The 69,095-nt window shown below is 53.4% G+C and overlaps 2 protein-coding genes across 6 annotated transcripts; one reads left to right on the top strand and one right to left on the bottom strand.

Moving 5' to 3' along the window:
• Positions 1-11,046: 11,046 nt before the first annotated feature.
• Positions 11,047-24,563, bottom strand: CCDC102A (coiled-coil domain containing 102A). Of its 2 annotated transcripts, XM_072826962.1 has the most exons (9): positions 23,810-24,563; positions 21,473-21,699; positions 18,409-18,517; positions 16,348-16,464; positions 15,720-15,929; positions 15,256-15,426; positions 13,914-14,017; positions 13,598-13,716; positions 11,596-11,733 (listed from the first exon to the last, which is right to left on the bottom strand). In XM_072826962.1, the coding sequence occupies exons 1-8, from the start codon at positions 24,416-24,418 to the stop codon at positions 13,629-13,631; spliced, it is 1,635 nt and encodes a 544-aa protein (XP_072683063.1). In that variant the 5' UTR covers positions 24,419-24,563; the 3' UTR covers positions 11,596-11,733; positions 13,598-13,628. The 2 variants fall into 2 exon arrangements, with proteins under 2 accessions (XP_072683062.1, XP_072683063.1); XM_072826961.1 differs by lacking the exon at positions 13,598-13,716 and having other exon boundaries at positions 11,047-11,733.
• A 12,126-nt stretch (positions 24,564-36,689) lies between these two features.
• Positions 36,690-55,993, top strand: ADGRG5 (adhesion G protein-coupled receptor G5). Of its 4 annotated transcripts, XM_072826957.1 has the most exons (13): positions 36,690-36,847; positions 43,663-43,764; positions 43,956-44,034; positions 44,686-44,842; positions 45,409-45,525; positions 45,972-46,085; positions 47,802-47,954; positions 48,727-48,848; positions 49,116-49,387; positions 49,486-49,815; positions 50,148-50,265; positions 52,557-52,834; positions 53,201-55,993. In XM_072826957.1, the coding sequence occupies exons 2-13, from the start codon at positions 43,701-43,703 to the stop codon at positions 53,299-53,301; spliced, it is 1,905 nt and encodes a 634-aa protein (XP_072683058.1). In that variant the 5' UTR covers positions 36,690-36,847; positions 43,663-43,700; the 3' UTR covers positions 53,302-55,993. The 4 variants fall into 4 exon arrangements, with proteins under 4 accessions (XP_072683058.1, XP_072683060.1, XP_072683061.1 ...); XM_072826959.1 differs by lacking the exon at positions 49,486-49,815; XM_072826960.1 differs by lacking the exons at positions 49,486-49,815; positions 50,148-50,265.
• The last annotated feature ends 13,102 nt before the right edge of the window (positions 55,994-69,095 follow it).

Below are 69,095 nucleotides of genomic sequence, written 5' to 3'. Positions count from 1 at the left end.
GGCAGAGACACAGGCAGAGGGAGAAGCAGGCTCCATGCAGGGAGCCCGATGTGGGACTTGATCCCAAGTCTCCAGGATCTCGACCAGAGCCAAAGGCAGACGCTCAACCACTGAGCCACCCAGGTGTTCCTAATAATAAAAAATCTTAAAGAAAAAAAAATCTGTTAAAGTACCAAGTCTATTAGTTGGAGTTAAGGAATGTGATCACTCCCTACCCTCTGATCAGGCTGTTTGGGGGTGGAGGTGTGGGTACTGTGCTCTGGTAAGGCTTATCCCCCGAATTCTGATCACCAGCTGGGTGCTGAGGACAACCCAGGCCTCAGGACCTGACTGAGAGGGCAGGAAGGAGGCAGGATTCACAGGCACTTGAAATTCCTGAGGACAGAGGCAGGGAGGCCTCTGGGGGTCTATCCCAGCTCTTCTGCAAGACCCTTCACCATCTGGAACCTCAATTTCCTCTTCCAGACCTGGGAACAATGAAGGTTACATAAAATACTATCTGTGGAAGTATCTGCCTGGTGCCTGGTGCACAGAATGGAGGGAGGGCTGTTATCACGTGTTACTATTTTTAAACCATTAATCTTACACTCTGACCTTAGCCCCTCAGGCCTGAGATTTTCTCCCAGGAACTGCAAAGCCCTTCTCCAGCATTGACCGTTTCAGTCCCTCAGCCTTGCTCCATGTTTGTACATCACTTGACCGTTTAAAGTCTTTCCCCTCCTGCTACAATAGACTTTCCCAGCACAAGCCACTCGTGCACCTGTGCGATCTTTGCCCGATTCAAGCATCTCTTGCACTATATTATTTGCTCAATACTTTTTCTTTAGATTGGCTCATGTTTTACTATTTGCCTGGAGAACAATCTCTATAAATAAAATACCTAAAAAATAAAGCAAATGCATTAAATGTGTGCTGGCTAGCATTGCCTGCCTTGTTAAAAGCTCTTGTTAAAAAGGACCTGAGCGAGTAGGTACTAAAGCCACATACCACTTGTCTGAGGCTTTCCCTGGCAGCCGGCAGAGGGTGGAAATAAACATGAACAGGCAGTTGCTTTCTAGGTGTGTGACCTGTGCTGGTTCAGGTTGTTTTGTGGAGTGTGACCCACATCACCTGATTTACCGTGGGGGTGGTGAGTCCACACTCGGGAAATACCATACCAGCCTATTAAACCTCACAGCAGGGATCCCTGGTGGCTCAGCGGTTAAGCACCTGCCTTCAGCCCAGGGTGTGATCCTGGAGTCCTAGGATCAAGTCCCATGTCGGGCTCCCCGCATGGAGCCTGCTTCTCCCTCTGCCTGTGTCTCTGCCTCTCTCTCTCTCTGTCTGTCATGAATAAATAAATAAAATCTTAAAAAAAAAATAAACCTCACAGCAGCAATCCAGAGTATATATTGCAATCCCCATTTCACAGGTAGAAAAATTGAGGCCCAGTAAATAGAAGAATCTGTTCAAGATGATGTGGTCATGTCAGAACTTGAATTGGAGACCATGCGGTCTCTGTTTCTTGGGGTTTCGACATTACCTAGAAGGATGGGAGGAATCCTTGCCCATGCTGATCCCGTAGGGGGCCACCTGCAAGTTCCTCCCCATCCTCGCCACCCCTGGCATCTGAGGCTTGCTCTTGGGAAACAGGTGGGCTTGACAGAACCAGCATAAGAGTAGATGAAATCTGGAGTCTTAAGGAGTCCCCAGAGCCCTGGGCAAACCCACCGTGGTCATCAGATTGATGGATTATTTTCAAATGTTGTTGGTGGGAGGCTGGTGTTTTGTGGGAACCCCCCCCTCTGCCCCCACAGGATCACAGAGCCCGGGGCCAGTTTACCATTTAAGACGGAGGCCCCAGACTGTCTCCCTCTCCCCACCAGGCTCCACAGTGACACAAACCAGCCTCCCCAGGAACCTTCACATCAAAGGGGACTGACTGGGAAGGGGTGGAGAGGAAGGAGATGGGGCCCCCTAGCTCCCTCTGCTTCCTCTAGAGGAGGCCGGGCCAGGGGCAATTTCCGAGGGATGCAGAGAGCAGCAGCTCTCAGGAAGGAGGCAAGTTCCAGGCCCAGGAGCACCGCCCTGGCTCCCCGGAGGTTCTCTCCTGGCTGTCTTCCTGAGCACTGGTGTGATATGCTAATGGTAGGTCTGCCAAGCTGTTCTCTGGACACCGCCCCCCTCCCCAAGCTAGCCAGCAATGGAGGGGGGCAGGGTGCTTGGGCCAGGCTTCCCTCCCTCACTGGTTCATTGACTCATTCAACAAACATGTGAGGACTTACTCTGTGCCAGGCACTGGGCACAACAAGAACCACCTCGTCCTCGAGGAGTTCACGGGCTAGTGAAAGTGACAGATATCCACCTAAGAACTCAGTTGCAGCTGCAGCTGTGGGAAGGGCAGAGAGGGTGAGGGAGGGGTTATCTGGGGCAAGAAGAGGTCAGGGGAGAGCTGAGCTGTCTGGGAAGGTGTCCAGAAGAAGTGATGAAAACAAAGGAGTGAATTAACTAGGTGAAGAGGGGAAGAGGGAGGCATGTTCTGGGTTGGGGGAAACTCATGTGCAAAGGCCCTGTGGCAGAAGAGATTCTGCTCTGTATATGACTGCGGGAAGAGGCCAGAGTGCTTGCAATGTAGAGGGAGGAGGGGAAGTACAGTGCACATGGGGCTGGCCACAAAGAGTCTTGAAGGCCGGTTCAAGGGTGTGGTGTTCATCTTAATAGAAATGGGGAATTCATCAAGGGTTTTTAAAGAGGAAAAGAGACAGGATCCAACCTTGCATTTTGAAAAAGTCCTTCTGGCTGCCCTGAGAGAATAGATGGAGGGGCCTGAATGGAATTGGGGGGAACAAGACAGGAAGTGAAGGCAAGTCTTGCAGGACAGAGGTGGTGTGGCTTGGGTGGTGAGAGGGGTGGTGGCAGGGGACAGATCTGAGAGATCCCCAGAAAGTCAGGCATCTCTGCCCCCTTGGTGACTAGCCACTGGGAGCCAGGTGAGTCAGGGATAAGAAAGAAGAAAAACCCAGAGACTAACACCATGGTATCGATGCTTCCACGTGTATAGAGAAAAAACTAAGCCCACGTTGTGTGCTACATTCAGATCTGATTTTGCACTCACTCCATCTTTGACAAGGTCGATTCTGCTGACTGTCTGGCATCCACCGGAGAAAGGCACTGTCATTTATTTGACTGCCCCCCCCCCCCCCACGGCTGGCCATTAAGCTCTCTCCATGTTTGGTTTTGTAAACAATGCCATCATGCACACTTGTGTGGCTAAACATTCACAGCCACACTCATATGTTCTGCGAGCTTACAGACTTCCTTACAAGACGGTTCTAAAAGTCTCTGGCTGTCTTTGCTACATTGTGCCAGTTTGCCTTGTGGGAGCAGAGCCTTTGTCACCTGGGGACATAGGTGCACTTTTCTAGTGCCCACAAGGCCAAAGCAGTTGTATCCCTTGCCTGAAGAAAGCCCATATGAATTCCATGGATGGCTTATGTGAACTTTTGCGTCATCTACTCTGAGGCATCCATACTGCAACCTTGTAGGAGTCGTACCTGCCTGGGGGAAACATATGGATTTGAGGACCCCCTTGTCTTCCTCTGAGCCCCCACTCCAAGTCTGAGACATGGAGATGCCTAGAGAAGTCATTCTCCACGAAGGAGCTGGTTCTCTGGTGGGGCCCTACAGCGAGGTGGTGAGAGCCAGGAGGGTTTCTGAGCTGAGGGAGACGTGGGGAAGTGGGGGACAAGATATTGGGATACGGCTAGTCCTCTGGGGGAATGGTGATGGCTAACGGCAGGCGTGCTTGGTCTGCCCTGGAGACCCACCCTCTGGCCATTTCCTGAAGCAGGTCTGTCCCTTGGCAGCAAAACTGGCTTCATAGTTGGTGGAGCCTAATGCAAAGTGAAAATGTGGAACTCCCTTTAGAATTGTTAATTTTAAGAAGGCAACAACAGAGCTTCAAACCAGGCATAGGAGGGGCGCTTGGGTGGCTCAGTTGGTTAAGTGTCTGCCTTCGGCTCAGGTCATGATCCCAGGATCCTGGGATCTGGCTCTCTGCTAGTGGGGAATCTGCTTCTTCCTCACCCTCTGCCCTTCCCCTGCTCATTCTCTCTCTCTCGCAAATAAGTAAAATTAAACAAAAACAAAAACAAGCAAGCACGAGGTCCTTCCAAGGACAGGGCTCCGGGGTGAGTGCAATGGCCACAGGCACATGAAGCCGGCCCTGCTTGGCCAGTCCCTCCCTTCTAGAAAAGAGATGTCAGGAGCCTGGAGCAGCATGGTGAGGGAGACCAGCTCATGGGCGCATCAGTTAAGAAAGAACCAGGGGCCAGCCAGCCCAGCCCTGGCCCGTTGTCATTGTAGCTGGGACCCTCTGGGGCCACCTGTCAGGCTGACAGTGTGGAAGGATGGGGCGGGGGGTGGGGAGAGAAGCACATGTGGCCACAGACCTGGTAGGCAGGTGCACACAAAACACCTCCGTGGCCACAGGTTTTGCAACAGAGCACAGAGGCAGTTTGAGAGCCACACCAGAGGAAGGAGAGGGAAGGTGGCCAAGGTCACTCTGGGGGGGTGCAGATCTGAGGGCTGCCCACAGAGCCAGGAAAGGAATGCTGAGGTTAACAAAGGTGTGAGCAACAGCAACAGTGGCCCTTCCTGGCTCTGTGCTTGGAAGCTTCCCCTGGAGACCGGTGCTGGTGTCACCCCCTCTGGGAAGAAATGATAGAACCTAGAGGTTCTGACCCATCCTCCTGCTCTTCCCTGTCCACCTCTAACCCCACCCTGCAAGGACCAGGTGGGGAGCAGAGGTCTGGAGTAGTGGGGGACTGGCCACCAGTGGCAAGGGGGTACCAGGCATCCCCACTCCCTCAGTGGGCTCTGCCTCACAGAGGTTGCCCTATACCCTCTGAAGCCCCCACCTGCTCCTCTTCCCTTCACGCAGGTGCATCTTGGGGTCGGGGGGTGCATGTGTGTGTTCAGGACATGCAGGGGCTTCCCTCTTCCCAGCATCCAGAACCGAGGCCAGCCCTGTGGCCATCTCACCTGTCCTGGTCGACCCCCAGATGTTGGCCCTGGCGCCTTGGTTACTGTTTTGGGATCGGCCATGCGGTAGCCCTTCCACTCTATCTGAGTTTGATCGCCCATAAAAAAATTAATGGTCCCTGCAAATAAAGAAGCATAACAACAGAGGAAGGCTTTTTAGACAATCAATTAAAAGCCTAGGAGAGGGATTATCTCATTGAAATATCAATTTTTAATAGAACCACGTCTCTGAGTTTCCTCTCAAAAAACTTTGCACACTCCATTTGCCTACCCTGGTTTATAACTTCATCTCTTGCTGCCTTTGACCACCCTGAGCCTTCGGGACTGGCCTCAGGGCACCTAGAGCAGGTGCCTGAGAGGGAGCATGGAGGGTCATTCATTCATTTGCTCACCCGTCCGTCTACTCATTCATTCATTCGCTGAACACTCAGTGAGCTCCTGCTATGTGGCAGGTGTAGGTGCTAGCTACGAAAGTGACTAAAAAGTACCCCAAATTCTAGCCCGCAGAGAATTCACGGGCTAGAAGGGAGCAGTAGAAAGTCAGCACCAGCCAGGTGAATAAATCAGCAATTGCAAAAGGAGAAGCCATCTGGAAAAATCAATGTCAAGGGACTGAGATGGAGGTTAATGGGCACAGGAGAGGGAATATCTGTGCAGCTAGAGGAGCCAGGGAAAGATGTGAAGAAGGGAAAGATGTTTTGGGGCAGAAGGAACAGCATGCCTGGAGCCCTGAGGTAGGAATGGGCTTGGGGGACCGAAAGAGTAAAAAGGAAGCCAGTGGACTGGGACGCTGTGAGTAAGGAGGACGTGGTGGGAGATGAAAAGAGATGCCATCCAGACCTTCCAGGCCCCCCGGAGGCTGGGGAGGGCCACGTGGTCCACACAGAGTACACCAGGAGCCACTGGTGCCGAGGTCCCAGCATCTGCTCTGGGCAGCGGTGGCCCCCGTTCAAGTCCTGCTTCTCAGTGGCTATGACACCTGGGAAAACTTCTGGGGGGCTGGACCTCAGGGTCCTCACCCGTGAAGGTGGGAGAGTAATTGTGACACCTCACCAGGCTGTCATGAGCATCAAGAGAAGTAAGAGGCAGGCTGCCTGGTGGGGCACCTTTCTTCTCTCTGACCCCGTCCTCCTTAGCTCAGCAGCTTCCTCACCTTAGCCCTTGCAGAGTCTGGGGGATGGGATAAACTTCATCTGATAAGGGATTCCCACCAGCCACATCTCAAGGGATTTTGTTACGCACAGAATTCCGGTTTGTCAGCAGTAGGGTGGGCTTGGGGGGTGGTGGGGGGGAGGAAGTGGTCCAGGAACAAAGGTGCCTTTGCTTTCATAGTGCTACCCAGTGCTACCCTATGCCCCCGAGCCTCATTCCATCCTGGAATCAAGATACCTGGGCAACTGGGCAGCTGTCAGGTGGAGGTTTCTGAGATTGGACCGAGGGCAGGGAGAGCTGAGTGTGGCTGAGTGGGCGGCGCATGCAGGCAGAGGCAGATCCCAGACAAAGATCCCCACGCCGTATAGACAAGGGCGTGGCGCTTCCACACAGACGTGATGGGGTCCTCGGACAAAAGCGAACTGTACTGCTGGGAGCTGAACCCCATGCTGGGAGCTTGGCAAACATGCTTTCAAATCCCCCTGGCACCCCATGGTACACATATGGAAACCAAGGCTCAGGAAGCCTCTTGCCCATTAGGGGTACAGGTGAATCCACATGTTTGGCCACACTGTCTTGAGTTATTATAATAATGGAGAAGGTCAAAGGAGTGAAGGATCATGGTGCTATTAAGGGGCATGGGGTGTCCCAAGTCCCAGGTGGCGGCCCTTGGATAGGCTGCTTGGCTCTCTGGACCTCAGTTTACTCAGCCGGGTAATAAGATTCCCAACTCTGAGCTGCCTAAGTGAGAGGCTAAAGTGGGGTGTGGGAGAGAGAGGGCCCTGCAGAGTATCTGAAGCGAAGAGGGCTTGATGTCAGTGGTTCTCTGCATCACCAGCTCCTTCCTCCCTACCTCCCGCCTGCTCTGAACCTGCTCAGATCCCAGACATGTGCTGCAGGCTATAGATGAGAACACCTGTGGAATTGCCCCGGTTCAGATCCCAGCCCTGTCATCCACTGGCTGGTCTCTTCTCTCTCTGGGCCTCGTTTTTCTCCATCAAACCATTGCTCACCTCCCAGGTTGTTGTAAAGACAAAAATTAAATGATTCCCTGGATGAGGAGCATCAACTCTGGATGATCCTCACCCTCCTCTCCTGGGGAGATCCAAATCCCCAGAGGCGGGACCCCTGCCCTCGGAACTGGAGGGCCAGGTGTGAGCAGAGGGCCACAGAGCTGTCACCCTGTCCAACCAGGCCACTAGTGCAGGTGCAGAGACAGTGCTGGAGAAGCCAATGGCTCTTTCCCAAACCCACAGTGAGGGGTCTGTCTGGACTTTATTGTAGAGTAACAGGGACCTGAGACCAAGGTGACTTGGGGAACATGCTTAAGGGCATGTAGAGAGCACCCCCAGGGCCAGGATGTGGAGTGAGACTGTGTTTGTCCAGCAAGGGGGAGCCAAGGCTAGTTCTTGAGTGGGGGAAGGGAAGGCTAGGATGCTCCTCTCTGACTTCAGGAAGCCTGAGAAGTGGGAAAACCATGGAGGAAGGCTTCATGTTTACATCTTTTTAGGCTCTACCTCCTGCGGAAGTGGGGAGTCAGAGCACCATGGAGACAACTCCCAGTGCAGCTGGATCTGTGGGGTTGGAGGAAAACTGGGAGGCTTTCCAGGGAGCCCCACTCCCCTAGGAGGAGTCTGCCTGGGGCCTGGGAGGCAGCTGGCATCTTGCAACCCTGCAATTAGTAGGGAGAGGATCTGGGTGGTGGTGGGGTGGGGGTAGGGCGAGAGCTGCAGCTATTTGGTGGGTGCTGTCTCTGCCTCCAATGTTTCACCCACTGCCCCAGAAGAGTGCTCAGGATGGCTGGCAGGCCCCAGGCAGACAGGACACTGGGTTCTGGGGAGGGAATGCAGAACATAGGCAAAGCCAGAAAAATAACAATAAAGTCTTATTACTGGATGTGGGTTTGGACGACTCAGTTGCTATTGTCCTCATTTTACAGACTGGGAAATGAAAGCCCAGAGAGGGACAGGAGCTTGCCAGAAGACACAGCACCCCCACCCCATCCCAAAGAGCGGGGCTAGATACCAGTCTTATCTGGAAGTCTGTGGTACAGGGAAGGGAGGTCACAGATTTCCATGCAGGCCACCCTGCAGGGCTACCCTGGAGGGTCAGGTTGGCAGCGTGACCTCTGCTGTAGAGCGAGGGGAGGCCAAGCCTTCAGAGGGCTGACTTCAGGGCCCCCAGCCTGTCCCTGCAGGGGGAGGAGGGGCTGGGTGGGGCAGTCTGGCCCAGCCAGTTCCCTAGCCTGTCTGGGCACTCCAGGCCTGGGAAGAGAGGCCCTGGCACCGCTGCCCCTGGGCTGCTGCTGATTTGGGTATTCGACCATCTGCCCTGGGAGACTTATCTGAGCTGCAGAAAGACCCATCCAGGACTGGTCCTGCAGGCCCTGCAGTGGGGTTGGAGTTGGGGGGGGAGGGTGGTGGTTCTGGCTTCAGCCTTCTACCATGCCATCCATCTTCTCTCCTTCCCTCCCCTTCCCTCCTGTTCTCTGCCCTCCCCCTTCCCTCTTTCAAAGATGCCCACTAAGCCCAGGCTACCTTGCTGGCTGCTGGCAGGATTCTCTGGCCTCCAGGAGCAGCTGGTGGGATGGGAGAAGCAAATGCACAGCCCACTACCACTCCAATGAGCCAAGTAGGCTGACCTCTGAGGGGCTGGGGTGCTTTGATGGGAGAGGGGCAATTCTGGTGGCAGTAGGAAGTTCAGTGTAGTTGGAGCTGCAGGGTCTTCGGGGACATGGAGGGTGGTGGGGCTGCAGGGGAGGGCAGGGGCTGTACCACATAGGGCCTTGCCTTGGAAGGGTTGGGGTAGAGGCCACAAGCAGGAGCTCAGGCCTCAGAGCCATCTGACCTGGAGTGCCAGCATCCCCACCAATGAGCTGTGTGGCCTTGGGATGGTACTTGATCCCTCTGAGGCTTTGCATCCTTGGTCAAAAGTGGGAAGATGTGGTAGCACTGGCCTCGACGGGTGTGAAACACATCGTGTGGCTTCGTGTTCCACAGTCGCCCCTGCGGGGAGTTCTGGGCCCACGCCTGACACACGTACTGGGCCCGCTAGAACTCGCACTGACTTTGGGCCAGCGTCTCCCCTTCTCCAGTCACAGCTCCCTTGCCTGGCCGACCGGATCAGGCCAGAGGAAGAACCCTCACACGGCCTGGGGGGCCAGGCAGTAACACAGTTGAGGTGCGTGCCGAGCAAGGCTGCGGGCGGCGCCCGCCTCTCCACCCAGCGGCCACGGCCACGCGGGACGGTGAACCCAGTGTGGTCTGACGAGCTGATGCCTCACAAGAAGGAAACCTGCATTATTCTGCGAAACTCCCCATTACTAATATTAACCACGCATTTAATACAGTTTTTAAAGCATCACGGGGGCCAAAGCTGACGCTTCTGTTGGCAGATGCTGCCACCAAGAACAACGGGACGAAAGAGCCTGGAGAATCTTCCAGCCCTGTGGTCTGTGGCTGTCTCTCCCCTCCGGAGACTTTGGTTTTCCCTTGGACAATGAAGTGGGAAGCCAGACCCTCCCCTGGCTGACATTCTCAGGAGCGGCCCCGCCCGCAGACAGGGCCGGGAATGGGGCCCCTGCTCAACACTCTCGGCAGAGGTGCCAGGGAGTCTGGGGGAGCCCGCTGTGCCTGCGGATCTGCTCTGTGTCTGGGAATGGCAGGTCCGCCTGCGGCCTGGGGAGGTGGCTCCCAGGGCTGTCGTCAGTGAGGGCCTGGCTCCTGGGGGTCAAAGGGCAGTATTTCAGCCTCTTCTGGGGCCCACTTCCTGTTTGGGAGAGAAAACAGAAAGACGACTGGCAGGAATGGTCCTCTTCCCACAGCCTTTAGGTCGGGGGCCCTGGCTTGTGAGGAAAGACCCATAGCGGGTGGCTCCCCACAGCGGGGTCTCGCCTACTCCCTCCTTTCCCCTCAGAGCCCAGGAGGCAACCTGGGGTCTCTCTGCCAGGATAGCAAACCCCACTTCACCAGCATCACTTGGTCGGGTGTGGCAACACGGGAAATGATTGATGCCCATATATATCACTAGCTGGGCTCTGGCACCATCTGGGTCTCAGCACTGTATCCTTAGGGGCCCCTCAGATGGTCACAAGAAAGAAACCCACTGCAGGTAGCTCCCCTCTGCAGGCAAAGAGCCCCTTTTCTAATTGAATTGGACTCCTTTTTGGTGCCAGGCCCCTGCTCAGCGCCTCAGATGCTCCTTGCTCACCACTTGAGCACAGGCAACTCACCCCTTCTGCCCACTAAAATAATGCTGACACAGCCTCTTTCTGCCGAAAGCAGGCCTGCTGCCGAGGATTCCTCTAAAGCATCTCATTAAAGGCAGGTGTCTCCATGCCATCTCACCTGGCAGATTCAATGATGTGTGCGATTGTGTTCTGATTAACAGTTTCCCCCGGATTTAATATAAATCTGCTGGTTAAAGAGGGTTTAGAAATTAAGCATCAAAAATTAAAACTACCTGCAATTTCATTACCTAGAACAGGGCTGGGGAAAAGATAAAAGAACTTTTTATTTATTGTTGCTTATACCTACTTTGGTCGCCTAAACTTCATCCCTGTGGCAGAGCCCAGCTGGCAAATCCCTCCTCTCTGGGGCATACCTTCAAGTATTTCAGTAACAACTAACCTTCCCTGAGTTCCAGATGAACTCATCCTATTCTCATGAGAGCTGTATGAGGCGCCTAATTTGTAGATGGGGAAATGGAGGCTGATAGAGGTCAAGTCACTTCGCCATGGGTGCACAGCCAGTGAGGGGCAGAAGCAGAGATCTGAATCCATCCGGTGCAGGATCGTTGCCTCCTCTCCTCCAGATTAGACATACACCATACCTTTTCCTTACACTCACACTGAGCAGCTCAAGTGTTCATCCATTCATTGTTTCTCACATTCGTTCATTTATTAAGTCACCTGACGTTCCTGAGCTCAGGTTGGGTGCTAGATGCAAGCTCAGGCCGCCCCTACATCACCTACCCACACCTGCCACACTCTCAGGACTCTGCCCCAAGAACCCAAACTCCATTTATTACAAAAGACTGGGTTTATCACATTGTACTGTAAACAGGTCTCCCTGACCCCAAGGTTCAGAGAGGGAGCCTGGGTCAAGGCCGCAATGGCCCCCTTTGACATCCCCCTCACCCCTGCATGAAGGTCCTTGGTGGAACAGGGTGCTGAGACCAGGCCTTGGAGTGGTCCCGTGTTTATAAGACCAAATGGGTCCAAGGACCCCGCACACATATGTACATGTATAAAACACAGGCCACGGATTCCCTTCCATGGGGTGTTGCCAGAGCAGGATCATTGGTGCCCACCCTGGGAGAGGAGGAAGACAGCCATGGCAGGGAGCACTGGCAGCTGCCTCGGCTGGAGCGGCCGGTCAGCCCGGACACCAAGGGGCCTGTGGTCACAGGCTGGTCCTAGAGTGGCAGCTCTAGGCCACTTGGATCTGCAGGTCCTCGTCTTCATCCAGGTCACTGGCTCCATCCCCAGCCTCCTCGGTGCCGAAGCGAGCACTTCGGATCTTCCCAAAGAGGGGTGCGTTCTGCTGCTGCCTGCGGAGCCTGTGGAGCCAGGAGGCAGGAGGGAGGACAGGAGGGTTGGGGGCAGTCTGTCACAGGGGGTGGGGGGAACACTGCAAGTGACTGAGCCTTCCCTAGCACTTCCCTGCTGCCAGGCACCAGCTGGGACCTTCTCCCTCCAGTATCCCATGTCACAGCATCCTCCTGGAAGCCGCTGAGGTGAGGGAGGTGCTACTGTCACCCTCGTTTTACAGACGAGGAAACTGAGGCACAGAGCAGTCAGGTAATTTGCCTAGTCCCCTAGACCGCAGGGAGAGAGGCTGGGCTCTGCAGTGGGCCCGGGCCAGAGTCAAAGCAGACACTAAAGGTCGTACTGCTAGGATTCGAACCTATGCCACGATGGGAGAGAGTTTGGGGGTGGTGGGTCTGAGTCCCCTAGATCCCCAATGACAGTGAAAAAGTGCTCCACCCTAGTTCTTCCCCACACTGAATTCCTAAAGCCAAAGTTTATGAGGGCTGGTGGAGGAAATGCCCATCCCCCAGCAGAGTGGCCGCCTTGGCTCCATCTTACTGGAAGGCATGAATTATTAACACGGCAGGGAGGGGGCCAGGCGGGGGCCTCCATTACGGGCTGTGATTTAGTGAGCTGTCCCCGGAACATTAAAGCACAAAAAGTTGGAAAATAAAACGAGGCAGCGGTCCTGGGCAGCCCTGCCCTCCCCGTTGGAAGCGCTGGAGAGGCTGGGTACATACAGCCTGCCTGCCTCCTTCGGAACAACGTGGCCAACGCTGTGGTAAAGCCTGGTAAAGCCCGGGGCTCGGGGCCTCTGAGGGGGTATGACTGGGTGGGGGCGCAGAGTGGGCAGCCTGGGCCCCCATGCAACATTTTATGGACATCACCCCAGGCAGATGGGGAAACTGAGGCTAGGCTGGCCACGTCACACAGCTGTCAGGTCTGTATTCCTAGCCACTCTCAGCACATGGCAGCATACAGTATGTGCTCTGTAAATGGGGGCAGTGATGGCTGGGGGGTGGGGTTGGGGAGGGGCTGTCTGGCTGGACCACCTGCCAGCTGTGTGGCCGGGGAAACACCCTCTTAGGCCTTAGTTTCCTTATCTGTCAGCTTTCTAGAAAAAAAATCTTCTACTTCCCTTCTGTCATAGGAGCGTGATTCTTGTACAACGTGGGACCCAAACAGAAGTACAACTCCTCCCCCCAACCAGAGCCCCCAGCAGCCTCCCCTGGATGCGAGGGGAGGAGCAACAGCAGCAGCTGACAGGTCCTCTGCACATACAATGTGCCAGGCACTTTTATAAGCTCAGTTAAACTGACACAGAGAGGTTAAGCAAGTGGCCCAAGACCACACAGACCATTTCCAAGCTAGTAAGTGTAGATTCCCACCCACCCAGGCAGTCTGGCTGCAGAGCCTTCGTCGCTCTGTCCCGTGGAATCAGAGGATGCGAGTAAGGGCCTGGCACAGGGAGACAGCACAGTGGTCCTGACGCCCCTGGCTGGTGGGGAGTGCTTGTGGATTTAGGAGGGCCTTGGACTTGGCTCTCTGTCACCTTATGGGCCTAGGGAGAGTACAGGGAGAGGGGGCGACTCACAGAGTATTGGGATGGGTGGTCAGGGGAGGGAGGAAGAGTGTGCTGGGTGGGTCCCCCAGAGACGCCTTGGTCGTTCCTTGGTTCCTCACCAAGGCTTTGGCTGATGGGTTGGGCCTACCATGAGGGCTGGGGCTCCTCCCTGCTTCCCTGTGCTCCTATCCCTCTGATTCCAGCCGGCTTGGGGTTCACTGCAGCCCGGGGACCCTGAGGGCTGCTTGTTCTTGCTGCCCCTGACTCCCCAGATCCTTTGGACCTGACCTTTCCAGCCTCCCCTTCCTTCCCTCTCACCACCCACCCACCTGCTTGCTAGCCGGTCACAGGTCACACAGGTCACACGTAGGAGGTGGTTGCAGGGCTCTCAGCTGCTCTCACTTCCTGCACTTTCCTGCCTTGATTTCCTGGCCCTGGCCCTTCCTGCCTGGAGGGGACAGGATTCTGGCCCCAGGCGTTCTGGGTCTCTTCCTTCCCCACCTTCCCCTCTAGTCAACCTTGACCCGGGAGGAAGTCTCCTGCCCTGTTTCTGTGTCCTGGCTGGGAATCCTGCCCCCGCAGCCACGCCACCCCCCTCCGCCCCTGCCCCCATCCCCGCTGCTGCAATCAGGGCTGTGCGCCCACCTGGACTGCAGATGCTCCAGCTGCACTTGGAGGTTCTCGCTCTGCTCTGTCTGCTCGTCCAGCGACCGCTGCAGCTTACGTGCCTGGTTGTGGGCCTCGTCCAGCTGGAGGGGGAGCAGGGCCAAGGGTGCAAAGGTCACCTTGGGTCAGCCTGGCCTGTCGTCTGCCCAGGACCAGCCACTCCTGCCATTCCTCTGCCTTTCCTAAGAGCAATCCCTGTCTGTCCCTTGAGGCCCAGACCTAAGGCCCACCTCCTCCAAGGAAGCTTCCCTTTGCTCCTTGCCATCCCTGCCACCCTTGCCTTCCAAATCTACATATTTTCCGAGACCCTGAGCTACTGATTCGGCCATCAGCCCGCCTACCGCTCTCTCCCTATGGGTCTTTTTGTCTGACCATTCATCTGTGGACTAACATCTGCCCACGGAGACACCTACCTACCCCTTGCCACTGCTTATTCTACTTGGCCAACCATTCACCCCATTCTATCTGCTTCTACTCTCCTAGACACACCTATCATCCCATCTGTCCACCCTTCTGTCCATTCACCCTTCTATGTGCTGTTCCAACCTAGTTATCTAGCCATCTTTCCACTGTCCACAGTCATCTATCTTTTCCGTGCATCTATATACTCATGAATCCATATACTCATTGGTCATTCATCCAGTCACCCACCTATCCATCCACCTATCCACCCATCCATCCAACCACTATCTCCCCATCCCCCTACCCAACCACCCACTCATCCACTCACCCATCCACACACCTATCTACCCATCCACCCATCTAGTCACCCACTCATCCATCCAGTTACCTACCCAATAGACCTATCTATCCACCCATCCACCCATCCAGTTACCTACCCATCCATTCACCCTTCCAGTCACCCCCCTATCCACCCATCTACCCATCCAATCACCTACCCATCCATCACCCATCCAGTCACTTATCAGACATCTATTGTTATATTTCATCCATCCCCCTCCCCCTCCCTTCCTCATCTACCAGCCCTCTATTTTCTCAGCCATCTGTTCATCCATCCGTGGAGTTACTTTCTTGTTCCATTTCCACATCTAGGTGCTACACAGACCACCGACATGTCCACCCACTCACCCCTCCACTAATCTATCCAGCTACTCATCCACCCTGCCTGTCTGTTTTTCTTTGCACACTATCTACCACCCACCAGACGCTGCCATCTCTGCCCCCGCCCCCACCCCCCACCCTCCCCTGGGCCCCTCTGGGCACTGGGGTCCCAGCTCACAGTGACACGGACGGCCCCTGCAGCCCCGCACCTACCGCAGCTGAGGCATGAGGCCACCCTTGGGCCCCAGTGGGTGCTCACCTCGTCCTCGGCCTGGGCCAGCTCCTTCTTGAGCTCCTCCACCCGTAGCCGCAGCTTCTTCACTTCTGCCTCGTGCTGCTCCACTCGCCGGTTGGCGTGTGCCAACTCGGCCACCTTCTCCTGAAACTGCTTCTTCAGCTTGGCGTGCACGTGCTTCAGGTCTGCCAGCTCCTGCGGGGAGGACGGTGTCAGGGGGTACCTGTCGGTTCTCTGTGTGCCTCCCACGCCCAGAATGAGGCCTACACACAGCAGGGGCTCTGCAGACGTGCGGCCGATGCGGTGGGTTCCGTGCCAGAGTGAACATCGAGCACGGGCACGGGGCCCACCGGGGTCCAGGGCCGGCACCACCTCTACCTCAGCCGGCCCGTGGGCTGGAGCTGGACACAGTGGGTGCTTGGCCCTGGCTGCAGTGGGGGCTGCCCCAGCCCCCCGCCCGGCCCCAGCCGTACCACCCACTCCCCCACCTTGTTCTTCTCAAAAAGTGCGGCCTGGCTGGCCCGCAGGTCACAGTCCAGTGCGCTGGCCGTCTGCCTCCGCCGTCGGGCCAGTGCCTCCTCCAGGTCCCCCACCTGTGCCCGCAGCTTCTTGTTCTCCCGTTCCAGGCCTAGCTTCTCAGTCTCCAGCCGCTCACGGCGACCCCACTCAGCGGCGTTCTCTGCCTGCAGCCGCTCCATCTACCGCAGGGCAGGACAGGGTCAGGGCTCCAGGGGGAAGGGGGCACAGGAGGGCCTGAGCTGCCTCCCCCCTGCCCCCCCGCTCCCCCTCCTCCTCGTCCTCCTGGAGCCATTTTTGGCTCCAGGAAGCAGATCCAGCTGCAGCAGCTATAATTAACCTGGGCTGGTTTCATGGTGTGCAGGATGTGGGGGTGCTTCTGGTCCCCTGGTCCCTGTGTGGGAGAGAGGCCCACTGTCCCCTGCAGCCCGCCCACAGACCGGAGCACCTTCTGGGTGTGGCTGGCCCTCACCTCAGCACACAGACCTGGTTCTTGCCCTCTTCTGGATGGTTGGCTGATGGAGGCAAGGCCCCGGCCCCCCACCCCCCTACCTCCCCACACCAGCCCCAAGCCCATCCGGGTCCTGCCGGTGGCCTCACCTCACCCCTCAGCTCAGCCATCTTCCTGTCCATGCTGGACCGTGCACCTAGCTCGTCCTCCAGGTCTTCGGACATGCGACCCAGCTCGTCCTGGTGGGCCTCCTTCAGGATGCTGAGCTGCAGGACACAGCATAGCCCGGTTCTGTGACAAGCACCTGGGTACACCCCTGGAACCGGCTCCAGGGTCATGGGTGCTGGGGCAGGAGCGCTCAGCAAGGAGCCTGATGTGAAATCCAGACGCACCCCTGGGTATCCAGGACAGAGCCTAAATCTGCCTGCTTGTGCCACTTCCTCCTACCTCATGACCATCTGCCTCCCAGAGTCCACTCGTGGCTCCTGTCACCCCATCTTCCACAACAGCAGCCCAGAATGAGCTCTTTAAAAAGATAAATCCAATTGTATTCCCATCCCTGGGTTCCTTAGGATAAGGCTCGACTCCTTTCTATGCTCTCACAAATATGGCTGGACTCTTGCCCATCTCTCCTTTCTCCCCTTAGTTCACTGTGCTCCAGCCTCGAGTCCACAAACACACCGAGTTCCTGTCTACCCCTGGGCCTTTGCATATACGGTTTTCTCTACCTGGTGTACTCTTTCCAGGATTATTTTTATTTTATTTTATTATTTTATTTTATTATTTTATTTTTTAATTATTTTTTTTACAGGGTTGACTTTTCACAGTTCTTGGGCCTTGGCCTAGATGCCCCCTCCTCAGGGAGGCCTCTTTCACCCTCCCTGACTACAAGTGGTGCCTCCTTTCTTGTCCGTCCCATTCCCCACCAGGATGTGAGCTCGGGAGGACAGAGAGCTTGTGTGTCCACCTTTGTATCCCTATGTGGCCTTGGCACTGGGTGGCCCTGTGAACTGGCTGAATGCGCCTGGTGGATCCGAACAGGGTCTGCGTGTGGGTGCGGGCTTGGCCACATCAGGATTGCCTGCAGTGGTGGCCACATGGTGTAGGCCCTGCACTGCGCATGTGCCGTGCATGAAGAAAACCAACAAACTATCACTCTGTGTGATGGTGGGGACGAGCCCCAAATCCACGACACTGAGGAAAAGAAGCCAGTTACAAAGGAGAATCTTTAGAATTATCTGCTAAACTGAGCACTCATGCTTTATTCACTTTTCTGCAAATGGTTCATCATTTGAAAAGACTCAAAAGGCAGATTTCTGCCCCCCTGCTCCCCAAGATGTCACTTGAGGAGGGCGAGCGTTTTAGGGTCTTCCCTAAGAGAGTCTACCATGAGACAGTGTCAGTTGCTTCCAGGGCAGTTCCAGGCTCTGAGGGCTGGCATCTCCGCGCACCTTCTGGAAATGTCCCGGGTCCTGCAGACTTTCCCCAGGTGGCCGCGCCCCCTGGTGGCCACGGGGGCCTGCACGGGAGGCAGGGGCAGCCACCCAGGGGGCCCCGCTGGCCGAGTCCCCATACTGCAGGCCCTCTGCCAGCTGGCGCCTCAGTTTTGTCATTTACAAAATGGGGACCTCAGGGTCCAGCGTCCTTGACTGCCCCGAGGCAGGAGTGACAGGGAGCACACACTAGACTCGGTGAATCCTCCATCCAGACTTGTCCCCTTCAGCCTGGTTGAGGAAGTCCAGTGAGGTCTGGTTCCCTGGTGACCTCATCCCTCACAAGGGTGGCTTCTTTAGGTCTTGCCTTAAATGTCACCTTCTGGGAGAGGCCATTCTTTTTTTTTTTTTCCCCCTTAATTTTCATTTTTTATTTATTTATTTACTGCTTTGTCATTTTATTTTATTTTCTTATTTTTTTAGACATGGCATTCTTGACCTGCCATCCCAGCTCCCTTATCCTGTCTGACTCCTTCATATTTTATGAATTTACCTGCCCAGTTACTGTTGGGATCTCCATGCCCCACTCCACAGCCCCTCCCTCCCCAAGGTAAGCTTCTGAAAACAGGGACACAGCCTGCTCGAGCACTCAGGATAGCATGTGGCTCATGGCCAGCGTTTGACAGGGAATGACCAAACTCCCTTCTTTCTCCCACTGCTGAAATTCAACAGTGCGGTGCTGCTTCCTCTAGGAAGACCACTGTTTCTGAGACTCACCTGCTTGAGCATTTCCTGCTTGGTCTTGTTCAGCTCCTCGTACTTGATCTTCCACTGGCTTAGCTCCCCTTCCAGCTTCTCAATGTTCCTGCTCAGTGTCAGTTTATCCCTGGAGAGAGGAAGAGGAGAGACAGACATGGGGAGGGCCCACTGAGGCTCTCTGCTGAGAGTCCTCCTGTGCAGCCTACACCAGTACAGTCTGTGTCCGAAGTCTTTGCCTCAGCATTCAAGGCCCTGGCACCCCATACTATGGCAGGCATGCCAATTTTGCATTCCTTCTGGAGCTGTCCACCTCTGACCCCCTGTACAATTGCGGATGCCCAACTCACAAGTGGGCAGGTCACCGGGACTCCAGGGCATTGGTCATCCCTGCGTAAGAGTCTCAGGCTCAACAGCCAAATATGACCTCTGTTCTTGTATGTACTGTGGTTGCCTGTAAGGCACAGTCCTGGGGTCAGAAAAGCTGGAAAACATGGTCCAGTGGGTCTTGGATGGAGGGGTCACCTCTGGTCATTATCACTGGGTTGGGGGGATGGTCTCCTATGATCCCCACTCTGCACTCTGATCTGTGCATGAATGAGATGCTGTGGGTAAAGAGCATGAGACCTGGCCCCTGGCACACAGTAGGTGCTCAACTAACAGCTATATTTATTCTTACTCTTCAGCATGCTTGCCTCCTGACAGCCCTCCCTCTCGGGGAACCGGACATTTCACGCCTCTCACATGGGCTTCTCAGAGGAGACAATGCCACCCTCTAGGAGGCATTTCTGGTAATCAGGCATGACTGGGTCACTCAGTGGGCGGGGATGAGGGTTGCCTCTGTCCTGCACTGAATGCCAAGGGCCATCCCACCCACCCCGGAATTATCTTGCATCCCCATGTAACATGTGCATGTCCTGTTGGACATCCCTGGGGGTGAAAATCATCTGAGCCTAGACCTTCACTCTGATTTACATATAAACAGAAAGTATCTTTTGTACTAACAGAGCGTTTCCCCAGGAACAGAATCGGTGTGTAAACTGAGGGAATGTTGGGCTTTGCTTTGTTCAGAACTTTGTTCAGAAAGGCCGTTACTCTCAGGAAATCTTGTCACCACCATGACGGCACTGGTGTATCTGAGTGGCCGACCCCACAATCTACACCTGCAGTTTTTGTGGCTGTCCTGGGAGGTGAGCCCATACACACAACGCCTGACTCTGAGGGCGCACTATGCTGGGAGTACCTGCTGGGAGGGTTATCGTCACCACCCTTCTTTGGAAAGGCACCAGATTCTGACTACATCTGTCTCTTGGACACCGTGGGTTTCAACCACATGGGTCCATATACACGTGGGTCGTTTTGATAAATACAGTACGGCATCGTATTTTTCTTTTTCTAAATGTTTTCTTTCCTCTAGCTTCCTTTCTTGTAAGAATACAGCACATAATACATAGAATACACACGATACATGTTGATCGACTATTTATATTACCAGTAAGGCTTCTGGCCAACAATTGGCTATTAGTAAAGTTTTGGGGGGATCAAATTTTAGGGAGTCAGATTTTCAACTGCACGAGGGGGGTTGTCAGTGCCCCTGACCCCAACATTGTTCAAAGAACAACTACACTTCGTTATTTCCTCTAGTGGAGCTGGGCCTGAGCATGTCCACATCACATTATATATATTTGGTTACAAACACCCTTTATGGGACCTGGGTGGTGCAGCGGTTTGGCGCCTGCCTTTGGCCCAGGGCACGATCCTGGAGACCTGGGATCGACTCCCACGTCGGGCTCCTGGTGCATGGAGCCTGCTTCTCCCTCTGCCTATGTCTCTGCCTCTTTCTCTCTCTCTGTGTGTGACTATCATAAATAAATTTAAAAAAAATTAACAAACAAACAAACACCCTTCATTTATGCTTTATCTTTCGGGTTAGTGAAACAGATTGCTTTTTGCCCGTCTTGCTTAAACAGAAATTTATGGTCTTGCAGTCCTGGTGGCTAGAAGTCTAAGCTCAAGCGGTCAGTCTGCAGGGCTGGTTCTGTCTAAGGCCCATGAGAGGGAGCCTGTCCTCTCGTTTCTGGGAGTCTGCGGGCCATCTCTGGTGTTCTTTGACTTACAGAAGCATCCCCCTGATCTTTGCCTTTTTTTTTTTAAAGTAGGCTCTCTGCCCAACATGGGACTTGAGCTCACAACCCCATATCAAGAGTTGCTTGCTCCACTGCCTGAGCCAGACAGGCGTCTCCCGATCTCTGTCTTCATACTATCCATGCGTTTAATTTCTAGACAGAAAAGGGGGTGTTACAAAATGTTCATTATAATCAGGCCTGTCCCTTGATCAAGGTCACTGGTGACCTCCATATTCTAAATCTGCTGGTCAGTGCTTAGCCCTCTTCTTCCTTGATCAGTTGCTCACTCCCTCCTCCATGAACACAGTGCGCCTGGTTTCCCTGACCCTTCCCAGACTCCCTTCTCCTGTTTCCTCTGCCGCTTGGCTCTTTCTCTGATCTCTAAACTCTGGCTGACTCCAGGGCCACATCCTCTGACCTCCCTCACCCAGCTCACAGCTTTTGAAATCACCTATTCACTGCTGACTCCTGTGTTTTTACCTCCAGCCCAGATCTCCCTCATGAAGTCCAGACTCATTCATGTACCCAGCTGCCTCCCTGTCATCTCAAATTCAACTAGTCCAAACCTGAATTCCCATCTGCAACCCTTCAGCCTCCTTGACCCTCCCTTCCCTGCTTTTACCTTTGCCCATGACACTGTCTCCCCACTAGGACAGAAGCTCCATGAGGCGGGGGGTGGGGAGGGCTTGGGTTCAATTATAGCCATATCCTCACTGCTAATTCCAGGTCTGACCCAGAACAAATGCACGATACATATTATTTAAATTAACAACACAAAACTTGCACTGGGTGCTCCAGTTACAGTACATTGCTCCAAAATTCCAAGCCTAAATAGTGCCCTTCACCTTCAGCAAGTCTCATGTTCCATGACATGGATTTTCATCCTGTGATCCTGATGGTGCCTTGGTGTGCCTCCCCCCACCCCCCCGCCCAGGCCCTGTTTCCCTCCTGGAACTCACTCTCGCTCCTTGAGCAACACCTTCTGGGACTCATCCAACCGCAGCCGCAGGGCAGTCAACTTGGATGTATCCTCCTCAATGGTGGCTGTGTCTTCCCAGGGTAGCCGGCTGCGCTCCTGGCGGCCTGAGCTGCTCCGTGGGACCCCGGCCCCCATGCTTCGTGCCTCCCAGCAGCCATCAGGCTCCTCTGGTCTGTTCTTCAGCAGGCTCTCCACTAGCTCCAGCTCCTGTAGAGACCAAGGTGGAGGATGGACCGGTGGCTGCTGAGCCCTCACCCCCCATTGCCGACTTCATGAACTTTCCTAGGTCCTGACCTTGGGCAAGTCACACAGCCCTTGTGGGCCCCAATTTCCTCTTTTGGAGCCTGCCTCTCCATCCCCTCTACTGGGCCTCTCCCTTTCACCTCCTGGAACTGCATACAGAGTCAGCCACCAAAGTTCCCTGTTATCTTAGGAGATTTCCCAGGAAAGGTGGTAAGCTCCCTGTCACTGGAAGTATGCAAACATATGGTGGGACCTGATGTGAATGGATGCAGAAACAGGGACTCCTACAATGGATAGGAACTAGATTTCCTCAAAAGGAATTCTGGCTCTAAGATTCCATTCTTTAGGAGCAAACGCTAAGGTACTGGAAAGTAGGTGACATAAAAGATGCACAGGAAAGCAACCCCTGTGAGCAGAACCAGCTCCTAGACAGGAAGTAGTGAAAGACTATTGACTCAAAAAAAAAAAAAAAAAAAAAAAAAAGACTATTGACTCAGTGCCAAGCACCACCCTTTCCCCCATCCCCCCGGCTTCTTATTCCCCTTTGCCCATCCAGCCTTGCCCCTGCTGCACCCCAGGCCTGCCTCTGACCACAAATCTGAAACATCCATGGCCTCTGTTCCTCCAGCCTGGCTTCCCCCATGACCTTTCTAGATGAGTCTATGCCAGCTCCTTCCCTGTCTGGCCCTGTTTCCCTGTGTGGATGGGGACAGTGGCCCTGAGAACTACCTGTGAAGAGAGGTTCTACTAATGTATCTCAGACACAGTCTGGGTGGTGGCCTCAAATGCCACCTGGTTCAAAGCCCTATTTCACAAATGGGGAAACAGGGAGAGAAGGGACTGGTTCTGGGTCACAGAACACAGAAGTGGCTGGGCTGGAGAAAAAGAATCAGACCAAAACCCCAAGGCCTCTGCCACTGCACCTGCTAGCTCCTGGAATGCAACTTTCAACCACAGCAAGGACAGGACAGGAATAGCACCGTGAGGCTAGCTGACAGGGGCTGTCATCATCTGTCCCAAAGAAGAGCAACAAATGCCACCTCCAGACACCAGGCAGGCCTGGGAGTACTGGAGGCATCAGCCACCAGGAGGCAGCAGTGCCCACTCTAGCCTGCAGGGGTGGCAGGGGCTGGGCAGGGGAGGGGAGAGAAGGGGAAGGGGCAGCCAAGAATCTCAGCTGGAGGAGCTGGACTGCCTGAGGATGGAGCTGGGAGGAACCTGAGCCTGGACTCTGCTCTTAGAAGGCCTGCTCAGTCAGGGGCCGCTGCCCTCACACCCACCATTCCTGCTCCAGCCATCCTGATTTGGAGGTCACCTGGGTTCAACTACCCAGCACTCCAGTCACCAGGTGGGAGACCTTAGTACTTAATCTCTCTGTGCCTCAGTGTGCTCATCCACAAAGCAAACACCTCTTGGGATTGTGACTGGATTAATTAGATCCTGCACATGCCAGCGTAGTGCTCTCTGTAGGTGCCCACAGGATGATGGGAGCTGTCATTCCCCGGCTCTGGGCTTTTGCATGCCTAGAAAGCCAGCTTGCGTATTTCCAGCTAATTCGTTCCCATCAGCTTGAATGGGACCTCTTCTAGGAAAGCTTGTGTGAAGCCCCCTCCCCAGAGCCTGGTTCAGGGACCTTCTCTGTGCTTCTAGTACCCTAACAACCTCCACCTCTCAGGCTTTGACTGATGCGGTTGTAAATGTTGACTCCTAACCACCTCCCCACCCATTCAAGTTGAAAGAAGGAATGGACTCAGTTCTGCGGCTAACGGATGCCTACCAGGCAGGTGCTCCCATCGGCTGCTGTCCCGAAGGGGCGATTCTAGGGTTCTGTTGGCTGCTTAGGCGCAGGAGTGGAGAACACCAGGTCCCAGGCCTCTCCACCCTCTCCACCGCCGCCAGAAGACTGGCGCCCTGAGTCCCGGCGGCGCAGCGGAGGCGATGCAGGAGAGTGAAGCCTCCCGGGCGACCGAGCCCTCCGGGTCCCCCTCGCGGCCCCGCCCTCCGCCCTCGGGCCCCCAGCGCCCAGGCCCTGCCACGAGCCCGCCTCCTCGCCAGCCCCACCCGCGCCGCGCACCTGGCTGCCGGCGGGCGCTTCGGCCCCGACGTCGCGCACCGGCTCCTGCTCCCGCTCAGGCTCGGGCTCGGGCTCCGGCCCGTCGGGCGTCCTGTCGGCGGCCCCCCGGGCGCCCCGCAGCCGCGCCAGCTCGCGGCCCCGCGCCTCGCACTCGCCCTGCGCCTCCTGGCGCTCGCGCCGCGCGCCCGCCAGCTCCTTGGTGAGCGCGTCGAGGCGCTGGCGCAGCTGGCGCACCTCCTCGCGGGCGCGGTTGCGCTCGGCGCGCACCTTGCTCCACTTCTCGCGCCAGTTGGCCGTGCAGTCGGACCACCAGCGCATGGTCTTCTCCATCTGCGCCGCCCGCGCGCGCGCCTCCTCCAGCTCCCGCAGCCGCAGCTCCTCGCGGCTCTCCCAGTCCCCGTCGGCCAGCAGCGCGGGCGGCGGCGGCAGCGGCAGCGGCAGCGGCAGCGCGGGCGGCGGCCCCGGCGAGGGCGTGCCGCTGGGCGGCGTGGGCGGCAGCGAGTCGGCGGGGCCCCCGCGCTCGGGCGACGGGCTGCCCAGGATGGTCAGCAGGCTGCCCTTGGACAGCTGCGGAGACTCGGCCAGCCGGGGGCTGGGCCCGTGGCTCATGGTGCGGCCGGCCGGGCGGGCCCCGGGGTCCACCTCGGGGCGGGCTCAGCGGCGGCGCGGGGGCGGCCGGGTGTGCATGACGACGGCCACCGGTCCCCGCCGCTCTCCCGGCCGCCGCCCGGGGCGGGACGCCTCCTCCTCGGACCTGTCGGAGAACGCAACCGTTAGCAGGTCGTGGCCCCCATCTGTCCATACGGGGAGGGCGCGGTTTGCTCCAGGGAAGGCCCCAGGGAGGCGTGGTGGTGGGCAAGGGCTGTGGCCGCTTCCTCCCCGGCTTCCAGACACCCCCTCCAGTCCCTTCATCCTGCGGCCAAGGCAGCCCATCAAAACCCTGATCTGCTGCTGTCCTTGACTTCTAAGTCGCATTTCACAGAGCGAATGGCCCCCCCATCTCCACCCCAAGTGCAGCATGCTTGCACACCGACATTACTCCCAGGAGTCCCCTCCCTGCCTCTTTCTGCGCTGAGCTAACTCTTCTCATCCTTAAAATTTATGAGATACCACTCCTCCTGGAAGTCCTCCGGGACCACCTGAAGCCAGGTGGCCAGCCACGCCTGTGCCTCCATTAGTAGTGTGACCAACCTCACCTACCATTTATCTGTTTCCCTGCCTGCTCCCCATCCTCACCCCAGGCTGTGGGTTTGCTGAGTGCAGGGCTGGCTCTTGGCCACTGTTTCTGTCCCAGCATATGATGACAATGACGATGACATTTGTAGAGGGCCAACTACAGGCCAGGTGCCACGCCCACGGCCTTATGTGGACTATCTCATTTATTCCTCTCAATAGACTCAAGGAAGAGACTGCCATTTACGCCAGAGGAAAGAGGAGGCTCGGAAAGGTTCAAGCCCACATGTGATTCCAGATGCGGTATCTAGGAGCCCAAATGCAAACACTGGTAAGAGTATGGTGAAAGCAATGCATGCTCTGGTGTTCTGATGGGTGTCTAGATGGCAGGGGTGGGGACCAGTGGGTGTGCAGTGTGGTGAGGGGTCCCATCGCTGGGCTCTGCTATTCATCAGCCACATCACTTTAAAGGAAAGTGAGTCACAGGTCCTCCTCCTCTCTGTCCCCCTCTCCCTCCACTGTGGTCTTGCGTGGACCACCACCACCAGCAGCCCCTTGGGATGTCACACTCTCCCTTCCCTATTGAGCTGAGCCTGTCCCACAAATCCTCACCCCCAATCCCAAGACTCTGCCCCAACGACCAGCTCTTCCTCTGCAGTGCGTCGCTGGTAGGGCTCCCAGCACCACAGCAAAGTGCCTCAGCGCCGGCTGCTCCAGCATGCCTCGCTTACTATCTCTGTCCCCTTTCCACCCTCCTCTCACCTCTAACCCCTCACTCTCAGCAGGTGACCTAATGTTACAGTTCACAGTGAAATGGGAAGCTATCAGATTGGCACGCCCTCCGGGCCCTGCCCCCAGGCCCATGGCCTCCTCCTCTCTGCCCCTAAGAAGATGGAAGGGCTCTCCCTCTTTGGGTCAAAGTGTCTCCCATCCCTGACATGGATGCCCTCTTCAGGGGGCCTCACCCCTGCCTGAGTCCCTTCTGGCACAATCTTCTCCCTCCCTGCTTCCTCTCTCCTTCTCTTCGAGGCCCATCTACCCTTTTGGTCTCCCTTGCTCTCTCTCCAGGCCCCAGCAGGCTGGCGTCCAGCCATGCTGCCCATGGGGCAAGTCTCAGCCCCCGCCAGGGTGCCCTCTCTGGCTGTGGGCACCGTCAGTCCCTCCTGCTTCCCTGCATCAGTCTCTTCCCTGGGCTGCCATGCTCTCTGGTCTTTCTCCTACTCTCCAGCTGTTCCCACCAGCCTTCCTGTGGCAATCTGGGCTCACTGTTGAGTGCTGGTGTCATCTAGTCTTGGGCCCCCTTTTCTCTCGCTGCCCTCTCCTGAGCCACGGCACCGTGTCCTAACAACCCCAAATCTCTCTTTCCAGCCAGGCTGCCCTCCAGACACCACCCCCTTACCCCTCATCTCTATTTGGCTGCCCCTCAGATAACTCAGACTCAGACTGGTCAAACTGGAACTCTTCTCTATTCCCTCCACAACCAGCTCCTCCTTCTGGATGCCCCCCCCTGGGAGAAGAGCCCTTTTTCCCTCTTTCATGCTCTGGAGGATGTTCTGGAATCTGCTTTCCCTCTCCACCCTGCCACCTCCAAGTCTTGTGGGTCTGTCTGCCACACATCACAAGGAGCTATCCACCTTCCAGCCATGCTGCCACTAAGCTGTCCAGGCCACCACACCACCTCCCACCTGGGCGACCCCAGCCACCGCCTCCCTGCCCTGTCCCCTGGCAAGCTGTGCCTTTTTCAAATCTGTTCTAAACAGCAGCAGCCAGAGTGAGTTTTTAAAAATGCAAACCTGACCATGTCAGAGGCCACACCCTTTGTTGTTGGCAACAGTTGTGACCCCTCTCTGGCATCAAGTCCACGTTCACTCCCTCTAGGAGTCCAACTCCAAAAACTCTTCAATCCCAAGAGGAGCTACGGCCACCTGATCCCACCATTTGTTCACTGTCCGAGCCGCCCACCCCAGCCCCTGTCCCCTTGCCCAGTTCCCACTCCATGACCCTAATCTTTCCCGGCCAATGCCTTCAGTGACCCAGGACCCTCTTCTGTCCTGTTCCCTCTGGACAATGCCAGTCCAGGGCACTCCACTGCTCTGCCTGTCTTGCCTTCACCTATCTGAGCAGGCATGGCAGCTTTCACCACCACGTGGACCTGGCATCAGTTTAAGTCCACGACTGTTAGCATCTTGGTGCTGCCCAGTGATCCTACTGTATTTCTCTAGTCTGTTTGCTGTTTGTTAACTGTCTGCCTCCACCAGGCATCAGTTCTAGGCGCAGCTCTGTCACCAACCTCATGTAAGCCACTGCCCCCTTTTGGGCCTCAGTTTCTTTACCTGTAGAATGGGGGTGGGGGTGAGGTAGACCAGTGGGCTTGATTAAGGAAGGGATCCTTCAGATTCACTTTGACACTTGCTTAAAATGCAGTTCCTGGGCCCTCCCTCCCCCTCTCCCCCACTAAGACTCCTGGTCAGTAGGCATGGGGCTGGGAATTTGCATTTTACTAGTCCAAGTGGGGGACACTTGAGTATTTGGTGATACTTTGTCACCACCCATAGTTTTCATACATACAAACGTGTATGTCTCAATGCCACTAACACCTGCACAGACAAAGTTACAGACCCAGACACGGCCACACAGATCTAGGTTCTAGCTCCCTGTATGCCACTAACTTGCTGGCAGGCTGCATGCCTTCTGACTCAGTCTCCCCGTCTGTGCAGTGAGGTGGCAGGCTCAGATGCCATCTGCATTCAGACATCTCTGCACACCCTGCAGACACACAGGTAATCCCACACACATACACACAGATACGAAGACATGAGGAGACACACATATCCTCGGAGATGGACCTATATGCACATACAGCTATATGGATGCACAGAGGTGCTCACCTGGAGATACAGAGTCACAGATGTGCCCGACGACAGACACATGCCAACAGACAGATGGATACACACAGAGAGACTGCAGATACTCATCCCTGAGATGAACTTGGCCACACACAGACACACATACAGGCACTCACACTCCTCTCCCCATTTTCCTGGCCCAGCTCCACAAGAAGGTCTTGGAAAAGAAAAACAATGTGAGAGCCTGAGGGGGAGGGGAGGAGCCAGGAAATCCCAGTGCTAGCCTGGCGACCACCACAGCTGCGCTGGTCATGGGGACTGGTGGGAGGGTCCTCCAGGCTCTGTCCGCTGGGCCCTCCTGGCTGCCCCTAAACTGAGAGGGTGGCAGGGAGGGGGCCCGATGCCATATCCTCTCTGCCTCTGGAAGCCTCCAGGCCTGGCATGGTGCTCAGCGGGATGGGGGCGGGCTCCTTCCAGGAATCTCCAGCCTGTCATGCAGGGGCAGGGCCGGCGCCACCCAGGCCCCTAATGGCTTCCAGGCGCCCATGCTAAAGGCAGGGGTGGGCTCCAGACTCAGCTCCTGTTGTCCTTCCCAGCAGCCTGGCCCAGTCCCTCCTGGGGGCTGAGGGAGGAGGAAGGGGAACAAGGGGGAAAGAGGAGCTCTCAACAGTCCTCCTGCCTTTCCTCTTGCAAGCCCAGGGTCCCCTGGAGGCTGTGTGTGCACACGTGGGAAGCGGTGGATGTCCAAGGTTGGTTTTCTCTAGAAGCACGCTCCCCCAGCACACTGGGAATCCTGCACTCTGTGTGGACTCAGGGCAGCCAGACCCTGCCTAGCAACACCTCCCCTCACCCCTGCTCCCACCCCACTCACATAACACAGCCTCAGGGACATGGACACACACACACACACACACACACACACACACACACACATAGCCCTAGTAACGGCCACACTCAGTGAGAGTCATGTAACACAGAAGCTCAGCTCACAGTGACAGAGACAGGCTCTGGCTGCCCTGTCCTGCCCGTCCCCTCCCCACCAAGCTCAGTGACTTCCTCCCATAGGGTGTGTGTTTTCTATGTGTGGGGTGGCCTCCTGATTCCCCAAGGGTTTCACCCCCCCCCCCCAAAGAGCAGGTCGGGGAGGGACCAGCCACTACAGGCCCCAGAGAGCCTGCCCCAGCCCACCCTCCCTTCTGCCTCCTACCAGCCAGACGGGTCTATTCCTGCGCTAATCCTCAGGGTTTCTGCTCAGGCTGTTCCCCCTACCTGACTCTAAAAAACCTCACCCCTCCTTCAGGCTCAGTTCCACCACTTCCAGGAAATGCCTTGATCTCCTCGGCCCCAAGTGCTCCCTGGGGAGCACAGCCCTACAAACTGTCACAGCCACATCTGGCCAGATGCCCTCTTCTTTTGCAGGGCACGCTTCCCCAACCCAGACTTGTGCCACCCACAGCTTCTTGGATACAGGATTTTTTTTTTTAAAGATTTTATTTATTTATTCATGAAGGATACAGAGAGAGAGAAAGACAGGGAGAGACACAGGCAGAGGGAGAAGCAGGCTCCATGCAGGGACCCCAATGTGGGACTCGATCCTGGGACCCCAGGATCATGACCCAATCCAAAGGCAGGCGCTAAACTGCTGAGCCACCCAGGGATCCCTTGGATACAGGATTTGCTTAAAGTTGGCTGGTGGGGCCAGCAGAGAGCTAAAACTGTGACCCTGCATCCCCTTAGTGGGATAGTCCCTCCTAGTGGGACTCAGAGCTCCTGGACCCCAGCCCCATAGCTGTCTTCATTGCCCCAGGCAGCTGTGGGCTCACTCTAGGGCAGGAACTAAAATGTTTTGATATCGTACTTGCTTCAGGCCAGGCCCTCATCCACCTTGTCCACAGAAAAGTGACCAGTGAGAGGCTCCTGCTGCTTGTGGAACTGTGTAGATGGTCTCCCCTCCTTTCTCCATCAGCAAACTCTTACAAATCCTTCAAGACCCTCCTCTGGGAAGCCTTCTCTGGCCTCACACAGAATATGTTAGTGTTCCCAAAGCACTGCCACCTCCCTGTTCTTCAGTAATGGCACGAGGAAATCTTGGTCTCTCTGGCTGTCATTATGGGGCCCAGCATACAGCAGATGCGCATAAATGCTTTCTAGGCTGATGGACTGTTAGGGGTCCCCTTGTGGAGAAAAAGGGTTGAACTATCCTAAGGATAAGGAGTCATTTTGGGGCCAGGTTTCAAACCAGGCAGGTATCTGAAACTGTGGCCAAGGTCAAAGTCAGAAGTCATTACATGGCCAGGTCAGGGATTAGGCCTCTTACCTAAGTGGCCCACAGGAGGACGACTTTGTGTTTTGTCCTTGGCATGTTTAGATGAGTCTCAATATCCAGCGAAAGAAGTGAGCAATGCTGAAGCCTGGACAGGGGCCAGCTGAGGGGTTTGGGCATTGCCCAGTGGCCCACCTCTGCCCTCAAGCTCAGAGCCCCACTCTGTCCTTCCAGAACATTTCAGGTGGCGCTCTGGAGCTGCCCATGGCCACAGGCCTGGCTGTGGGAAGGGAGCAGAGCCCAGCAGGAAACCGCAGAGGACAGCCTGATTGGATAAGTGCAGGGTTCAAGGCTGGTCAGCCCACAGACTGCGGGCACCTGTCCCTCGGACCTGCTGCCTGGGCTCCAGCCACTGGATCACCAGTAGAGGACTGAGAGAAGGGAGGGAGGTAAGGAGGGCCTGCAGGATAGACCCGAGTGAGCCTCGGGGTAGGCACCTCTGGCCTGTCCCAGGTATCTCCATCTCAGGCTTAGGAGCCACAGAGATGTCCTAGGTCACATTTAGAACCCCTTTCTTTCCAATGGGCCAACGCCCAGAGGAGCAGGTACTTGTCCACCTCCACACAGAGGACCAGCAGCAAGGTGGGGCTGGAGTGCTGGGATCGGCTGCCTCCCCGCCAGGGTTATGTCTACCTGAGGGGCCTGATGTCTGCGGATGGGGGCCTCAGGCCTCAGGCCGAGCGGCCAGGCACAGCTGGTCGGGGAGAGACTGAGGGCGGCGCGCGGGGGCCGGCCTGCCTGCGGGCCAGCGGCCGCCTCTCAGCGACTCCTTGGACTCTTCGCCCAGGTAGAGCGCACATGCCCCCCGCCCCGGCTCCGCCACTGATACGCTGCGGGATGTCTGCGCCTTTCTGCCTGCGCCTTCTGGGCCTGTTTCCTTGCCTGTACCATGGGGGAGAGGCGCTAACGAGCTCCCTAAAAGCTCCGTCCAGCAAGTGGGCAGACCCTGTGCCAACCCGAACCCACTAGAACCAACCCGACCGCCCTGTCTGTCTGTACAGCCCACACTTAAGATACGGAAACAGGAGCCCGGGGAGATGCGCCTGCAGCTCTCCTCCACGGGCGCCGTCGGAACGCCGAGGCAGCTCCAGCCCGCTGCATTCTCCTCGCACGGGCCCGCCGCTCGTAGCGGCCCAGGCTCCGTCCAGAAATTCGCTTTCGGCCCTCCCACGCCGAGAGTCGCGTCCGGCCCTCCCTTCCTCGCCGCCTCCCCACCCGCCGGGGCCGGGCACGGCCGCCCCGCTCCCTCTAGCGGCTGGCGGGGGCAGAGGGGGCTCCCGGCCCCGCGCGGCGCGGTCCCGCCCACCCCGCCGCAGGGCCCCCATTGGCGGCCGCCGCGGGCCGAGGCGGGGGCGCCGCGCTCCGATTGGCTCGGGCGCCCGTCCGTCCCACACTCGCCATGGTGACCACGTTGGGTCCCGGGAGAGTTCCCAATTCCGCCCCCGCCCGCGCCCCCTCCCGGCCCGGCCCGGCCCGGCCCGGCCCGCAGCATTCCGAAGGCGGCTCTGCCCTCCCCCCGCGGCCCCGCGGCCCCTCCGCACCCGACGTCCGGGGCCGGGAGGTGGCGGGAGCCCGGGAGGGGGCCAGGAAGTTCTGCCCGGAGTTTGGGGGTTGCTGCGGACGCTGCGCCCCTCTCCTCCAGCACGCCCCGCCTTAACCCCTTCCCTCCCGCGGAAGGTTCGCGGGCTGGGGGAGTCCCCGGACGCCGCGGCCCGCCGCCCCCGGCCCTGCCGCCCCCGCTCACCTCGGCCGGGCACCCGCGGGCTCCGGACGTCCGACCCGCCGCGGCTGGGCGGAGCGGGCACGGGGCTGGCTGCGGCCGCCGCCGGGAGGGCCGAGGGAGGGCCGCCGAGTCTCCTCCTCCCTCCCGGGGGGGAGGGGACGGAGGGGAGGGGAGGGAGGGGGAGACGGCGGGGCGGGGACCGGGGCGGGGGGCCCGGGCGAGCGGCGGCCGCCGTGTGACCTGGGCCCGCCGAGTTGCCGCGGTGGGGGCAGCGGCCGGGCTCGGGCCGGGCCGGGGCGGGGCGGGGCGGGGCGGCGGGCCCCGCTGGAGAGCGAGCGGGACCCGACGGAGGCCCGGCCCCGCCTGGAGGCCGGGTCTGGGGGCCTCGAGGGGTCCGGCCTCCCGCCTCGGGTTTCCGAGCGCCGGCGCCGCCCCAGGCGCCCTGCTGCAGGGGTGGGCGCCGCCGTCCTGCGGGGCGCGGGGTGCGGGGCGCGGGGCGCGCCGGCCGAGCGTTCACTGTTACCTGCATTCCTCCGGGGAGCCGCGGAGCAGCAAGTCTCTGCCCTTCACCGGGCCTCAGTTTCCCCTTCGTGCCGCAAAACGGCTCATCGAAGTAACCTCCCGCGTGTGGGGAAGGCTGGTGGGCCCTTGGCCCGCGGGGCGGAGGTTTTCCCCGAGGTGCCGCTGAGCTCCGTGCCGGCGGTACGGGAAGGCGCTCCAGGGCGCCCTGGGCGGGCTTCCTCTGCCTTGGGAATGAGGTGGCTGCGGTTTGGGCAGGAGATGGGGTCGGACACCTTTCCACACCATATCCTGTACCTGGAAGGCGACTGCAAAGATTCCTCCCCACCCCCGCCCCCACCCCCCTTTTTTTCTTTTCTTTTAAAGTAGGCTGCACACGCACTGTGAGATGAAGAGTCTCCTGCTCCACCAGCTGAGCCAGCCAGGCGCCCCTGCGGTGAATCCTTCTAAAAATACAACCCAGACTTCACAGAGATAGTGAGGGGGAACCAGAGCGTACTGGGACTTTGCCTTGAAAAGGAAACTGAAAGTGGTGAAGAAAAATTAGCTTTAACTCATGATTAACACTGTTTAGATTGTGATCCCAACCATGCAGACATCAGAATGAAGAATCCGCTCTGTTACAGAAAGAGGGTTACTTTTGCAAGTATAGTGGAGAGTTTCACAGGGAAGGATCACTCTGAATCCTTTGGTAGTCAAGCAACTCTCTTTGAAGGACTGGTCGTGTCTCTTCCTTTGTGGTCAGCTAGGGCTTCATTGGTATAGTGTCACATCAACTTCATGAAACCCCACACTTTTTGCAAGATTTGCAGTTTCGCCTGTCAGTTCATTTGCTTCATGTTTGGATGGTTATCCGCTGATATTATTTGAGGGAGACAGATTTGGGTGAGGGTATGTCAGAGAGGGAACTACTCTAAGTGTTGCAAAGCTGGTCTTTGCTTTCTCTGCAACCTTGGGCCTGTGAGAGTCAGATATTGAGTAGTCAGAGGATAGGACTCCCAGTTGGAAAGCTGAGGAAATGCTCAGGGGGGCTTTTGGTTGCTAAGGACAGCAATGGGCCAAGAGCCAGCCCCTGGTTCCTTCCCAGGTGCTCTTTCTGGATGGAGGCAGCAGTAGGGATGGAGAAGGTTGAGGATGCCAAGTCAGTGGTGAACCTAAGCTCCAAGTAGAATGTCACAGTTAGGCCCTCTTTCTTAACAAAGGAAGTAGTCCTAGGATTGTCCCTTGCAGCAGATGGTGAAATCCCAAGAGGTCATGGAACCAAGAGGTATACTGACCATAGGCTTGGCAGTTCATATGAATGATCTAAGCTTTAAGTCACCCCTACCCCACCATCTTATAGTGAGAAAAGTGAAAATCAAGTGACAGGCTTGGGGTCACAAAGCCAGAAGATCTGAGAGCCTAGATCTGACTCAATCTTGCCATTTTCACCACTATTCCTAAAACCACATGTCCCATGGGTGCCTGGGTGGCTCAGCAGTTTAGCGTCTGCCTTCAGCCCAGGGTGTGATCCTGGAGTCCTGGGATTGAGTCCCGTGTTGGGCTCCATGCGTGGAGCCTGCTTCTCCCTCTGCCTGTGTCTCTGCCCCTCTCTCTGTGTCTCTCATGAATAAATAGATAAAATCTTTTTTAAAAAAAACATAGAGTAGAGTGGTGGTGGCCAGGGGCTGTCAGGAAGGTGTGTGCAAGGTTGCTACTGAGTGGGGATAGAGTTCCAATTTGGGAAGGTGGAAACGTTCTGGATAGTGGATGGTGGTGACGGCTGCATAGCAATGTGGATGTACTTAATGCCATGGAATTGCACACTTAAAAAATTGTTAAAATGGTAGATTTTGTGTATATTTTGCCACAATAAAAATCATTAAAAGTCAGATATCTAGTTTTCTATGTCCAATAAAAGGTCAAAGAATGAAAAAATAAGGATATGGGGCAATGGTAGAGAAGAGTTAGAGAAAATTTAGCCCTAAACGAAGGCTTCTCCTGGATGCAGCCAGGATTGAAAAACACTGAAAAGTAAATGACTTTTTTCATGGTGAGACTAAATTTATGTATGTTCTGTTTGGGGGGTCCCACTTATCGTCCTCTTGCAGATCACAGGGTGAGTAGCCCCATGGGGAGAGACACTTCACTAGAGATGGTGTGTGGCTATCCCAGAGTGGGGAGCAGGAGGTGGCTTGCTGCCTCCCTCCCTGCCTGGGGGCGCTGAACAGGGACTGGCGTGCTTCTAAAGCTGAAGCATCTGGAATGTTTTATAGGGGAGTTGGAGGTAGAGCAGCCTTCCAAGGGGAAGCACGACCAGAGCTGCCCCTGAGCCTTTGAAGGATGAAGAGTTGGGGTCCTGCCCAGTACATGTGTATGTTGTGGCTGGGACAGAGCAGGAAGATGGGTGTGAACACGGCAAACTCATCCAGAACAGGGTGGACATAGAAGCTGGATGGGGCTAGACCATGAAGGCAATAGGAAGCCACTGCTGGCTTTTGAGCTGGGGAGTGTCTTGGCGGTGACTTCCAGGGTCTGGAGAGCAGGGTAGAGTAAAACCAGCATTCCACCTGAGGCAGGGCATAGTGAGGCTGGCACAGATCCCAGGTGGAAAACAGAGGGGCTTTGGGGGGAGCGGGGCCTCCTCCTGGGCCCCGAGAGCAGTTGCCTGGGTTAGCAAACAGCAAGAGGAGGAAGCCTGCTGGTGTTGTAAATCTAGAGGTAGCTAGGAGGCCTCAGAAGGAAGGGCTTGGAGGTCATGATCTGGGTCATGGCCCCAAAAAACCTAAGTGCAGAGAGAGGCAAAGGCTTGCCCAAGTCATCCAGCTGGAGTGTAGCCGAGGGGTAGGTGTCCCTGCAAAGCCATTGCACTGCAGCTACAGTGGGAGGCCTGGGGACATGGGCCTGTGCTTCCCCAAAATCCCACTGCCCTCCGAGGTGCAGCTCTCTTCCCCCTTCCCACAGAGGCTGGAGCTACCTGTGGGTTGTGGGTCGGTGCCCACAGGGCTGCAAGGTGGGGAGAAAGAGAGACTGTTGGGGGCTGCCTGCTTTCTCCACTTTGCTGTCTCCCCCTCTCACCCTGGGGGTAGGAAAGTACGTTCCTAGGTTGGAATTTTCCCAGGGAGTCTGGCTGGGTGAGAGAGGGCACCCTGCTTCCCACTGAAGCACACGACATGTCTCTTTCCCCTTGGGGTTCTGCAGAAGAAGTGGCTGGAGCAGGACAGGCTGACCAGCCTTCCAGCCACAGTCTGTCCACATCACATCTGAGCTCTGTTCCCAGGGAGGAAGGCCTTTCTTTCTTTTTTATTTTTCAAAGATTCTTATTTATTTATTTGAGAGAGAGAGCACAATGGGAGGGAGGAGCAGGCTCCCCGCTGAGCAGGGAGCCTGACATGGGGTTGATTCCAGGACGCTGGGATGATGACCTGAGATGAAGGCAGATGCTTAACCAACTGAGCCACCCAGGCGCCTGCAGTGAGGCCTTTCTACAGAGGGCTCTGCGCGGGTAACTCTGGGCTAGGCTCTTGTCTTCTGCAGGCCTCAAACTCCCCATCTGTGAAACGGGCAGCCTTTATGGAGCGCTTCCGGTGACTTTGCAGCGTGACCTCTCATAAGCGTCACACTACGCTGAGGTGGTACTGTCTCATCTCCATTTGATTGATTTATTTATTTTCAAAGATCTAGTTTGTTTGTTTGTTTATTTAAAGATTTTATTTGTTCATGAGAGACCCAGAGAGAGAGGCAGAGACACAGGCAGAGAGAGAAGCAGGCTCCCTGCAGGGAGCCCGATGTGGGACTCGATCCCAGGACCCCGGGATCACGCCTTGAGCCAAGGCAGATGCTTCACCAACTGAGTCCGCCTTATCTCCATTTTAGAGGGGAAGCTGAGGTTCAGAGAGTTTTAGTCACTTGCCCAAAGTCCCCTGGCCGGTAGATGACAGGCCTGGTATTTGAGCCCAGGCAGTTGGACCCAGCCCTGGCCTGAGGTTGTGACCAACGTCAGCCCCATTGATTGTCAGGTCAGGCCAGGATCATCTTCTCTTTTCTGAAGGTGGGGAAACTGAAGCCGAAGCGGTGGACAGCAGAGATGAGTTCTGAAACCTTGTGGGGTGACTTGTGGGCCAGCCCTCCCTCCCCTCCCCACTGAGGCCAGCTACCTCTACAAGGTGTAGCCATCCTCAGAAAGTGCTGCAGGCATAGGGCGGGGGTGGGGTGGGATGAGAGCAAGAGGGGCCCTGGGCCCAGCTGCCAGTTCAGAGGAAGCAAAAAGGCTGCTGACGGGGAAAGAAGAAGTGAAGTGAGAGCGTGTTGTGGCGTGCAGCTGCGGGGTGAAGAGAGCAGAGAGCAGGAGAGGGCGGAGGGCTGGGGCTGAGCGACACAGAGAGGTGGCCCCGGCACACACATCCAACTTCCTTTTCTTCACGTAGACAGACCGGTGGCAGCAGTACAGCAGCAGGACGGCAGCGGCTCCACAGGTCAGCTGGCTCTCTTCCCCCCTCCTCCACCTCTCTGCCAGTTCCCCAGCAGGCATCAGGCATGTCACTGCCCTGGTGGGTCCAGGATCAGTGACATCCTGGGAGCAGCAAGCTGGGGACCACCCTTATCCCCTTCACTCTCTGGTGGCAACTTCAAATCTCTGGGAATATGGAAGACTGTCTATCTATCTATCTATCTATCTATCTATCTATCTATCTATCTATCTATCTTTAAAGGATTTTACTTATGTATTTGAGAGAGAGAGAACATGAGCAGGGGGAGAAGTGTGGAGGGAGAGGGAGAAGGACAGGAAGAAGCAGACTCCCTGCTGAGCAGGAAACCTCCTCATGAACCGTTGGATCATGACTTCAGCTGAAGGCAGATGCTTAACCTACCGAGCCACCCAGATGCCCTTCCAATTATTTATTTTTTAAAGAGCAATTTAAAATAAGTAGTGGTTAGGCCCTGGGTATAAATCCTAGCTCCCCACGCTGGCCTAGGGCAAGTTATTAGACTTTTCTGGATGTCAGTGTCTTTATCTGTGAAATGGGGTTAGTCTGGTAACCTGTACCTCAGATGACGTGGGGGAGGGCCTGCTGAAGTTTGTACTGGGCAGATGCGAGCAGGTGCCATTGCTCTCAGAATGACCTGGACTGGAGCCTGGGATGGTTTGTCTTAGGCTCTGGTGCTGGCTTGGTCACAGACTCCCTATTGGGCCTCCCTTCCCCTGCCTGTAAAATAGGGGTGAGAACGGTACTTTCCAGGGCTTTCCTGCAGAGACCAGGGATCCATTCCTCACCCAGGCCAGGGTGAGGCCAGCGGTGGGGGCTGCAGCCTGTGGTTGACAGGAGTAGCTGCTTGGAAGGGGCAATGGGGCCATGTTCAGGAGTGTGACCAACTCAGCAGGCCTGGTACTGTTGGAGATGCGTGGGCAGCAGGGGGATGGGGTGCAGGGTCAGCCCCAGGGAGGAAGGCAGGGGGTCCCAAGTCTTATGCTTAGATATATCTCTGGCTGGGGCTTTGGGTCAGAGCCCTGAATTTGCAATGAGGATTGTGGAAATGTCTCTGAGTCTCTCTCCCTGGGAAATAGGTCTTCTTGGTCTCATTTAGTGGATGAGAAACCCTGAATGAAGCACAGAGAAGTGGACTTATTGCCCAGTGTCACAGCCCAGGCAATGAATACTGGAACTGGTTATCAAATTTGCATCTACCAAAGGCTCTGCGTGTTTCCTCATCTGTTTGGGCCTAGATAAGAGTTTTCTTCATCTGTAGAGCGACTCAGCTGCCCAACTATCTTTGGGAGGCAGCAGTGCCCTGCATGGGGAGGGCACTTGCCTTGGAGTCTGGAGCTCTGGGTTTGATCTCCGGCTTGATGACTGGCTTGCTGTAAGCCCAGGCAAACTCTTGTGTGGTTCCCAGGTTCCCCACAATCAACTGGAACCATCTTGGACATCAAGTAAGGGATTCTGTTTCCCAGGGAGCCCCAGATAATGAATTGTAATGTGGATGGTGAGAGAGATGAGGATGTGGGGTGACAATACACGGTGGCCTCTCGGAAGGGCTAGGGAGAGGGGTGCTGGAAGTCTCAAGCAGAAGTGAGGATTGTGGTTTGCCCCTGGGAAAGGGAGTGGAAACCGTAGCTATTTGGGGTACTTGGAGGAGGTGTCACTTCTGCTTTGGCCTTGATTACTTCAGCTGGTGGTGGGGTTAGACCTGTCTTCTCTCTGTAAACACAGAGCAGGGTAGCCAAGGCCCTGGGGTCCTGGCCTTACGGTCCAGACCCTGGAGGTCAAATCCACATTATTGTCTGGGCCTCAGTTTCCCTATTCACACAGTGAGGGGGAGGACTGCTCAAGGTAACACAGCTTAATAAATAACTAAGTGGCCAAATGAGTAAGAACCCAGCACTCCATGATTCCAACCAAAATCTCTATTCCTTTTCCCTCTCTCTCTCTCTCTCTCTCTCTCTCTCTTTCTTTCTAAAATATTTTATTTATTTATTCATGAGACACACACACACACACACACACACACACACACAGAGGCAGAGACACAGGCAGAGGGAGAAGCAGGCTCCATGCAGGGAGCCCGACGTGTGACTTGATCCTGGGACTCCAGGATTGCGCCCTGGCCTGAAGGCAGCGCTAAACCGCTGAGCCACCAGGGCTGCCCTCTTTTTTTTTTTTTTTTTTTTTTTTGTTTAAAGATTTATTTACATGTTTGAGAGAGAGAGAGAGAGAGAATCTCAGACTCCCCACTGAGCATGGAGCCTGGCTCAATCCCACAATCCTGAGATCATGACCTGGGCCAAAACCAAGAGTTGAATGCTTAACCAACTGAGCCACCCAGGCGCCCTTCTATTCTCTTTTCAAATAAACACATATATTAATAAATAGTGTTAAGACAAATGGTTGGGACCACCCAGAAAAAAAATCGCATCCCCATCTCATGCTGTACTCCAGGTCGATGCAAATGGACAAGGGGTCCCAAATGTGAACAATGAAACCTCAAAAGTACTACGAGAAACTTAGGAGAAATCCTTCATAATTGGAACGCCTTTTTAAGGCTATGACTCAAAATCCAGAAGCCAAAAGAGAAAAATACTGATAATTCTGGTTACACAAAAATTATGCATATAAAAAAAGACTTCTACATGGCAAAAGGACCATATGTAATGTTAAAAGGCAAAAGATAAACTAGGAAACAGATTTGCAATTCACATAATAGACAATGAGCTGATTTCCCTATTATGGAAAGAATTTCGAGAAGATAAGGAAGAATCAGGCATTGAAAAAAAAAGGGCAGACCGTGAACTTGCACACTTGGGAAATAACATCAGAACAGCTGTACTGTTATAAAGAACCAAAGACCAGAGCCCACACCACCAACAGTTCTGAGGCACCTGCTGAATAAGTTAAGGCTTATCCCTCCAATCGTAGACTATGCAGTTGTAAAAGAAAAAGGGGAAGCTCCAGGTACTGCTACGAAAAGCTCTCCAAGGGCAGCCCAGGTGGCTCAGCAGTTTAGCGCCGCCTTCAGTCCAGGGCGTGATCCTGGAGACCCGGGACTGAGTCCCAGGTCGGGCTCCCTGCATGGAGCCTGCTTCTCCCTCTGCCTGTGTCTCTGCCTTTCTCTGTGTCTCTCATGAATAAAAAAATAAAATCTTACAAAGAAAAAGAAAAGCTCTCCAAGATGTATTTTCAAGCGAAAAAACGAATTGCAGAACAGTAGAGAGGGTGCTACTTTTTTTTTTTTTTTTTAATAAAATGAGGAGAGGAATGCCTGGGAGGCTCAGTGGTTGGGTATCTGCCTTTGGCTCAGGGCATGGTCTTGGGGTCCTGGGATGGAGTCTCACATCAGCTTTCTGCAGGGAGCCTGCTTCTCCCTCTGCCTGTGTCTTTGCCTCTCTCATGAATAAATAAATAAATAATCTTTTTAAATAATTAAAAAATAAAATAAGATGAGGAAAGTCATATATGCTTTACTTCTTTGATACTTGGGAAAATTCACAAAACACTAATAGCTGTAGTTACCTGGGGTGACTAGCTGGGAAGGGAGTGGTTGGGTGACACAGGAGGGAGGGATACTTTGCGATTTTTATGCCTTTGTGGACTTATTTATTGTTTAGATTTGAAAGATGTAAAATTTTAAACTATCTGAAGAGTAGGGGCCCCTGGGTGGCTCAGTTGGTCAAGCATCTGATTCTTGATCCTAGCTCGGTCTTGATTTCAGGGCTGTGAATTCAAGTCCTGTGCTGGGCTCCATGCTGGGCCTGGAGTCTACTTAAGAAACAAAAACCACTATGAGAAGAGTAAAGAAAAATTGAGAAGCATATAACTATAATATATGGGGTAATATTAGGAAATAAGGCACCTAAAACAAGTAGGCCCAGAATCTCACCACCCAGAAGTGACCTCATATTTCAGATCTTGCATATATAAGAAATGTGACTATTGCGAGGATTGGATTACATTGCTTTGCAACATGTTTTTTTTTTTTCATAAAAAATATGCCACCACTATTTTTTTCCATAATGCTAGTCATTTGGAACATTAAAAAAATTCTAAGCATTAAAAACTTGTTTTCAAAAAAAAACTGTTTTCAATTACCTTGTGAATGTAATACGTGTTTGTTGTAGAAAATTCAAACTGTGGGGTGCCTAGATGACTCAGCTGATTAAGCAATTAAATGTCTGTCTTCAGCTCAGGTCATGATCACAGGGTCCTGGGATCAAGCCCCACATCGAGCTCCCTGCACAGTGGGGATCCTGCTTCTCTCTCCCCCTCTGTTGCTCCCCCTGCTTGTGCTCTCTCTTTCTCAAATAAATAAATAAAATCTTTAAAAAAATTTCGAACTATATGGAAAACCTAAAAAAGAAAGTAATCCTTCTCCACATAACCTTATCAACATTTTGGCAACCATTCTTCCAGATACCCTCCTAGCCTTCAACATGTATATCAGCATAAATTTCCGTACATGTGATTATATTCTGTGTGTTATGTTCAACTTGTGCTTTCTGTGCAATGGATATACTTTGCTCCCTTTTATGTTACTATCTGTGTTGTAATTTTTCATAGTGAAATGGTAATCTATTGGACTGTACTTTGAACTTTTACTTTTGAAAACAATGATAAATTCACAGAAGGTTTAAAAAAACAGTACACGAAGATTTTGTGTACACTTCACCCATTTTTTTTTTAAAGAGTTTATTCATTTATTTGTGAGAATAGGCAGAGACACAGGCAGAGGGAGAAGCAGGCTCCATGCAGGGAGCCCAATGCAGGACTTGATCCTAGAACCTCGGGATCACGCCCTGAGCCAAAGGCAGATGCTCAACCACTGAGCCATCCAGGCATCCCCACTTCACCCAATTAATCTGCAGCATCTCCTCCTTCTCCTATTATTTGATGAGGCCTCCATCCTGGAAGCTTCTTTTTTTCCACTGCCTTCTGACAGGATATATCCTGGTCCTGCTGTCCAGCCAACAACTGGGGGGAGTAGCGCTAAGGCACAACTGCTTATCAGGGCTGATGACTGGTAAAGCTTTAACCTAAGTTTAGTCCTGGCCATTTCATTAAGGAATACCAAAACATCCATAACTAGAGGCTACCTTTTATTTATTTATTTATTTATTTATTTATTTATTTATTCATTCATTCATTCATTCATTCATTCATTCATTCATAGAGACAGAGAGAGAGAAGCAGGCTCCATGCAGGGAGCCCGATGCAGAACTCGATCCCAGGTCTCCAGGATCACACCCCAGGCTGCAGGCGGCGCCAAACCGCTGCACCACCGGGACTGCCCTAGAGGATACCTTTCTTGGAACAGCCAGTTCTTTAGAGAAGAATTTTCTGCTGCCATAGAGCATCATCCCCTGGCTGCCATAGGCTTTGGGAAGCTGACTGGAGGTGGAAGTGGGGAAGGGGTATGGCTTCATTTTTCTAAGCCTGGATGGCATCCCATCCTTCCCCTCGGATTCTCTATCAGGCACTGTCTCCAGGGAATGACCTTTATGTTGGGGTGGGGTGGAGGGTGGAAGGGTGGTGACAGTGGTCTCCAGGTGGCAGAGGGGATCTGGGGCCTCAGCTGGTCATTTTAAAGACTCATGACCAGGGCGCCTGGGTAGTTTGGTTGGTTAAACGTTGTACTCTTGATTTCAGCTCAGCTCATGATCTCAAGGTCGTGGGATCGAGTCCTGAGTTGAACTCTTCATTGAGTGTGGAGACTGCTTGGGATTCTCTCTCTCCGTTTCCCTCTGCCCCTGCCTCCTGCCCCTAACTTACACATGTGCACGCGTGCTCTCTCTCTTAAAAAAAAAAAAAGACTCACAACCATCCATCCCTCATTTTGGGGTTTCACTCCTTGCCCTGCTTTCAGAGGTTCTCGATGCTTCTAGTTCTCAAGTGTTCTCTGGGGTTGTGAGGCTTCTCCCCATCCCTTTCCCTCCTCCCCTCACACCACATCTCTCCCCACCATGTAGGCACTTGGGCTCAACTTTTTATAGTCTGCTAAGTTTATTACCATGTGGCCACCTGCTTTGGAGCCTCCTGCTTGCTGTTGTCTTCTTTCCCTTTGTTCTGTCTTTGTGGCTTTGTGTCCATTTTATTTACCCATTCTCATTTTAGTGGAGTTTCAGGATGTTGACATAATTTTGCTATGTTTAAAGCAAAAGTTTATTTATTTATTTCAAAACCACAGAAAATGAAGGCTGGGAGGGACAGACCTTTGCTCAAAGTCACATGGTGAATTAATGACAGAACTGCACAGGGTTCCATGGTGCTTGCTCCCAAGCAGGTTCCCCTGCTGGGTAGAGTCAGGGCTGTGGAGAAGCCCCCAGAGAGGCCATTTTGGGAGAGAGGGGGTGACTCAGGCAGAGCTGCTAATGACAGTCATTTCTGGACAAAGGGTCAGGGATTCTGGAGTCACAGAGACCTGGCTCAGGGAGCTTCAGGCAGAGCAAGACCACTTGTGCTCTGAAGCTCAGTTTCCCCATCTGTGAAATGCAGAAGTAACAAGGATCAATTAAGACCCTAGCTGTCAGGGACACCCGGGTGGCTCAGTGGTTGAGCGTCTGCCTTCAGCTCAGGGCGTGATCCCGGGGTCCTGGGATTGAGTCCCACATCAGGCTCCCCACAGGGAACCTCCTTCTCCTTCTCCTTCTGCCTCTGTCTCTCTCTTTGTGTCTCTCATGAGTAAATAAATAAAATCTTAAATTAAAAAAAGATGCTAGATGTCCTACCCTTGGGACATGCCAGACACCTAGAAGTTAGAGATCATTGTCAAAGATGACAAAGGCATGCATCTTTTCTAGGGTGGGAGCTGGTTCTTGGAAGAGACGAGGTCCAGGACATGGATCCCTGGGGGGTCTTTTTCCTCTGTTTATGCTTCATGACTGCTCAGAGTGAGACCATGGGTAAGAAGGTGCCACTGAGCTGGGGAGCCATCCTTGCCCGGGCCCCTGGCTGTGATGTGAAAGGGGGATGCCTCAAACCAAGGGAGCTTGAAAGGGGGCCCTGAGGCATTCAGGGGCAGTAGCAAGGCCAAGGCTGGGGTGGGAGGCCCAGGGATGGAGACCAAAGTGGAAGTCTGACCTGCTCCCTGCAGAGGCATCCCAAGAACCCCTGCACTGGATGAAGAAGCTGGAGAGGATGGTCAGGAGCCGCAGCTCAATTTCTCTTCCTGGGTGAGTTGGGCGGTCCTCCTTGTCTGCCTAGAGTCAGCTGTGCCTCCCATACCCAGCTTGTGCCTTGAATCAGTGGTCCAGGGTTGTACAGTTCAGGGTTGTCCAGGGTAGAGCATTAATCCATCTATTCAACCTGCATTTATTGAGTACCTACGGTGTGCCTGGCACCAGGCTCTAGAGATGCAGGATAAACGTAGCCCTGCCCTCATCAAATCTGCTGCCTGCTTGAGGGCCCTTTAACTATGGATGCCATGCAACTGGATGTGGGATTCTGGGTCTCTACATAGTTCTGGAAAGGAGCTCCAAGACTCAGATTGGGTCCTCCAGGGTGGCTCTGTGATCTGATGGCCTTGCAACTCTGAATGAGTGGCCAGGGAAGCACAGGGACTATGGGGCATTTCACTCAGCCGGCAGAGAACACCCAAAAAAGGCTTCCCGAAGGAGGTGCCAACAAGCCTGGACCAGAATGTGAGGTAATGAGGAGATGCGAATGAGGCAGGTGGAGAGGTGAGATGTGCCAGGGACACTGTGTGCAAAGGTCTGGAGACGGGAGTGGCCCATGCTGGTTGGGGGAGGCGCCCTTCTCGGCCACCTGGGGCCCCTCCTGCCCCAAGCCCTACCACAAACCCTGGTCAACTCTCTCGCCCTCAGCCTCATCCGGGACCTGGAGTGCAGCCTGTTGAACGCCAGCTTTGGGGGCAGCAACCTGACCTTGCAGACGCCCAACATCCAGGCGCTGATCTTCAAGCTGGGCTGCAACTTTGCTGGCCTCTCGCTGAACAGCACTACCATGAAGCGGGTCCCCCAGGTCAGAGGTGGTCAGGATGGGGCCCAGCCAGTGCCTCTCCCCCCACAAAAAATCGTCCAAGGCCTTAAGGTCTGGACTCCCCGTCCTCCTTCCCTGAAACTAATCTGGTCTGCCCTCATAGCCTGGTAAGTTGCCTCCTCTGTAAAATGGGGCTAATGTTCCTCATGCAAATGATGGATAAAGGGGGTACCCTGTGGCCCCTCAAGGGCAGTGTCCTCTTCCTGCTTTTGCAGGTCTGTGGGTGGGGAGGCAGCTGTAGGAGAGGCCAGGGGATCCAGCGTCCTTGGAATGCCTGGGTGCTGAAGGCCGAGAAGCTCCATCCCCAGGGGCCCCAGTTGGGTGGGAATAATTCAAGGCAGGGGCAGCCTGGAGGGAGGGCTGGATCTCGGCCAGTTTGAGAGGAGGTGCAGCCTTCGAGGAGAGAGCTCTGCAGGTGGAGGCTTGGAGGAATGACCCGCCTGGGATAAGGCCGGGAAGGCTTCACAAGGACAGAGGGGCAGTGAAAGCTCTGGGGCCGGCTCTGGAGGCAGAGGACACCGGGCTCAGCCTGTCCCTGCCCTCCACAGGCCTGGGTCCCCCACGCCATGCAGTTCCCCGCGGAGCTGACCCAGGACGCCTGTAGGACCCGCCCCAGGGAGCTGCGGCTCATCTGCATCTACTTCTTCACAGACCACTTTTTCCAGGTCAGTGTCTTGCGGGGCCCCTTCCTGGGGGCGCTGTGGGCATCTGTGCCCTTGGCTAGCCTCTGGGCAGGGACCAGCACCAGGTGGGACCGTCCATGGCCCCTTCTCAGTTTTAGGAAAATCGTGGGAAGGCCCACTTAGAAGAAACCTATGTGTGTGCTGTAACTGAGTGGGAGGTAGACAAAGGTGCCTTTTAACTTTGGCTCTGAAAATGAGTTAGGACAGTGGTTGGTTAGGCTGAGCTAGAATGTACTCAGCACTTGGCAGAGAGGTGAGGGATGGAGGGGGCAGCATGTGTGAAGGCTGGGAGGCTGGCCCACGCTGGACATGTGAGGCACGCCTGCTTGCTCTCGTCCGGGGGAGGGGCTGGTGAAGGGGGCTCTTAGCCCTCAGCCGGGGTCTCCCTGTGTCCCCTGCAGTCAGCCCTTCTCTTGCTGTCCTTCCAGAACACCAACTCATCTCTGCTCAATAACTACGTCCTGGGGGCCCAGCTGGGGCGTGGACATGTGAACAACCTCAGGGACCCGGTCAACATCAGCTTTTGGCACAACCGGAGCCTGGTACTTGTGGGGGGCACCCCCGTTTCCACCTCACCCCTGCCCCTTGTGGCTCGCTCCTGTTGAACATTGGCTTGACTAAACCCAAATCTGTGGAAGCATTTTGAAAATGAACAATTTCGAAGCTATCACAGTTTGAAAACTCCTGTCAAAGAAGTCAGAGAGAGAAGGTTTTACTTAGGCAGGATTTGCTTTTTCATTTTAAGTAGGTGCCACACCCAGTGTGGAGCCCAACGTGGGACTTGAGCTCAGGACCCTGAGATGGAGACCTGAGCTGAGATGGGGAGTCAGGAGCTTAACCAACTGAGCCACCCGGGGAGCCCCCAGGCAGGACTCCAGGAATTGCAAGTGATATGAAGCCAAGTCAAGCCAGCTTAAGCACAAAAAGGAATTGAGCGGCTCATGTAAATGAAATGCCCAGAGCTGTCTGGCTTCAGGCATGACTGGATCCAGGGGCTGATACAATGCCATCCTGGCTCGACCTCTTGTTATCTCTCAGCAGTGGTTTTCTGCCTTGGCTCTCTGCTCTGGCCAGATGGCAGCTTACGTGCTGGACTTCCCTCCCCTCTTCCCAGCAGGCTCTTCCTCATCAGTGCAAACCAGGGGCTCAGAATAGAGTCCTAAATGTCTGACTGGGTCATGTGTCCATCCCTGAACCAAGTTGATAGAATGTGTGGATTGGCCAGGCCTGAGTCACATGGCTCAGGCACTGGGCTGGATTCATCTGACCTGGCATGGGGGGAGGCATGGGTCCTCAAGGGAGGTGCAGAAGCTGATCCTGGAGAAAAGGAGAAGGGCTGCTGGGTGGGTGTAAGCTTTGATGCCTCTGCCCTTCTGGCCCTGGCATTTCTGAAAAGCCCAGAGCCCCTAGGCTCTTCCCTGACTTCCCATCAGCCTCCTCGGGACTGCTCCCCACTCTCAATTTCTCCATCATCCTTTTCTTTCTTTGCTCTGCCCTCTGCCCCTGCAGTTTGCTTCCCCTGGAATCCGCTTGTGTCCTCTAACCTCCGTGCTCTGGGTGTCCCTTCCCTCCCTGGGACTTCTCTGCCCCTTCCTCAGTGGTTTTCTTTTTTCTTTTAAGATTTTATTTATTCATAAGAGACACACAGAGAGAGGCAGAGACACAGACTGAGGGAGAAGCAGGCTCCCTGTGGGGAGCCCAGTGTGAGACTGGATCCCAGGACCCCGGGATCACACCCTGAACCAAAGGCAGAGGGTCAACCACTGAGCCACCCAGGTGTCCGCCTCAGTGGTTTTCCATGGCGCTGCCTGTGTGATTCCTCCCATCCCTCCATCCACAAGACTTGGCATCAGGGTTGTCTGTGGATGAGTGTCCCTCCTGGGGGATATGGGTCTGCACCATCTTTGTTCCCCATGAGGAGGAGAGGAAAGGGGACACTTGATTATAGAGCACCTACTGTCCAGCCAGAGCTGGACATTCAAGATCCCTCGGTGCCTGGAATTTAATAGCATCCTTGGGACTTGGGTATAGATGATTCCACTTTGCAGATGAATAAGCTGAGGCTCAGAGAAGCTCGGTCCCTTGCCCGGGTTGCTCTGAGAGTCCATAGTATGAGCAAGGCTGGAATCTGGATCTGTCTGATGCCAAAGCCCAGCCAGTGCCTGGTAAAATGTTGACAAGGGTGCAATTTCCAGACTCTGACCCGTAGCCCGCCCCCACACCTCTTGGATGCACCCAACTCCAGCCTCTCTCCTTAGGAAGGCTACACAGCAACCTGTGTCTTCTGGAAGGAAGGAGCCAGCAAGGATTACTGGGGGGCCTGGAGTTCTGAGGGCTGTCGCACAGAGCAGCCCTCACCTTCCCAGGTGCTCTGCCGCTGCAATCACCTCAGCTACTTTGCTGTTCTCATGGTACGTGTGCATCCAGTCTGGGTGAGGGGAGTCAAAGCTAGAAAGGGCCCCATGTCTAGGCAAGAGGAGCAACCAAAGCAAAGGCTGGTGTAGGGGACAGAAAATACAACCCAAATGGGCTTAAGGAGAGGAAAAGAGAAACTTATGAACTCATGTTGCTGAAGAAGCTATGTTAGGCTTCAGGCATGGCTTGATCCAGATGCTCAATATCACCAAGACAGGGCTCTGTCTCTATCTCCCAACTGTGCTTGCTTTGTGCTGGCCTAGCCTTCAGACAGGATTTCCCTACAGGATAATAATATGGCTGCTAGCAAATCCAGGCTCATATCCTGCTAGCTTATTTAGGCCAATAGAAGGGGAGCTTCTCTTACCCAAGTCAGCCAGCTAGTCTTGGGATGGAGTCCCACTGCTTGGGAGTGTGTCACATTCCCACCCCTCGACCAATTACTGGGCAGGAGAAGGAAGGGCTCTGATAAGTCAGGCCTGGTACACCTGTTCAACACCTGTTCACACATGGTGGGATCGCCCATGTGCATAGACAGTGAGAGAGGGAAGCTTCTCATAGAGAAAGGAGAGATGGGAGTTGAGGGGGGCAAAAGCCACTGTGTCCGCTGGGCTTTTTTTTTTTCTTTTTTTTTTCTTTTCAAGCCAAGACCATGGTGGGGTTTGTGTGGGGCAGGGGTGTTTGGAGCTGAGGTCTTAGCAGGTCCCTGTCACCGTGGGGAAGGCATTCCCATGCTTTTGTCCCCCATCTCTCCTTTCCTTCCTGCAGCAACTCTCTCCAGCTCCGATTCCTGAAGAGCTGCTGGCCCCTCTCACGTACATCTCCCTGGTGGGCTGCAGCATCTCCATGGTGGCCTCACTACTCACTCTGCTGCTGCACTTCCAAGCCAGGTATTCCCCTGCCCCCGTGCTGGGCCTGCCTACCCACTGCTGCTCAGCACCCCTCCTTCTTATCTAATTGATCCCCCAGAGTGGGGTGGGTTTCTCCAGGGGGTGGAGGCTGGGAGGTAGGAGAGCAGCTGTGCTGTGGTGGCTGCTGGTCGATCTCCATCCCCACCCCAGCCTCAGTAGTACCCATTATTATGTGTCCATGAGCCCTGGGGGGTGGCACTGCTTGTGATGTCTCCAGGCCATGGAAGGCCATGCTTCCACCCGCAGGCAGCAGGGTGACTCCATAACACGTATCCACATGAACCTGCATGCCTCCGTGCTGCTCCTCAATGTGACCTTCCTGCTGAGTCCTTCGCTGGCTCTGCCCTCCACGTCCGAGACGGCGGCGTGCAAAGCACTGGCTGCCATCATGCACTTTGCGCTGCTCAGCTGCCTCACCTGGATGGCCATTGAAGGCTTCAACCTCTACCTCCTCCTTGGGCGTGTCTACAACATCTACATCCACCGATACTTGCTCAAGCTCTGCGCGGTGGGCTGGGGTGAGCAGAGCCTCCCTCCCCTCCTGCGGTCTGAGGTGTCCAGCCAGACAGGGCGTCTACCCACTCTCGCCCTCTCTTTCTCCTCTTCCTCATCGTAGTGGCCACTGCCATGAGAGCTGCTCGTCATCCCTGTCAGTGCTCACCACTACTTTCTGCACCTCTATTTTTGTCGCCCATTCTACCTCCAACACCTCATCTCCTCCATCTCCAGCACCTCCATCACCATCACTTCCAACACTTCCACCATCACCTCGTCTACCTCCAACACCACCATCGCCTCTACTGTCATCTCCACAGGAACTCCAACACCATCATCAATGCCACCACTACCTCCAACTTCTACCTCCAACTCCACCATCACCATCACCACCACCTCCATCATCACCACCATCCTCATCTTCACCACAATCTCTGCGCCACCTTCATGGGTACCTCTATCACCATCCTAGCCCCTCTTTATTATCTTGGTTCCCTCATGAATTTCTCTAATCTCTGTCCCATTAGCTCCATCTCCCCACTGCTACTGCCACTACCATCCCACCCTAGAGCCCTCATAATGCCACCTTGGAAAGCAGCCTCCTCTAAGACCTCCAGGTTAAGTGCTCTGAAGTTGGACTGTATGGCAGAGGCTGGGGCTCAGAACCATCCCTTCCCCTCCCTGCCTGCTCAGTGGAATTCTGTTTTAATGGCCCTGGGGACCTAGGACCAGTCCTTCTCTGGGGTCACCTGACAGATCCCAAGCCTCTGTCTCATCTCTCAGGGGTCCCGGCCCTCCTGGTGCTGCTCCTTCTTGTCACTCAGCACTCAGTGTATGGACCTCACACAATCCCACTCTCCAACAGCCAGGGAAATGACACAGCCTTCCGGAACGTTTCCATGTGAGTGCCCTCAGGGCTGTGGCAGGCTCCCTGGCTCTGGAAGGAGGGCCCAGGGGCTCTGAACACGGTGTCCTATAGGCAGGGCACTGGCTGTGGGGCAAGGAGGGAGCTGTGGCTCAGGGAGGGGTGGCTTCCTATGGGCTTTGCTATACCTCCTCTGCTGGATCCCCAAGGCCTCCTGCGGAGGCAGGCTCTTGTTCAAAGCTGGCTACCCCTAGGGAGCCCTGGCATGAACTCTGGTGCCTGCTCATGGGCCTCCGGCTCCTGGCAGAGCTCAGATCCTGCTCAGTGAGCTCGGCCCCCACCTTGCTCTTGCTTAGGCTCCTGCTCCTCCTACCCATGCCTGATGGCACAGCCAGCCCTCAGACCCTCCTAGTCAGAGAGAGTGCTGTGGGGGCTGGGACATCCCAGGGACAGGGCTCGGCCCAGGTGTCTGTGTTGGGAGGTTGCTGGTGGGACCTGGGGACAGACTCTGCTGCCCCTTCCTGTGCCCTAAGACATTTACCTTTTTCTTGTTACGAAGTTTTTCACAGCCAACATAGAGAGTAGCTTAACAAGCCCCGTAGACCCATCTTCAGTGGTTGGCCCTCCGGCCTTCTTTCTTCCCTGGCAAGCTCCAGACTGGCTGAGGGCTGACTCCCTGGCAGGCCTTGTGTGTTACACTGTTTAAACATCACAGCGAGGAGTAGGGCCTATTGTCAGCCTCTGTTTACAGTTAGGGAAACTGAGGCACAGGCAGCTGAAGAACCCTGCCCAAGGAAACCCAGGTGGTCAATGGCAGAGCTGGGACTTGGCCACGGGCCAGCTGGCTCCAGAGCCTGGCCCCCCACCACCCCTCCCAGCTTCTGGGAAGTGAGGGCTCTGGGCATGGAGTGGAAGCGGGTTGGGGTTCATTCCTCTCTGTGAGGGTCAGGCTGCTTTCTCAGAGGCTGTGTGACTTAGGTAGGGCTCCTTAACCATCTAGTTTTATCTAATATGTGTTGGGGACCAGAGTACTGACGTGGGCACAGGAAGCACACTGTCGCCAGGCTGTCACAGCATACCCCACTCTAAGAACCCACTTCTCTGAGTCCCCCTTCCTTCCCCCCTCCCTCTCATCCTGGATACCGTGACTTTTATTCTCCTGCATTCAAAAACCCCTTACTGCATCTATATATGCTCCTGAACACAGACGACAGTAACCATACCCTTGAAAGTGACTCCAGTGCCTACCAGCAGGACACCGGTTTATAAGTTGTGATAGAGCCACCCCTGCTGGACTGTTAGGCAGCAGTGGAAAGGAACCATCCAGACCACACAGGAGATTATGGACCCTTGAAAAAATCCCCCAAATAATGTTCAAGGCCCCTTGTGGCTGCCACAGGAGGAGCCCATAGCGGGGGCCAGAGCAGGTGCCTATGACAGGGGCACAGGTTCTGGGCTCAGAGCAGGGGGCTTCAGGTCCCACCTTTGCCTCTTACTAGTGTGTGTTTCTAAGCCTGAGCCTCAGTTTCCTCCTCTGGAGGTCAGGGATGACTATGCACCTGCCTCATAGGGTCATCATGAGGACTGAATGGGCTCATCCGCAGAAAGCCTGTGACATGGTGTCTGACTAGGTAAAGAGTCACCACCTGTCTTACAGGTGTCCTGCGGAAGCAAAGGGTGTGAAGACCTCAGGGAGGCTCTAGGAGCAGGGCTGGGGCCCCTGCCAGGCCTCTGCTCTTTTCTCAGCCCTTGGTAGCATCTCCCTGCTACCCACTCTCCTCCTTGTCCCCATGGGGGGAGTGGCCCTCCACCAGGCCACCCTGAGGTGCCACAGCTATGGCTCAGAGTGGGGCACATCTGCTTCGTCTAGGTGGGGAGGGGTCCTGGAGCAGGGAGCCCGTTGCACAGAGATGGTGGTGAGATGGTTTTGACCTCGTGGTGGGTGGGAGGAGAAGTTTCCAGGAAAGAGGGCCCTGGGCCAGTGATTTGCTAGAGTATCATACAAATTGGCAGCGGGGCTGGCCATGGAAGGGGATAGAAATAGGATGGAGAAGGGAGGGGAGGAAGAGCTTTCTGGTGGGGAAAGGCATGGAGGCATGAGAGAGCCCTGTGTGCCTGGAAGAGGGGGCATCAGGCAGGGGGCCAATGTGGCAGGTGGGCCGGGAAGCCAGGCCCAGAGCTCCACGGCACCTGTGGTCAGACAGGAACCAGCGGTCTGGACAGGAAGACAAAACCCCATCCAGGGGCCAGAGACCGGCCCCCTCCCCCGGTGCCCCCGCCCCGGCCTTGGGATCACGCCCACCCTGGCGCTTCCCCTTCCCCTGCAGATGCTGGGTGCGGGACCCCTGGGTGCACAACATCTTGGTCATGGGCTACGGTGGCCTCACGTCTGTTTTCAACCTGGTGGTGCTGGTCTGGGCGCTGCGGCTGCTGCACCAGCTGCGGGCCCGGGAGGAGGTGCAGAGCCCCCGCGCCTGCCGGGACAGCGTCACCGTGCTGGGCCTCACCATGCTGCTGGGCACCACCTGGGCCCTGGCTTTCTTCTCCTTCGGTGTCTTCCTGTTGCCCCAGCTCTTCCTCTTCACCACCTTCAACTCACTCTACGGTAAGGCCCGTGGGCAACGTGGAGGAAGCCCCGGGGGTGGTGCCCCCCACATGTTGACTGCTCCAGGGGGCAAGTCAGGGGCTGAAATCGAGCCCCTTGCCTCAAGCCCATCGCCTTGAGCTGGTTTGGGGCTTCTCCTGTCCTTCCTCCTGATTTGCACAAAAGCACCCTCTGGCCTACCTACTTCTGGTCCTCCAGCCTCTGCCCCTTCTAGCTTCCACAGTGGTGGTGGTGGTGGGGGACTCTGAGCATTACTCCTGGGTTTTGGGGAAGCCCAACTCCCCCACACTGAGGTGGTCCCTGAATTCTGGGTGAGGCCCCACATTGCTGCTTCCAGCTTCCTGCTGACTCCTTTCTGCCTTCCAGGTTTCTTCCTCTTCCTGTGGTTTTGCTCCCAGAGGTACCACGCGGAGGCGGAGGCCGAGGCTGAGATGGAGGCGTTCAGCTCCTCCCAGACCATGAAGTAGTCTGGGGCTCCTTGCCCAGAACCCGTGGCCTCTCTGGCTACCTGCAGCCCAGGACTCTGGCCTCTACCAGAAAAAGTGGCAGGCAAGGCTGCTGGATGGCAGAGCCCTCCCTGGCCTCCAGGGAGACTTTTCAGCCTCCATGGCTTCCCCAGGCCCAGAGGTCAGGGCATTGCCCTGCCTCCACTGGCGTTCTGCTCCAGGACAGGTCCAACCCCACTGGGGGCCAGCAAACATTGCCCTGGTGCCTGGGCCCGGTTAGCCCTGGTTAGGCTTGTGGGCAGAGGCTGGCCTGGGAGTCAGGAGCCCATACTGCAAGGCTGGACTCTGTCTTACTGTACGACCTTGGGCCTGTCATCCTCACTGACTGGTTTCCACATGGGGACATGGGGCTGACAGCTCCGGTCCTGCCTTACCCGAGAGCTTTGTGAAGACTGAATGAGACCAGGGAGAAAGAATGTCTTCGTGGATGCTGTTACCTCCAACTGCCTGCTGGAGGTGTCAGGTTGGGGGGCGGGGTAGGGGTTTCTGCTCATCTCCCCTGGAAGTTCCTGCTGGGCCCCATCTCCTTCCTTCTGGGGAGGGTCAGACCACACACATCCTGGCCTGGGGCTCCAGCCCAGAGCTTTGAGTCCCACCCAGTGTCAGAGACCTCACCCACCTATGCCTGAGGCCTTTCTCCTTTTAGCCCCCCCAAATTTTGATGGCCTCCAAATCCAAGCCCATCCTTCTTAAAGATCAGGAAGGCCTTCCCAGAGGCGCCTCCCCCAGTGGTCCCAAGACCCCCATGGACCATGTAGACCAGCATTGGGCTATCGGGCTTCCTGGGGACAGGAGGAAAGGAGCCCCTTTCCCCTCCACCTGAGCCAGCCGGGCCCGTGACCTGGCCATTTGATAACTGGGCAGGTTTGAATTTCCCCTGGTCGGGAAGGTATGGAGTCTAAACCCGAGCTCAGGCTGTAGCTGTAGAGAATCCCCTGGCTCCTGACCTGCCTGCCAGACCAGAGGGAGCGGGCTCCCGAAGCCAGCTGCATTCTCAGGCCACACACCAGGGAGAGCTGTTGGGCCGTGCTCAGAAGCCTTCGGCTCACAAATCCTGCCTGGAAATATTGTCGCCGGTCTGCGGACATGACAAACCAGATGGAGAGGCCCTGCTTCCAGGACTGCTCCTGCTGCGTGATTGAAGGAAGAATTCTCACACTGTTCACACGGCCCTTTCTTTTCCTGATGCAGCTGCCCGCTCTGGCTCGTGGGGGCTTGGGCATATCTGGCCCCGGAGCTGCGGGCTGGGGTAGGCTCTCAGGGCCCCGCTCCAGGCCACCAGATGGGTGACATTGACTTTGGATGGCATAGTGAGGGAACTGGAGCTGGATCCCTTTTCTCCCAGGGAGATCCTCTGCCCCGTGTTCATTTCTTGATGCAAATAGCCCTTTGCCAGGCAGTGAGGGCTGCAGGCTCTGGAGCCAGACTGCCTGGGTTCCAATGGCCCTGCCACTTGCTAGCTTGGTGACTGGGACAAGCCACTCAAGCTCTCTGTGCCTTAGTTTTCCCATCTCTAAAATAGGGACAGTCGTGGGGCCTATTTTATAAAGAGGCTTAGCAAGTAGTAAGTGCTCAATAAATGGTTATAATTTTTATCAGCAGTATTTTTGCTATATCATTAGCAGAGGACAAGCCACCTAAACTCCAGGCCTGGGTGTGCTCAACCCGACAGGCCCAGGCTAGGCACACAATCTACAGTTCCTCAGCTTTGTCAACTCCCCTTCCACTTTCCCTAGAATGGCCTCTGCTCTGACTCCAGACAGAGTATCCCCCCACCTCTACCAGGATGATGTGAGTCCTCATCCAGGTCCCCTGCCCTGCGTTAGCTCAGTCCTGAGTGGAACCAGGCTCCTTAGGCCTTGGGGTGGGCTCCATACTAATGAGGGTATGGAGGGATCATGGAAAATTCCAGCCCCTGTCTGGAGCAGCTCCAGCAGGGTCTGTAGCCCAGTGAAGAAGGGTCATGCCTGTGAGTTGGCCCACATCACTAGCTCAGGCCTAGCCTCTACGCCCTACCAAGCCCAGGGCCACCCCGGGGGGATATGGCCACAGTAATAAAGGGTGGTTCTGGTGGTTCCAGGAGATAGACCCAGGCTTGTGGCCCTGAGCACCAGGTTCTGAGTGGGGATCACTGCCCAGAAATGCCATACTGGGTATGAGGGGCAGGGATGGGGGGACCTGCTAGGGCTCCCTGCCCTCCCCTCACTCCCAGTAGGTCCTGGCCTGGCCCACACTGGGCACTGGGCACTGGGCCCAGCTCTCTGGGGGTGGGGTGGGGTGGGGTGGTGGGGTGGCTTCCAGACTAGTGGGAAGATGGAATGGTTAGGAGGACAAATGGATGCCAGAGGGGCCACATAGTAGAAGTTCTGTGTTATTTCATTGCTGTTATATCCTAAAGGCATGGTGTGTGTATGTGATGGGGTGGGGACTGGAAGCAGGGTTGCCAGTTAAAATACAGAATGGGGGGATCCCTGGGTGGCTCAGTGGTTTAGCACCTGCCTTCGGCCCAGGCTGTGATCCTGGAGACCCGGGATCGAGTACCACATCGGGCTCCCCGCATGGAGCCTGCTTCTCCCTCTGCCTGTGTCTCTGCTTCTCTCTCTCTCTCTGTGTCTCTCATGAATAAATAAATAAAATCTTTAAAAAAATAAAATACAGAATGTTAAATTTGGCGATATATACTAAAATACTATTCACTGTTTATCTGAAATTTGAAATTAGCTAGGCATCCTGTAGCTGTCTTTTTACCTCTTTTTTTTTTTTTTTTTGAAGATTTTATAGATTTATTTGAGAGGGAGAGATAGCACGAGGGGTGGGGAGGGGCAGAGGGAGAGGGAGAAGCAGGCTTCCCCCTGAGAAGGGAGCCGGACATAGAGCTAGATCCCAGGACCCTGAGATCATGACCTGAGCCGAAGGTGGACCCTTAACTGACTGAGCCACTCAGGTATTCCTTTTTTCCCTTTCTTTTGCTGTCTGGCAACCCTATTATTTATTTTTTAAAAGATTTTATTTATTTATTTGAGAGAGTGAGAGCACAAGCTGAGGGGGTCCTGTGGTGGGGACAGAGGGAAAGGGAGAGGGACAAGCAGACTTCCTGCTGAGTGCAGAGCCCAGTGTGGCTCCATGTGGGGCTCAATCACTCCCAGGACCCAAAGACCCAGACCTGAGCAAAGTCAGACACTCAACCAATTGAGCCACCCAGGTGCCCCTGACAGCTCAATTGTAAAGGAGCACTGGCTTGGGAGTCCAGGGTGTGTACTCTATACCCTTCAAATGAACCCCGTACATGCTGACCGGGGAGCCCCTCTGCCCACTGAACAAGCCCTGCACATTCAGGCTGACTCAGCAGCAGGCTCCTCCCTGGTATTCCCCTTTTACCACCCAAGGTTGCCTGCAGGGTGCTCAAGGCAGGGTGCAAGGGGTCTGCCTTACGCTGCGCCCGTCCCCACTATGGGTCCTGGCCCACCCCCATCCCTGCAGAGCCTCTCCAAGGCCTCCCTGCCTCCGTATTGGGGTCCTCCCTCCCTCAGAAGCCAGAGGGCATTTCCTCCCTGCAGCCTGATCACACCCTTCCCTGCCAACCCCCTCCCATGCTCTGGCCCTCTTCATTGCCAAACTCCCTTCAGGACCTCGAAAGGCCCTAGTGGTCTGGCCTGGGGCCTCTTCTCCACGCCATGGCCCACCACTCCTTCCTCACGCTCCTCGTAGCTGCCGCACCAAAATACTTTCCATTCTTCCAGCAGCTTCTTTTTCTCCTCCAGGCCTCACACAGGCTGTCCTCTGCCTGGAACACAGTCCCTCAGGCCTTTTGTTTGTAGAAAGACAAGAACACAACCTTAAGATCTCCGCTTCCCCCCTCCTCTGACCTCCTCATGCCTGGACTCTGCCCCTGACCTCCTGCATCTCGGGTGTTGTCTTCTCTCAGCTCCATGACCCCTGCCCCCACCCCCATGGCATTAGTTCTTTCTCTGTCTCCCCCTGTCTGCTGCCAGAGTGAGAGCGTTTGCGGGACAGGTAGTGCCTCATTCACTCACTGATGCATCAGGTAATTGTGGGGCTTTTCTCCTATCCAGACACTGCACGGGTAACTGAGCAAGTCACCACACAGGAGGGGTGTCGTACAATAAGCCACTTAACAAATTAATATGACATCATTAGTGGTGACTCATGCCAAGAAGAGAAATAAAGGGGAGAGAGAGGGAATACAGGGGCCGGGGGCTCAGGTTTCAGCAGAGGGAGCTGGAGAATGAACCCAGAAGTGTGGGGGTCGGGGTCTCGGGAGACATTCAGAGAGCTAGCCTGAATGGCTGGTTGTCTGGAGAGTCCCGAGGCCAGAGTCCTCTGCAGGTTTTGCCACAGGGCGATAGTGATCTTCGGAATCTAGGGATGGGGAAGATGGGAGCTTGGGTCTGCTGTGAGGAAAGACTCTCAAGGTGGGGAGGGGAGGTGGTCCAGGGTTGGGGAGCCCTCTGCTCTTAGCAGGAGCAGAAGCAAACTCAGTGGGGAGGAAACCTTCCCCCAGGTAGGCCAGGAGGAGGCCTGCAGAGTAAGACTGGCTGATGAGCTTAAACACAAAACTTACCAAGTCACAGGAAGGCACGTTGCCATGAGTGGGAACAGAGAAAAGGAGCAGCATGTGTGGACTTCCAGGGACAGAACACAGAGCAGCCATGTGTGACATGTTTAAAAAAAGAAAGAAAGGGTGTAGTCACCAAGGCGAGCATATAAAACAAGTAGGCATGAAGAGAGAGATTTGGGGAAGAACATATGGAAAGTCTAGAAGTGAAAGACTACAGTGAAAGACAAAATCTAAAATTCAGGGGATGGTAAACAGGTGGATAGAGAATTAGTGGGCTGGAAGTTGCATAGAAAGAATGCAGCAAAGAGAGAGAAGGAGGTGGATAGTATGAATGAGAGATTAAGAGACACAGACAATAGAATGAGAAGATCCTAGATCTTGGAGTCCCACCAGTAGATGATGAAGGGAATGGAGGAGAAAAAGCAGCATTTGAAGGCATAATGGCTGCAAATTTTCTAGAAGCTGTGAAAAACAAATCTATAGAGCCAGAAACCTCAAAGTACTTCAAGCATAATAAACAAAAAGAAATGCAAGTGTTACAGACGTTTTATTGGAACCACAGAGTGCCAAAGGCAGAGAAATGTTAAAAGCAGTCGGAGAGAAAGGACAAATCACCTACAGAGGGATGACAACGTGAGCGGACTTCTCAACAACCACAACAGACGCTAAAAGGCTGGAACCATCTTTTAAAAGTATTAAGAGCAAATGAATGTCAACTTAGAATTATGTCCAGCAAGAGTACTTTTCAAGAACCAAAACAGAAAGAAACGAAAAAAAAACATTTATTTTTACATTTACAGATAACCAAAAGCTGAGCGTGCTCTGAAGAAACTTCCAAAGGATGTACTTCAAGAAGGAAAATAATTCCAGAATGTCAGCCTGAGTGCAAGATGGGATGGTGCCAATTCAAAACTCATTACTTATTTCTGATGTTAAAGAAAAACAGGTCTGAAATGTTGGACAATAGTATATGCGTTGGCCAGAGAGGGTTGGGTAAAACCAAGGCTGAAGTGTTCTAAAGCCCTTGCACTTGGAGGAATGGGTGTGGAGGTCAAATGTTATTTAACCTTAGACATTAATTAAATGTGCATGATAAAACTTCAAGGATAACAACTAAAAAACCCCAAAACCTGAAATGTAAACATTTCATTCCAAGAGAGAGGAAAAGTTAGAATAGAAAAACAAACACAGTGCACCTGGGTGGCTCAGTTGAGCGGCTGCCTTTGGCTCAGGTCGGGAACCCAAGGTCCTGGGGTCGAGTCCTGCATCGGGCTCCCCACAGGGAGCCTGCTTCTCCCCCTGCTTCTCCCTCTGCCTGTGTCTCTGCCTCTCTCTGTGTGTCTCTCATGGATAAATAAATTAAAGAAAACAAACCAAACACATAAAAAGGTTTTTAAAAGGTTAAGGAAGGAGAAAAAAGAAAGAAAGTAGGACTAGAGGTCCCTGGCTGGCTCAGTCATTAGGAGCGTGAGACTCTTGATCTCAGGATCATGAGTTCAAGAACTACGGTGGGCGTGAAGCCTACTTAAAAAACAAACGGGGCACCTGGATGGCTCAGTCGGTTAAGCATCTGACTCTTGGTTTCAGCTCAGGTTGTGATCTTGTGGGATCAGAGCCCTGAATTGGGCTCTGCACTCAGCAGGGAGTCGGCTTGAAGATTCTCTCCCTCTGCCCCTCCTTGCACTTCCCTCTTGCTCTCTATCTCTTTAAAATAAATAAATACATCTTTAAACAAACAGCGTGACTAATAGAAAAGGATAAACAACTCAAGAGAAAAATGGGCAAAAACCATCAACTGGCATTTTGTGAATGATATGGTCAGAAAACATGGCAAGATGCTTACACTCTCTGGTGACCAGGGACCTGGAAATGAAGATCACAATGAGATGTTACTTTCTCCACATTTGTTGGTAAAAGGTCCGATGTCTGACACTATTAAATGTTGGTGAGGATGTGGATCAACTGGAGCTCTCAAAACTGTTGGTAGGAGTGCAAATTGGTTCAAGCGGCATGGAGAGACAGTTTGTCATTTCTTTTTTTTTTTTAAGATTTTATTTATTCATGAGAGAATATGCCAATTCAAAAATTATTGAATTCACTCTCTGTCTATAGAGAGAGGCAGAGACAGGCAGAAGGAGAAGCAGGATCCCTGTTGGGGACCCCAGTGCGGGACTCGATCCCAGAACCCTAGGATCACAACCTGAGCCAAAGGCAGACGCTCAACCACTGAGCCACCCAGACATCCCGACAGTCTGTCATTTCTTTGTGAAGATAGGCGCTGGCACACCTGTGTCCTAGTAATCCCACCCCCAGGATGCTATGAGGAAGCCCTCTCACGTGTGCACCTAGAGACAGGTGCAGCCTGAGGCTGTTCATAATGGACGGAGAACTGCTTGCAATCACAAAATGCAGGAATCATGTGAGTGAACCTAAGAAATGAGGTGCTGAGTGAAAAACAGCAAGTCCCCAGGACCACATACAGCCTGACATTCTTTTTATAAAGTGCAAAACCAAAAAAGTAAATAAGATCCAAACATGTATACCATGCTAAGAGCAAGTGAATGAAACCCACAAATTTCAGGAAGCTTCTGTGGTACGGAAGGTGAGGAGGGAGAAAAAGAGAGGGGGCTCCTGAATTTGGATTTTATTTGAAGGCAACAGAGGAGGTGGGTGGTTTCTAAGAAAACGGGTGATGTGATTCTACTGTTTTTTTTGTTTTTTGTTTTTTTTTTTTTAAACCAACCATGAAAGTTAAGAATATAGAGGTAGGAAACTGTCACACCTGTGAATGTTCAGGCTTTCCATTTTCTGAGCCTCATTTTATTTCTCATCGTGGTGTGAGGAAACCCTTACTATGTACCAGATGCTTGCTACGTAGAATAGCTCCTTTTTCTAACAACCCTGAGAAGTAAGGGGCTATCCTCATACTTGCTGCATCCATGTGGAAACTGAAGCACAGAAAGGTTAAGTCACTTGCCCAAGGTCACACAGCTTCTCAGTGCCGGAGATGAGATCCAAACCAGCCTGTGCTGAACAATGAGGGGATGGGAGTGACCCTAGTAGGCGGCAAGTCCTGGCGTGGTAGAGGCTGTATGTGTGTGTTCAAGCTATGGTCGCACCCTGGATACTCAAAAAGTCAACCACAATGATCGTCCCAGGAGGGTCTGGCTGAGAGGCAGAAAGCAAGGATGGGGGCATCCCAGACAACCTGAGTTCAAATCCTGGCTCACCACAGACCTTGGCAAGCCTCCTGGCCTTTCTGAGATTTAGCTTCTCCCATTAAAATGAGGATTGTTCTAGTTGTTGCTTCCAGGGCTGATATGAGGGGTCAGGGGAGAAAGGTGTGAGCGGCCTGGTCTACTGCCCAGCGTGATTAGAATGCTTTAATGTTATTTGTCACCTGCCCACAGATGTCCTAGGCAGCTCTCTCCAGATGATCTCTAACAGGCCTTGGCCAGTGGGAGGCCCTCCGGAGCAAGAGTGAACACCGCTCTGGCACCGTGTGCACCATAGGTTCTGCGGGTTGTGACTAAATACCTTTTGATGGGAGCCTCAGCCTAGGAGCCAGGAGGTCAGGGTCCAGGGTGAGAGCGAAGGTGGGCTCCCCAGCTCGCTGGTCACCACCAGTATGGCCAAGACAGTCTTTGGGGTGGTCATGTTTTTTGTTTTTTGTTTTTTTTTAAGATTTTATTTGTTTATTTGACAGAGAGTGAGCGAGAGAGCACAAGCAGAGGGAGAGGGAGAAGCAGGCTCCTTGCCTAGCAGGGAGCCCGACCGGGGCTGGATCCTGGACCCTGAGATCATGACCTGAGCCGGAGGCAGATGCTTAACCCACTGAGCCATGGGGTGGTCAAGGTTATGGCGACCACCAGGGGTCAGGGTTGGCCCCGTCTGCCTTTCTGCCGGGTCCCGGCACCCTCGGGTGCCCCGCAGAGGGCAGCAGGGGCACCTGCTTTCCGGCTGGCTAGAAGGTGGGGCCTTTCCAAAAAGAATACGTTTGAAGCCCTGACTTACTTGGCTTCCTACCTCTGTTAAAGAAGAAAACTGGTAAGTCTGTCAAACCATCCATGTGTCTATCTACTGTTTTTTCACCCACCACTTCTTTGTCCCTTTGTCCATTTATCTGTCCATTCATCCATTTCTCTGCCTGTTCACTCATCCATTTTTCCCTATCTTCCATTTGTTCATCTATCCACTTATTTGCCCCTTACCTGGCCATCCATCTGACCATCCAGCCATGCATCTATCCTTCATCCATTCATTCTGTCTGTCCACCTGTCCATCCTAATGTCTGTCCGTCTGTCATGCTTTTATTCACCCATTTGCCCATCCATCCATCCATCCATCCATCCACCCAACATCTGTCCATCTACCCTCTGTCTATCCCACATGCACTGAAACCCTCTGTTTAGCCAGGCCTTGCTCAGTCCTGGGGCACCCCATGAAGAGAGGAGGTTTAGTTCCAGCTTCCAGCCGCCACCCTCTTAGCTTGCCGCCTGGTGGGTCAGATGATATGCCAGGCAGTGATAAAATAGCATGGTGTGTGTGGACAGACTTGGGGGTTGGGCAAAAATGTTGCATTTTAAAAAAGATTTTAAAAGATTTTTATTTATTTATTTATTTATTTATTCATGAGAGACGCAGAGAGAGGCAGAGACACAGCAGAGGGAGAAGTAGGCTCCCTGTGGGGAGCCCGATGCAGGTCTTGATCCCAGGACCACGCTCAACCATTGAGCTATCCAGGTGCCCCAAAATGTCACTAATTTTTACACCACCTTAGACTCTAAGACCCCATCCCCTGTATGGGCAGGACATTCAATTTGTCGTTTGTGTAGAAGGCCCTTGAGTTAAGCAAAGATCTGGGAGGCTTATGTTGCTCCCGAAGGAACCAGAGGTCCTGGTTCACTTTCAGCCCCTCACGGTGGCTCGTGGCTCACTTCCTGCTCCGCAGGCTTCCCGGCCCTGGGGGAACCTTTGCTGACCCGAGGCTGAGCACTCCAGACCTTCTGAACAGCTGTCGTGGGAGACTCTGGTCTCAGGCCAATTTGGGCTTCGTTCCCTCACGCCAGGGCCCCAGCTGCAGGAACACCAGCCTCCAGAGCCCAGAGCCCGGAGCCTGTGGGCTTGGCTGCTTCCTTAGGCCGGGGTTGTTGGGGCAGGATGAGGGCTTTAACCCAACTGGGTAGGGAGTCTTCTTGTGAAAGGGGATTATTAGCTGGGCCCTCAATGCTGAATCTGGTGAGCCAGGGGGAGGGGGAAGGGAGAAGTGTTCTGGGCAAAGGCTTGGGGTTTAGGGGTAAAAAGAAAGAGAGAGGCAAGCGGGTTTGGTGGTCAGGGTGGTGGTGGGAGGGGCAGGAGGGGAGCCAGAGGAAGGGGATCCTGCAAATATAATGTGTGAATTGAGGGGATGTGGGTTTTTGTTTATATAAACTTCCCAAACAGGCCAAACCAAAACCCTATTGTTATAGAGATGCAGATACAGGTGGGGAAAGTAACAAAAAATGCAAAGAAGTGATTCTTTTAAATGTCAGGATGTTTCTCTCTGGTCCAGGGAGGAGCTTAATGGAGAAAGGTGCCCCTGCTGGGGACTTCTGGGGGTGGTGGTTATATGGGGATGTGCTTTATGGTTTTGTTAAATTGTGTGTATATCTTGTGTGTTCTCTATGTTCACAATATTTTTTTAATGCTTAGAAAAAGTAATTCAATCAGGGGAATCAGGATCCATCTGTGCTGTTGTGTGTAAATACAGTTTATGCATGTTCGGTGCCGCCTGCTATTCCAGGAGGTGAGCACGCTACAAGTTGTTAGGGCAGCCTCCTGCTTGCAGGGGATGCTTGCAGGTTCTGGCTATTGCAAGCAACGCATGAGCATTCTCCTGCGTAGGTGGTGGTGCACAGTTATACGTCTTTTCCTCCAAGCTCTGTATCTGGGAGCAGAATTTCTGGGCTATAAGTCACACGTTATCTTTGCCCTCACTAGGTGATGCCAGTTTTCTGAAGTGGTTGAACTCGAATTTCCCACCCAGCCTGGATGAATGTTCCCATTGCTCCAGAGCCACACTTGGTGTTGCTAATTTTTATCCATCTTCTGGGTGTGTATGGGTATCTCACTGCTGCATTTCTTTTTTTTTTTAAGATTATATTTATGTATTCATGAGAGACAGAGAGAGAGAGAGAGAGACAGAGACAGAGACACGGGCAGAGGGAGAAGCAGGCTCCATGCAGGGAGCCCGACGTGGGACTCGATCTCGGAACCCTGGGATCACACCCTGGGCTGAAGGCGGCGCTAAACTGCTGAGCCACCCCGGGGCTGCTCTCACTGCTGCATTTCTAAGGCAATTAACAAGATAGGACACTTATTCATATATTTATTGACCAGTTGGATTTCCTCTTTCTTTTTTTTGAAGTGTTTATTCAAATCTGTTGCCTGTTTACTACTGGGTTGTTTGTGTTTGTACTGGATGCCTCTGATGCCAGAGTCACTCCGATTTTGACCGTCGTGTGTGGTGAACAAAACTGCCACCGTCAGAGAGCCAGCCTTCCCACGATCTACTGTCTCCAGCATTGTGGAAAAAACTGGAACGGTGGTATGACAGCTCATGGAGATGTACTGCATCTAATCTCCCGACCTTCATGGAGACAACTCTGGCGCTCCCCAGAGGTCACGGAATCCCCACTGCCTTCAGTAGCAATCTGATGATGCCCTTATATTGGGGTGTCTGCCCACCCTGCCTCACTCTCTCCAACCCTCACTCCTGCCTGGCATCATCTTCTAGATACGCTGTTGCACCAAAGACCTTGCCTCAGGTTTGCTTCTCCCCTTTTTCTTATTAATTTGTAGGGGATATTTATATATTCTGGATACTCCACCATTGTCAGTTATATTGTTGCAAATATGTTTTCCCACTCTCTGATTTGTCTTTTCACTCCCCCCCTCCGTAGTCTTTTGATGAACTAAAATTCTTTAGTTTAATATAGTGGATTAAACTTTTACTTTATAGTTAGTGCTTTTTGTATTTAAGAACAGCTTCCCAACTTCAAAGTCAGGAAGATATCTTTCTATATTATTGTCCAGATTTTATAGCTTGTCCCTGCCAGGTCTTTAATTCACCTGCATTTGATCTTCATGACTGGTATGTGTTAAGGTCAAAGTTTGTTTCTTCCCCTGTATGGTTATCCGACTGTCTTAGCACCACTTCCTGAAAAGTCAACTCATTCCATGATGCTCTGAAGTGCCCCATCTATCGTAAACCAGGCAGCCACTATGTGTGGGGCTGTTGGTGAGTGCTCTAATCCTTTTTTTTCACGTCCCAATCAAGCTTTAGAGTTTTATCTGAATTTTACACCTGTCTTTCTTTCTTTCTTTCTTTCTTTCTTTCTTTCTTTCTTTCTTTCTTTCTTTCTTTTCTTTCTTTCTTTCTTTCTTTCTTTCTTTCTTTCTTTCTTTCTTTCTTTTTTTTAAGATTTTATTTATTTATTCATGAGACAGAGAGAGAGATGCAGAGACACAGGCAGGGGGAGAAGCAGGTTCCATGCAGGGAGCCCGACGCGGGACTCGATCCTGGAGTCTAGTATCAGGCCCTGAGCTGAAGGCGGCGCTAAACCGCTGAGCCACCCGGGCTGCCCATAGATAGATTTATTTCTAGATATGTGGCATATTTTGAAGTATTGCAAATGGTGTTGTATCAGTTATCTATTGACATGGAATAAATCACCCCAAAACTTAGTGGCTACAACAAGAAACATGTATTTTCTCCAGTTTTTGTGTGTAGGCACCTAGTTGGATGGGTCTGGCTTAAGATCTCTTATGAGACAGCTGTTAAGTTGATGGCGAGGGCTATGGTCCTGTCTGAAGGCTTGACTCGTAAGGGGACCCACAGGGCTGCCTCAGCCATGGCAGCTGGCTTCCCCAGAACATGTGATTTGAGAGCAACCAACATGGAACCTACAGTTTTTCAATGACTTGATATCAGAAGTGACATCTCATGATTTCTGCCATCTTCTATTCATTAGAAGTGAGTTACCAAATACAGCCCACAGAAGCGGAGGGGATGACGTAAAGGCATGATTACCAGGAAGTGGGGATCATTTAGTGCCATCTTACAGTGAGAAGGACCTATTATAGTGATTTTTTTTTAATTTTGATTTTTTGGGGACCTGGCTGGCTCAGTCGGTGGAGCGTGTGACTCTTGATCTCAGGGTTTGAGTTCAAGTGCCATGCTGGATACAAAGATTACTAAAAAATAAAATAAAAATTTTGATCTTCTTTTTTAAAAAATAATTTATGTATTTATTTTTAGAGAGAGAGAGAGCAAGCAAGCAGGGAGATGGCAGAGGGAAAGGGAGAGACTTAGGCAGGCTCCACGCTCAGCCTGGAGCCCTTATCTCACAACCTTGAGGTCATGACCTGAGCTGAAATCAAGAATTGGACACTTAACCGGCTGAGCAACACAGGTGCCCCCCAAATTTTGATTTTTAATTGTGGTTGCTATATAGTATTGCATAATGCTGTTTTCATACAAATTTTTGTATTCAGCAAACTTACCAAGCATTCTTATTAATTCTAATAGCTTATCTGTAGATTGTTTTAATTGTTCTATAAGTGAAGTCTATTTTTTTCTTTCTAATCCTTGTATGTTTTATTTCTTTTCCTTATTGCACAGATTATTCTTAAAGAATAACATCAGAGAGCTATGGTGACAGTGGGCTTTCTTATCTTGCTACCAATCTCAAAGGGAAAGTATTTTTATAGTTTCACCTTAGAGTCTGACATTTGCTATTAAATCTTTATCAGATTTAGTGAGTTCATTTCTATTTCTGGATTGCTGAGATTTTTTTTATCAAATCATTAATGAATATTGAATATTTTATCAAGCATCTCTTTTGCATATATTGCAATGATCATTAGAATTTTTGACTTTATGAATGTTGTGAATCAGTTTTTCTTTCTTTTTTTTTTATTAAAGATTTTATTTATTCATGAGAGACACAGAGAAAGGCAGAGACACAGGCCAAGGGAGAAGTAGGCTCCATGCAGGGAGCCCGATGTGGGACTTGATTCAGGGACCTGGGATCATGCCCTGAGCCAATGGCAGATTTCAACCACTGAGCCACCCAGGCATCCCTGTTTTTTTTTTTTTTTTTTTTCTAATGTTAAATCTACCTTGCATTGGTTAAATCTAACTTGATCATATTATTATCCTTTTATATGTTACTGGATTTAGATTTTGTTTGTTTTGAGAGACAGTGCTTGTGTGTGAGTGGGGTAGGGGAGGGGCAGAGAGAGAGAATCTCAAGCAGGCTCCACACTCAGCCTGGAGCCCCATGTAGGGCTCAGTCTCACCTTCCTGAGATCATGACCTGAGCCAAAATCAAGAGTTGGACGCTTAACTGACTGAGGCACCCAGGCACTCCTGGACTTAATTTGCTAATATTTAATTTAGGATTTTTGCATCTACATTCTTGAGAGAGAGTAGCCTCCAACTTTCTTTCTCAGACTGCTGGAGAGGGGTTTTGGTGTTAAGATTATGTTAGCCTCATAAAATGAGTTTGAGTCTCATAAGAGTTTGGGCCAACTTGGAATTATTATTTCTTTCCAGAATGTTTTATAGAATTTGCTGATGAAGATTTCTGGTCATGAGTTTATCCTGTGGGAGTATTTTTTTTTAAACCATAGATACAAGTTATATAATGTATAGTATTGTTCAAGATTTCTAAATCTATTGAAGTCTGTTTAAGTAAGCAACATTTTTCTAGGACTTTTATAATATTTGAATTTATTAGCATAAAATTATTCATAATATTCTCTTTTATATGATTGCTCTTATAGCAAAGTGATATTCCTTTTCCCCAACCTGACGTAAGTTATTTGTGCCTTTTTCTTTTGCTTTGATCAGTTCCCCAGAGATTTGCCACTTTTGTTAGTCTTTCAGAAAGCTAATTTTGATTTTTGTTGATTTTCTTAATTGTATGTTTGCTTTCTATTTTATTAACATGTGTTTTGGTGTTTGTTATTTTTCTGCCTTATACTTTTTTTAGGTTTAGTCTTCTAACTCCTTGAGACGGGTGTTTATTTAATTAATGTTAAGCTTTTATTCTTTTCTTTTTTTTTTTTTTAAAGATTATTTATTTATTTATTCATGAGAGACACGGAGAGAGGCAGAGACACAGGCAGAGGGAGAAGCAGGCTCCCTGCAGGGAGCCTGACGTGGGACTCAATCTCCAGGATCATGCCTTGGGCTGAAGGTGGCGCTAAACCGCTGAGCCACAGGGGCTGCCTGCTTTTATTTTTTTCTAATATATATGATATATTTCCTTCTAAGTATCCCTTTAGAAAAATTTACTATAGGTTTTCTTTTTTGTTTTATTTATTAAGGATTTATCCATTTATTTAATTTAACTATTTTTTCATACTTCACAGCCCTTTATTTCTTTCTCTCTGCTTTTTCTCTAAAACTGGGCTAATTTGGGGCACCTGTGTGGCTCAGTAGTTGAGCGTCTGCCTTTGGCTCAGGGCTTCCTCCCAGGGTCCTGGAATCGAATCCCGGATCAGGCTCCCCCAGAGAGTCTGCTTCTCCCTCTGCCTGTGTCTCTGCCTCTCTCTGTGTCTCTCATGAACAAATAAATAAACTCTTAAAAAATAATAAAACTGGGTTGATTTGTGCTAATTTCTCCTTGAACGGTTGGCAGCAGGAATGGAGCTGATTCATCAGAGTATCCTGCATCCCCCTCTCCCCAAACACTCAGGGCCTTGAACATAATAGATGCTCAGTAAGTGTCCTGAGGATGAAAGAAGGAATAATTGAAGGGGAAAGAGCAAGGGAATGTGTGAGTGAATGGAAATAAATAATGTGTATATCAATGATCAAATGAATGAATGAATACCAGAATGTTATAGGCTTCTCCTGTTCTTCAAGCTGAAGACTCCAATTCCTTCTGGGGGCCCCTTGGGCTTGGCATGGCAGAATAAAGGAAGTTGTGGGATAAATGGGAAGGGGGATAGGAGGGAGGAACCAAGGAACAAGGTCGTGATACCAGCAAGACAGGCAGTGGAGGTGACATTAATTGCTCCAAGGCCAGGACCCCTCAGAACTACAGCCCTTTATAGAGAAGCTGGGCAAGGAAAGCAGTGGGAAGCCTGTTCAATGGTGCAGAGAAGAGAAGACAAAGATGGTGGA

This window comes from Canis lupus, chromosome 5, assembly GCF_048164855.1.
Source record: "Canis lupus baileyi chromosome 5, mCanLup2.hap1, whole genome shotgun sequence".
In the NCBI taxonomy this organism is placed as follows: domain Eukaryota; kingdom Metazoa; phylum Chordata; class Mammalia; order Carnivora; family Canidae; genus Canis; species Canis lupus.
Note: the sequence above shows the minus strand (reverse complement) of the source record. Positions and strands in the feature narration are given on the sequence as shown.

What these genes read in the sequence shown, in the direction of transcription:
- ADGRG5 (XM_072826957.1), top strand. Translation starts at nt 43,701, where the DNA reads ATGGATCCCTGGGGGGTCTTTTTCCTCTGTTTATGCTTCATGACTGCT. An exon ending in AGCTCAATTTCTCTTCCTGG is followed by an intron (nt 44,035 to 44,685) that starts GTGAGTTGGGCG and finishes TCTCGCCCTCAG; the next exon opens with CCTCATCCGGGACCTGGAGT. An exon ending in CCATGAAGCGGGTCCCCCAG is followed by an intron (nt 44,843 to 45,408) that starts GTCAGAGGTGGT and finishes TGCCCTCCACAG; the next exon opens with GCCTGGGTCCCCCACGCCAT.
- CCDC102A (XM_072826961.1), bottom strand. Translation starts at nt 24,418, where the DNA reads ATGAGCCACGGGCCCAGCCCCCGGCTGGCCGAGTCTCCGCAGCTGTCC. An exon ending in GTGTTGCTCAAGGAGCGAGA is followed by an intron (nt 18,518 to 21,472) that starts GTGAGTTCCAGG and finishes TCCTCTCTCCAG; the next exon opens with GGATAAACTGACACTGAGCA. An exon ending in TGGCCCAGGCCGAGGACGAG is followed by an intron (nt 14,018 to 15,255) that starts GTGAGCACCCAC and finishes CTCCCCCTCCAG; the next exon opens with CTGGACGAGGCCCACAACCA.